This window comes from Aricia agestis, chromosome 4 (genome assembly GCF_905147365.1).
Source record: "Aricia agestis chromosome 4, ilAriAges1.1, whole genome shotgun sequence".
Lineage (NCBI taxonomy): Eukaryota > Metazoa > Arthropoda > Insecta > Lepidoptera > Lycaenidae > Aricia > Aricia agestis.
Window position 1 is genome coordinate 7,668,859 of NC_056409.1, and position 72,089 is coordinate 7,740,947.

The following is a 72,089-nucleotide window of genomic DNA, read 5'->3' on the forward strand; positions in this document are numbered from 1 at the left end:
TACTTTAGGTTGGATACTGGAAATATATTTTAAGTACTTTACAGTATACTTAAATATTCCCCCATTATTCCCCAACAAAACTAGCTTATGACTTGTATGGTTTTCTGTATGTAAAGGGCGGCAAAAATTATCTTTGCCCGGAGCGGATAATAAGCTAGATCAGGCCCTGCCTCCGCTACAAAGGTCGACAGAAGATGCGTCGGTACTCTCACCACAAAGGAACTGAAGTTGACCTTGTGGCGAGACTGCAGACGTTCGACCCCCAAATGGAGGGATGTCTTCTTACTGATGTAGTTCACGACGTCCTCGACCATTATAAGGGCGGATAACGGTTAAAGTTCAACCTTCCCTTTGACAGTCGTTTACCCCTGGGAGCTGTCATAATTGAGCAGATAACAGCACAAGACCTCACTTAGCACCGTAATGTCGTATGCACTTAACGTTCAGCTACGAAATGTGATTTATTTGGCCACCCTGCACATATTATAATATTATATTATTTAAATTGTAATTAGTAAGGTAGTAGCGCTACTATTACAGCGTGTAACAAAAAGTTATAATACTTTAGAATGTGTATATTAAGTGTCCCTTAATATAGAGTTAACTGTAAAAGTAGTAGCGCTAAAATATCACACTCCAGTGCAGCGTCATGAATTGGCCTACATCAGGGGTCACCAATTAGTTTCGCACGGGGTCCATTTTAGGAAATAAAATGACTTTCCGGTCCGCACATAAAAAAATAAACAATGTAATTACGGAAATAACAAAAGTATTTATCACAGTATAGACTAATATTGCTTAGGTACTGTGGTATTTATTTACATACTTATCAATGAGAAAAGTGTCAATTTTTCATTGCTTGTTTGGAGTGAAATTGGTGCAAGCTATTGACATTAAATCCTGGAGATCAGTATGTCGAGACCTAAATTTATTTTTAACAAGTTCATCTTCGAACATGCTTGGTCCGCACAAAATGGGTCGGCGGTCCGGATGCGGACCGCGGTCTGCCATTTGGTGACCCCTGGCTTACATAATAAAGTCACTCTTTGACAGTGAACTCTATAGAGGGGACTCTCAAGTACCTCACTTTGTTTTGTTCATTACATCATCTACAAGAGATGCAATGTGCCTATTTTGGCACAAGTTCGTCGATCGTGTAGTCAAAGTATCGAGTAACAAAAATCCAGGATGTTCCGGCGGCGTTCCCCCGGCTCTCTGAGTTCGCTCCCACGGAACCCATTTCCTGGGTCCGTTCCCCGGGGACAACACGAGTTCTCACACGGACAATGTAGCGTTAATGCTCCCGATACATATTTAATTTTAACACTGAAGTATTATGCGGTTAGTGAGGGGAATATCCCTGCAATAAATAAGGAATGTAAAATTGTGACGAGGATTGAAAAAGAAGATACCAATAAAAATAACTGAAATCTAAAGAATGCCAGTTATGATCTTACAAAAACATTCATTTTCAATATAATAGGGTTCAAAAATATCTTATCAGGTTTTACAAATTTACTTTTGTTTGCACTGTATATAAATATACTAAGTATATATATTTTTATCTGTAACCAGTAAAATTCTTTTAAATTAAGTTATTAAAATCATCAAAATCTAATTATAAGTGACATGCGGCATGCCCAAACAACTGTAAATTACCCGTCAATCGTCATAATACAAAAAAAGGCTTTAAAAATTAGGGTTGCTTATCAATAGCTTAAAAATGTCTTAATTTAATTCCCGTGATCTACATTATTAATCTTTACCATTTACAATTTAAATAATCGTATAATTTCCGTGCTAAGTAGCGGTCCCCTTGACGCGTGCCGTGGCGAGTGGCGACGGATTGGCAACAACGTGTCACGTGTGACCAAACTTGTGTCCCACAGGGGCACAGTACTACATTATAGGGTAAATATTGTAATACTGTGACAGGGGCCACAAGTGACAAAAACTCGTTTAAATTCCATTACTGAATTATTGACCAACTTTTGTGGCCCATGTTTAGGGTTCCGTACCCAAAGGGTAAAAACGGGACCCTATTACTAAGACTTCGATGTATGTCTGTCCGTCTGTCTGTCACCAGGCTGTATCTTAAGAACGGCTATAGCTAGATTTCTGGAATTTTCACAGAATGTGTATATCTGTTTCCGCTATAACAACAAATACTAAAAACAAAATAAAATTAATATTTAAGGTGGGCTTCCCATACAACAAACGTGATTTTCTTGCAATTTTTGCTCGATATCAATAATGGCTGGCACTTGAAATTTTTACTTATATTTGTACTTTAATAATTATAATAAAGTTGAAATAAAATAAATATTTAAGGGACATACAAAAAATCACATTTTTTGGGCTTTTTTGCTCTATAACGGTACGGAACCCTTCGTGCGCGAGTCCGACTTGCACTTGGCCGATTTTTTGAGTAACTATGCTTACTTAATAGTATGAGAATATATAATTATGTGGATGACTGTAGTCTGCATAATATAATTTCCGATAAATTAATACCAAACTATTATATTTTAATGCAATATTAGTGTACCTAATATAATTTGTTAACTTCCTTCCTCGTTCGATCCACTCCGTTTTCTATCAAACGATAAATTGGTATTCTTATGAAATGACAATGAAATTTTACGAGATGGTCCATTGAAATATGAGTCTCGAAGTCACTGAGGTAGTAAGTACTACGTAGTATAACTATGTCAGTGCTCGAAGTACTGTTTTCCGTTTTAGCCCGGCCGCACATTGTCCGAAATTTCTGATCAGAAACAGTTGAACGTCCGCACTGCCTCTTACATTTTGTACTGAGCCGAGTGAGCTCGAACTCGACGGAAGGATATTTCAGATAGTGTGCGGGGTGGCGGTCCGGCGAAATTCAACTGTTTCTGATCAGAATTCGGACAATGTGCGGCCGGGCTTAATGTAGCTAGTTTTGCTGTTATGTGAAGAGATCAGTCAACACTTACGTCATAATTAAAACACGAGTGGAAGAAGCCGGTGACTAACATTTTACAACATAAGAACCACGGACATATAAGAACAATAATATTCCTCATTTTTTCCCTTATAATTTGGAAAAATTTTGTAACTTACCTAGTCTTACTTCATCCTTACTTGCTTTGCTAATTTATTTAGCTATACATGATCCACATTTTTTTATTTCAAATGATTTTTCGGTCCTAAAACCTAAATTTAGGCAAAAGAACGTTAGTTTTAAACTTTTAACCGACTTTAAAAAAACGAGGAGGCTGTAATTTTTCAATGTATGTTCATTGTTCAACGATTACTCCGCCGTTTGTGAACCGATTTTCACAGTTTTTGTTTTGTGGTATAGGGTATTTATTACCCAATTTGGTACCATGTTCACAAAAGTGGTGACCTGATGATGGGATCCATTAGTAATCGAGGAAACTCCTCAAATTTAAATAGAAACATATTATAGTGATTTTGGTTTTATAAATATGGTATATGTTACCAAAAAATAAAATAATGCTTTAAGATATACTTACCATGGTTCGAAGGTGGTGAGCATAACTCCGACCTCCTTGTAGAATATATAATTTTTCGGCGTTGTTTTAAGAACTAAAAGCATAATAATATGCTACTAAGCAAATTAGATAATTCGTCATCATCATTTGATTTCAAAATTTTCAGAAGTCTAGCTATAGCGGTTCTTGAGATACAGCCTGGAGACAGACAGACAGACAACGAAGTCTTATAGTATTGTACTTTTATAGTCTTTTAGATCGAGATAGATATCTTCACGGGCGATTATAATAATATATAGGTATAGGTTAATTATAAAGCTGAATAATAACTCAAATATGGTAAATATCCTCGTATGGGAAATGATCTTGGTACTTATTAGTTATTAACTTATTACGTTTGTTTCAGGATTTCGATGGCACCCGGACTCTTGAGTGTAAATTTTAAATAAAGATTTGGACATAAGCCCAACACATTTTCTGTCAAACTTTTCATTTAATTACAGTAAAATTAATAATATTCATCACTGAGCGCGGCAGTTCTTTCGTTTCGTTATTTCTTGTGATTTCTTAACGGAATTTCATGTTCCCAGACCCCACCCCTGCCGTTCACAGTTCACACGCTTCTAGTCCTACCCGTACCCGTGTGAATAGGGGACAAAAGGCCTCGTGCCTTGGCTCTGATAACGATAAACTTAATTAGCCTTAGCGACAAGGTTATAATCAAAGGGTTTTACATTAAAAAATATAAGAATTAATATCGTTATAAATTAATAAGAATTAAGAACATAAAAAAATATAATATGTAAAACTCGAGGGTCAACTTTTTCTAAAATTATTCCTTATTAAATCACCAAACACAACAGCCATAAGCATAAATTATTATCTAAACAAAAAATATACAGGTGTAACAAAACTAAGTGATAACACTTAAGGGTGTGTATATGTTCCTTGTAAAGAGGTCACTGTGAAAGTAGCAGCGCTGAAAGACTAATTTTTTTTCCGTTTTGTATGGGCAAGCGCCCTGGCGTCACAAGTCATAACTCACGAGATTTCCCATACAAAAATATAAAAAAATTTTGGTCTTTCAGCGCTGCTACTTTCACAGTGAACTCTCTACAAGGAACACGTACACACCCTAAAGTATTATCATTTATCACTATGTTTAGTTACACCTTGAATATCAGTTTTCGTACTCAAAAAAATGGGTAGAGACCACAAAAGGCCATTAACTTATTATCACGATAGTAAACTTTTCCCGCCTTTACAAACATATTAAGGGTAATTTTACATTAATAAGTGGTGGGGTAATCCTCTGGCACGCGCCACGAACCCCCTGGCTCCCACGGTATCTTCGCGATCGGGAACTTTACAAATAGCTAAGCGTGAACGTGCCCTTATTAACGGGTTCCGATTATGAGCTCTACATACTTTAGCTGACATGCTTTGCATCAATTACTAGTTTTCGGACTTTTTTCTTTTTAACCTAACAATGCAATTAATAAATATACGTTATTTTTGTGCAATATAAGGGAGAATATGGGTCAGGTACATAATAATATTATCAGCTTTCGCTACTAAAATATTTCTGCTTAAAATTTTTGCAGAAACTAAAGAAAAATAGTTAACCTATAACTGGTTAAATTGGAAGTAGATAATAATATGATCATAGGAAAATTCGAATGGTTTATAATTTCGTAGGGAACCCAAAAAATCGTTTTGTATTTTTGTAAATTTCACACGGGACGGAAGGTCGAGCCGTGAGCGTGGGAATTAAAATCTGGGAGTTAATACGGAATGTTACATTTTATCTGTATATTTCATTTTATGTACAGCCTTAAATTAAAAGGGGTTAAAATAGGGTTCAAACAAAAAAATATATTTTTGATTTTCTTTTTCAGGCAAAAATAAAACATTTAATAATATTAAATTATTAGGAGTTATAATAAAGGACAGGAGACAAGATACCACCTTGGGGCACGTCCGCAGACATACTGCAGAAAGTAGACATCCGATCAGTGAGCCTTATACATTGAGTCCTACCATAAAGATAGCTACGGAACCATTCAAGAACAGGATCAGAGAAGTGAAGCGCGCCTAGCATTGCTATTAGTATAGGGCTAGTTCTAAGTTTTGGTGGAGTTTCTTTTAGCCATAAGTCCTTTTTATTTTATCAGTGAGCCACGGCGCAGGCAGGTGTTTTAGCCTAACAGGTCGTAAAGGTGCATGTAGATCAAATATCTATAATAAAAGTGTATTGAGAACTCCCATCTTTTCGTCCACAGTAGACGCATTATAAAACGCCTACCAGTTAATTATTGTCAAAAGGTAAACTTTAAGCTTATCCGGGTCAATTGCGTTGTAGAACTATGCTGCATGAAAATGCGAGGTTTGGGCTTAGGGTAACGGATTTTATAGGAGAGAAAGATCAGGTCATGGTAGGCTTCGGCATTAAATTGTCCATGTGTACTAACGTGATTCAAGAAAGAGACTATATTATAATCAGATCAAGCAAAGATGGGGCGCAGTTAGGAAAGAAGTGTGTAGGGAAGAGGAAGGATATTAAGGTTGACGGAATTTAGTTAGGAACGGAGTTTGGTGGCTCGGGTCATGTGAACATTGTCTTGACTAGACAGGTGTTAAATTCACCCATAATTCAAGACGTGAGTAGAAGAATAAGCTAAGTAACATGAAAAAATTTCCCGTTTTTTTGCTTAAATGGAGGCTTTAGGGCCGGAAAAATTATTTGAAATATAAAAAATATGGATTATATGTGTAGCCAGATATATAAGCTAGGTTATGTAGTAGATAACTTACAAGTTTTATTTAAATAATTAGGGAAAAAATGAGTTATTGTCCGTATGTTACGAAATGTTACTTGTTCGATTCTTCACTCACGTTCAATTATAATGGTGTGATCTACATTAGAGACATGTTTTTTCTAACAGGACTTCAAACTAACTTTCAAAGTAATCTTTAACAAAACTTTATATTTTAACAACTCTTCCTAATTTATAGTTCCTATTCGTATCTTTTGTCCCAATTTGGTAAGGTAAGATTTTTTACGTCGGTAAGGCGACAGATATGCTATTTATTGGAGGTGTCTTACACACAATGGAGCCGAGGGTTCACGGAAAGCAAACACAAAATAATGATCGCAACCTTGCAATTGACAGGCAAAAAATACTTATCTCAAATTCGATCCTAGTTTGGGGAAAACCTCCTTTATTCCGTGGGTTTTAAGGTGGGGTTTCGATGACGAAGTTATAATATCAACGGTCAAACAAATTCGGGTCCCACACTGGAATATTTCTTGTGGGAATGAAATTTTAGTGGGAATTCCGAGCGCCGCTCGCTAGGGTGACACGTGCCGCCGCAGATATGTTAATCGTTTTTGAATAACTCGTGAACCCCCATATTTTAACTTGTACAATTATGGATTACAATACTCGTTAACGAAATTGTTGAAGTCAGATTACCTCAATTAGGTGCCTGCACTAAATACATTGCAGATATTATGCAGCTAATATATTGCTCCCTTTATCTTTCTGGCTTAAAATAATGTCATTTTTATTTATTTTTTACATAATCGCATACAATTTTTTATTTTTAGATAATAATTAATAAGTAATATTAATATTACCGGCGTCAAACGCTCTTTTAGCTGCATAATAAATAATAATTATTAGGTTTCGCCGTTTTTTTCCCCAAAAGCGATTAAATTACTATAACAGAAATCAATTAAAACGTAACATGACTTAATGACTTTTCCCATGAACTTGTTCACACCAAATCGAGCATGGGAATATTATGCTACCCTAAAGTTGAGCATAAAAAATGTTTACCTGGCTCGTGGACTATAAAGTAATGGTACGGTAACCACAAGGTCAGGCGAGGAGTTCCCAGGGTTCCCCGGTTCTCACAGGAACTACCGTGAGAAATACCCTCATATACAAATTTTATCTTTCGAATAAAAAAAAGTCTCGATTTTTTTTAAATATTCATCAATGGGCACTTAAGTAGGGCTGACGATCAATTAAGAAATAAACACTTATTAATCGTGGGAAGGATAAGACATAATATTATGTCTGTGCGATCGGAGTTTAATGATACAGGGTCGCCGGTCGTAGAAAATCGATGTAAAATAAAGCACGCATTGCGAAGTGAAAGGGTTATTTGTCACAATTACATGAACGCCTTTAATAGAATAAAAGATAAGTTTAACTAAAAAGCTTGGCTGGAGCACTGCCGTGCTATATATATATTTCAAAATTCAGCTTTTTAATACATAATATAGAAAATGATATTAATCAAAAGAAGATAATAATTTTTCTTTTTACTGAAGAATTTCACACAATTTTTATGCCTGTTTAAAAATTTGAACCACGCAATATAATTTAGATAAGGTCAGCGAGGACGCACGGTTCTCAGGATCATTCATTTCACACGGGAAGGACCATGGGAAGCAAATTAACTGGCGTTTGAGTTTTGACACGGGAAAAATATTTACCTGGCTCTTGGACTAGAGGCACAAACCGGCGACCACTGATACATAATTGTCGCCGTTTCTAGTGCTTATTTTAATCGCCTTGTGACGGTACTCCCTAAAATACAATTGATCAGAATGTATGTCAATATTCATTAATAATGTATGTCAATATTCATTAATAACTAACATTTTGTTACATACGGACAACACAGCGCAAGCGCTGTTTCACGCCGGTTTTCTGTGAGAACGTGGTATTTCTCCAGTCGAGCCGGCCCATTCGTGCCGAAGCATGGCTCTCCCACGATATAATCGCGGCCAGTCGCTTATTTGCATTAAGTATTGACACATAAAAAAATGCATGCACAGGACATTCAAGGACGTTCCCAGGATCCCCCCGTTCACACGGACAGCTCGAAGGACCATGGGAACTGCTTGTTGACACAAACTGTTTATCTTGTACACATAATATATTTTGCAAGCGAATTCTTTATTGTCATACTACTGAAACTTGAATGTTTACGTTCTAATAAAAATATTTACACAACGAATCATTTTATACAAGGTCTGATTGTCTTTGTGGACCTGGAATATACGCTGCCTAGGAATCATGCTTATTATTCGTGTAGGTACGCTGTGTAATTTTTTTTAGTAAGAGGAGTAGACAGTAGTACATCATAAGTATAGACTAAAAATTTTAATCTAAAAAATTAAATTCCTCCAATTTCTTATTGTAAGGAGAACAAACGTTTAAAGTAGCTTTATAACAACCCCACATATCCATGTTAACATTTAGAAAAAATATTAAAACGAAGTCATTATAAATTAATAATGGTAGTCACTAGTGACTATATTTTTAACCTACAACAACGTTCTCACAGATTCATAAATACTCGTATTTAAAAATGTGTTATTTTTCCTAAACGTGACTTCATGTGTTTTCAGTACGGTGTAAAATTGAGTGTAATATTTGTTTTTCTCCCCTGGGAACTGCACTACATCTAGCTACGTCAACGAATCAACGATACGTCTCATGGGCATTCGAAAGAGGAAATTTCGGAAAGTATCTACTGAAAATATTAAAGAATTCGTATTCAAAATTAAAATATCAAAAATCAGGACATTTTTGTTCGATAAGAAGAGTGAGTGGAAGAACCAGATAGCTATCATTTTATAACATGAGGACAATAACTAATTTTTCTTTTATAATTTTAACAAATCTTGTACTTAACTCATTTATCATCCTGGCTAATATATCTAGGGAGACATAAATACACAGTTTTTAGGGTTCCGTACCCAAATTTTGGTTTATTATTGTAAATAAAATATGAAACTACATATTATGCTAGTTACATTAATTTTATTTTAAATATATTTATTTGGATTTAAATACCCAAAATCGATGCAGCTTTTTATTGTATCCACGATACGTTGTTTTATTAGCAATACCGTTTCCACGTGTAAGCCGGACATATTATTAAAACTTTCCGCAAAATGTCCTATATTCTCTGCTTCTGACATAGTTTCCTTTATTTTGGCTATTTCTTCATTATTTCTTATCATGAGACTATTAGAGATTATCGCCGTTCCGAGCATATTTTTTGCGTATCTACAAAGGTCACTTTCGAGTTTATCTTTAGGGTATGTGGTTTTTATCTTTAAACCGTGTACATCTAAATTTATCTCTAATTGTGAATGATAATAATCTATCCACTCGTAGTAATGCTTGGCCCTTGTTTCATAGTCGGTGCAGTTAAAAATTACATAAAATATATCGATGACTGGTGGTGCTTCTTTCACTAGTTGGTAGTCGATCATAATGCACTTCGTTGGCTTGTCGCCCTGAAAAAGGAAATTTTAACTGTGAATAATCTCACTTGTAGTATTTTAATCGCACTACACTTCTAAACGTAAACATTAAAATTGCATAAAAATTAGTGACAACAACGAGCTTAATAGGATATAAATAATCCATACTAATATTATAAACGCTAAAGTGTGTCTGTCTGTGTCTCTGTTACCTCTTGACGCCCAAACCGCTGAACCGATTTTGCAGAAATTTGGCATGGAGATACTTTGAGTCCCGGGAAAGGACATAATATATTTTTGTTCCGAAAAAATGTACGGTCCCCGCGCGATAAACCAGTTTTGCCGCAACGGAGTTACGGGCATCATCTAGTGAATAATAATATCCAATACACCATATTATGGTGTACTACCTGACATTGTTATTAACATGGAAAATAGTATTAAGAAAATCGGCCAAGTGCGAATCAGACTCGCACACGAAGTGTTCCGTACCGTTATAGAGGAAAAAATTGGCCAAAAATTGTGTTTTGTATGGGAGCCCCCCTTAAATTTTTAGTCTGTTTAAATATTATTATTAATTATTAAAGTAGACATAGGTATAACTAAGGATTTTGTAAAAAAATCAAGTACCTAGCAGTTGTCATTATTGATTACAACTGATTGATTACGAGCAAAAAAGTCCAAAAAATAACGTTTGTTGTAGGTATGGGAATTAAATATTAATTTTATTTTGTTTTTAGTGTTTGTAGTTCTAGCGGCAACAGAAACACACAATCTTTGAAAATTTCAACTTTCAGACAGACGGACAGGCATCTAAGTCTCAGTAATAGGGTCCCGTTTTATCTTCTGGATATAAATTAAGAAAAAAAAAAGTGTCACAAACCTCTAACTTGAATAAGAAATTGTTCGTCCAACAATCTCCATGAACAATAATCAAATATTTGGAACCTTTTTCGGATTTCTCCATCCTAAATTTTTTATCTATTTGTTCATTTATTGTCTTTACTATTATATTCGCTGTTAACTTGTCTTCAAACATTTGACTTATCTGCTGTCCGATAGTTTTGAAAGTTTGAGTATATTGCAATAATGTTTCAACTGCGTTCATATTCATAAGCTTATTACAAAATCCAGTATATTCTTCGGGGCATTTTTCTTTTAAAACAAAACACAAGGAATGGTACTGTGCAACGGTTCGCAATATCAATTTAATGGTATCATTCGGCAGGGGCTTAAACTTATCTAACATCACATATTTTTCTTTCCTTAAATCTTCCAATAATATAATTTCGTGTGGTGTTTCGTTGCTTGCACCATAGCAGATAGGAACGGGAAACATATCACTCGGTTCTATTCCAACATTCTTCTGTAATTGAGTCATCATCGGCAGAACTTCCTTATACATCGTGATTTCATTTGTAAACGTTATCACAGCCAATATATTAGTTTCATTTAATAGTCTCGTAACATTTGATGTAACCTTCACTATAATTTTAAAATCTTCTTTTTCGTTCTTAATGGAGATAACTCTCACGGCAGCGCCAAAATTGTCACCGGCTTGCCCAATCACGGATACGGTCGCATCTTTCCCTTTTATGTTATTTTCTTTTATTTTTCTCCTTATGAAATCCAATTGCTGGTCACTGATGCCATCGAGATCTCCTTTGATTTGAATGTCCATATTTCAATAATGTTCAATTCTTATTATAAAACTTTTAGTAGTCACCTCATTATATAGATATTTTCTGTTTCTTATCTGGTTGTTTAAAGCATTTATAATGATTACGATTATTAGATAATGTTTCGTATTATATATTTATAATTTATAGATGTTTACATACAATGTATCCCGACACCGGTGTCCGATCCTTTAATGTGACTATGGCATATTTTATCGACAAATTGGTTCTCAAATTTTTTCTCTCTCTCACGGTTGTATAATGGCAGCTATTTTAGTTTTTCCCAGGCTTTCACACAAATCTGACCAGTACTTCTCATGTAAATATCCTATGAAGATAAAAAAGGTCTCATTTGATAGCTAAACTTGTGGACTACGCTTACACAGGCAAAATCTTATAAATTTCGTGGAATTAAACATAAAAAAAAACCAAAGTTTAAGAAAAAAATTGTGTATTTTTTAATTAATGGCTTTTTGTGAAAAATCTAGCGCATTAAACTGGTTCTTTTATGTTTTAAAAAGATAGGAGAGGTTTTTATCTTACATAAATTCTTTATTTCAGTGCTCTAAGTCAGATAGTTTAGAAGTTATAACGATTTTCCTATGAAGTAGGTATAGGTCAGATTAGTATGAAGTCACAGAATATTTTTTTTCAAAAGTTGGAGAAAAAAAAATTTAACTCATGATTTATGGCATATCTAATTGACAAATTGGCTTTCAAATATTTTTTTTCTCTAACTTTTAAAAAATAATAATTGATGTAATTAATGTTTGATGATCGGTGACTCAGCGACAAAATTGTGGGTTTTTGGACACGTATAAAATCTAAAGTATAATAGATACGATATTCAAACTTCACTCATTTAATTATTATAAATATTCATTTCATTATATCTTAAAAAAATTAAGTATCTGGCATTATCCAAACTAAAGTCACGAGGGTTCAAAAATACGACGAAACGTTTCCAGAAAAAGTAGGTAGTGCCCTTGCGCTTCGCTTGGCTCGTCTTGGCCACCGTGTCCCAGATTAACAGTGTATTTTGGCGTGTGATATTACTCATATGTCATAAGTTATAACTTACAACTTATTGCTTGCGAGTATTATATATTATTATTCACTTATTACTTACTAGCTTTTGCCCGCGGCTTCGCTCGCGTGGAATTCGAAAATCGTGTACAATACGAATATTCTTGCAAATCTCCTTTAGAAACATGATGTTTTTCCAAGACCAAAAGTAGCCTATGTTACTCTCTATCCTTTCAACTAAGTCGATGCCAAAAATCAAGTCAATTGGTTGCTTCGTTAGGCTACGCCCCCCCAAGTACCGGCCGGAGGCAAAGCCCGCATGTTAATCAAACGACACTCAAAATCTGTATGTAAAGTTTTGGTTAGATTAATTTTACTTTTAATAAATAACTTTGTTTGATCCTAATGGAGAATTAAAACTCAACACTAACGACGCAACACGTTTTTGCGGGGGGGAGGGGGGGGGGGCTTATTGGGGCGGCGCAGATGCTTAGTTTGAATAAGGCATATATATCTGCAAAAACCGTATTCAAATCGGATCAGTAGTTTTCGTGTTAAAGAAAAAAGTTTTATACAAAATCTTGCTCCCTCTCTTGTCACAGTACAGTTTATAAACAAATACAGTTTATAATATGATGTAAGTTTATTCAAGAAAAAAGTTTGATACAAAATCTGCCCCCTCTTTGGTCCCCTTTGAGGGTTAGGGGGGAAAAATTTTATACACCAGATATGAAGTTGGAAGAAGACAAATATATCTGCGAAAACCATATTCAAATCGGATCAGTAGTTTTCATGTTTAAAAAAAGTTTAATACAATATCTGACCCCCTCTGGGGGTTAAAGGGGTGGGGAAAAATTTTATACACCAGATGTTAAATTGAAAAATACAGTTAATAAATATGAAGTTAGTCCATTGAAGAAAATAGTTTGATACAAAATTTGACCCCCTCTTTGGTCCCCTTAGAGGGGTGAGGGGGGAAAAATTTATACACCAGATGTTAAGTTGAAAGAAGACAAATATATCTGCGAAAACCGCATTCAAATCGGATCAGTAGTTTTCGTGTGATGCTGGAACAAACATACAGACAGACAGACCGACAGACAGACAGACAGACAAAAAACAAACCACAGTTGTGGCTTCTATAGCGATGTAGTAACAGCCCCCGCTTATTATTTTTTGGATATCTTTAATGTACAGAATTGTCATTTCTACAGTTTTATTATATGTATAGATTTGTTGTTACATAATATTATAATTAAGTACTATTTTTTCTAATAATCATCGTCGTCTGCAATTTTATCTGAAAAAGAAAGAATGAAATTGTTTGCTTGCGTTACATAATAGAATGCTTCCTGCTCTGGTTTCAAAACTCAAGATAAGCTATAACGTGTGTAATTTGATTTAAAAATCTTTAAAAGAGTTTTTTTTATATGTGCGTAAAAATTCAAACTTAATAAGGTTAATTAAGGTACTCATCATATACGATTTTGCTCGATCGAGCAATCACGTAGAGTAAAAACCACGGCTCGGACTTTCGTCCATTCAAAATTGTTCGATAGTTTTACTCATCGATATAATATGTATTTCATTCCATCGAGTCGTCTCGATGCGAGCCTTCGAGCTGTGAGTTTTGCGGTCCAAACAGTAATAATTATTGTTACTCGATTTGGAGTAAAACTATCGAGCAAAACCGTATGTGATTACTTAGCACATCAAAATAGAGTCGAGTCCTTCCTAAACAATTCCACTGTAGGGTTTTTGCGTCAAACCGTTCTCTATTGTGACTTAGTAAAGTAATTCTGGTTTAAATACTCACCCTTGGTGCAGTCCAGCCTAGTACAGGAGGGGGTACGGTCGGCGCCGCAGATACACACGTTACAGTCTCTCACATATTTCTCGAAAGGTTCGCAGTCTCCGGCTAAAATAACAGTGACACTCACAGCTTAATTGGACCTACTTAAACCAGAACCAATCCACACAATGACATTATGAGAATAACAAAAAATTGAAACCGACTTCCCAGGAAAAAGCGATATTCTTAAAATGATCTAAAAAGTCTGAAATAATTCTTATTCTTCATTAGTGCCTTTTTCAAAATTCGGCTAAGCCTCGACTACTTCTGCACCCAATTTTCATATTTTTTGAAGTCGGTACCGGCTAAGGTCTATGTCAAAGGAGCTCAGTTTTGAGGTAGAAAGAATTTTAATTCAGCAGATTTTAAACTTTTTTAAAAAGGATTCTTTTTTAATTATTACCAATTAAATTCGTCGTATCCACAAAAAAAAAATACATTTTAATCTAAAGCCCGTATTAAAATATTTCAGGGTAAAGTTGACTATTCACAAGTATTACAATTTAGAAATTCAAAATATAACCTTAACAATAACCAAATTTTAAAAGATCGACAACCACTGCTTAAATTACGAAACAAACTTACTTTTTATTTTATTTATTTTTGCCATTTTCACAAGCTGAATAGTCCTACAAAAATACCTAACACTTTTTAATTGCGTTAAACACTAACTAATGTGTACTGTTACGGCCACAAAAATAACAAAAAATTGAATTTACCCGTACATAGTGCCAATGAACATGTGTTAATGATGCCGACAAAAGGATACATAATCTTAATATTTTTTTTATTAACATAACAATAATATTATACTATCAACAAAGAACAAATCTGTATGGTTCTAAATGACGTTTTATTTAAAAAAAAAATGCTGGGAGCCATTGCTACATGGATCTTTTAATTAAAAAAGTATAAAATTTATATTTTTAAAACATTGGGTGATCAATGATCATGCAGCTCGGTTCTTGTTTGCATACTTATATACTTAATACACATCTGTTAGAATGTGGTTACTTTGTTGTGAAAATGTTTTGTTCTGTGAAAATTGTCTAATCCAGTGTGATCTTCATCTTCGATTGAAGAGTCAATTTGGAATGCTTCTGCATTATTAACTCGATTTTGGAAAAAGTGTGGGTTGGTCCCATTTTGCATAAATAGGGTCAATTATAACAATATTGAACGGCTACAGTCACTTGGGGCAAACCATAGAGATATCATACAATAATATTAATAAGTGTCCATGCACATTGCACATACTAATATTTGCAGTACAAATTTTTGTTTTGCAATTTGCATCTCCAGCCGTGCTAGCATACGCCAACGAGATATCTCACTCGGCATAGGAACAGCCCAATGATAAAATTTCCGTGCTCCTAAATATCCCTATCCTCAAATGTTTTTTCTTTTAGATATCCCTATATTTAAAATATCTATTCCTAAATAGACTTAATTTCAAATACATCTACTCCTTGATATTTATTGTTATCAAACAATTCCACTCTGGATATTACTATTTTCAAAAGTATTTACTTTGATGTGTATACACTCCAAAACATTTCTACTCCTAAATACTACAACTCCTAAAAATTTGTATTGTAATTATTTGTACTGCGATTAAATCTACTCCGAAATAGATTTATTCTAGAAAAAAACTTTCTTCTAAGAAATTTCTACTCTTGTGTTTGGTGGGTAACATTCTGTAATTGGTAAGATAGGTTTTGGAATCGGAGGCTACAGGTGGTAAAGGAGAATAGATGATTTTTAGGGTTCCGTACCTCAAAAGGAAAAAACGGAACCTTAGGGTTCCGTACCTCAAAAGGAAAAAACGGAACCCTTATAGGATCACTTTGTTGTCCGTCTGTCCGTCCGTCCGTCTGTCAAGACCCTTTTTCTCAGGAACGCGTGGAGGTATGAAGCTGAAATTTATATCAATTACTCAGGTCTACTGTCCCTTGAAGCTGTGAAAAAATCAAACTTCTAAGCCAACGCAATCAAAAGATACAGCCGTTTATGCCGCAAATTTTCGACACTTGCAAGGGAATCAAAACCTACAGGATGCTTCCCGTGAACTCAGAATCTTGAAATTTGGTACGAAGCAACGTCTTATAGCATAGATAAAGGAAAAATTACGAAAACCATAAATTTTTAGTTACATCGCATAATATATATTTTTTTAATAATTTTAAACTTACTACCCATTTCCTCATAAACGCGTAGAGGTATTAAATTGAAATTCATACCAAATACTCAGGTCTATAATACCTTTAAGCTGTAACAAAATCAAACTTCTATGTCAACGCAATCAAAAGAAACAGCAATTTAAGCTGCATATTTTGAAACTCGCAAGTACTCGCAAGGGAATCAAAACCTAAAGGGTACTTCCAGTCGACCTAGAATCTTGAAATTTGGCATGAAGCAACGTTTTATAGCACACATAAAGGAAAAATTCCGAAAACCTTAAATTTTTAGTTACATTACAAAATATATATTTTTTAATAAATATAAACTTATTACTTTTTGTACGGAACCCTCGGTGCGCGAGTCCGACTCGCACTTGGCCGGTTTTTTTAAATTTAGATAATTGTTTACGCGCGTTATTTAAATTTTTTTCGTTGTTTTTTGTTAATTTTGTGCAAATTACATTAAAAACATATAAACTTTATTTATTGATTGTATGTATTTGTATATAATTTTAAAACGTAGCACCAATTACCTTACATTTTACAGACGGTACGGAACTTACACATTTCAATACATTTGCAATATTTAGGTGGCCTTGAGCGGTATAAATGCTGACGTTACATGACAGTTCGAATGGAACCAAATTTAAAATGGTAATAGTATGGGAGTTATGTTTCCTTAGTTTTTATTATTCGTAGCTAATAGTGATATTAATTATTTTTTATGGAGATGGCCGTGATTGAACTAATTTTATACTTAATTGTTATTATTGGTAGTTTAAATGAATCATCGTGATAAGAAACAAATCAGATATGTAGGTACTTCCGTGTGAGTCATAATTCAAAAAAGTTGTACGTCAAGAAATAGTCAAGAAATAGTATCGTCACGAAAAGTCATGAAATGGTAAATGTAAGGCTGCAGCCTGCATGCATAGTGTGCAACCCAGCAGTGAAATCTTAGGGCATTAAAAATTAAATAAATGCTTAGTCATTTATTTTGTAATATAGAATCATATCATATTCTGTACTCACTTAATAATGATAGAGAGAAAACAAAATCTAATGTGCTTCGAATATAATATGAACATATGAACAGATTCTGTTCACTACCTTCGAACCTTGTCTTATTATCTTGATGCGAAATCTGACTTTTTGATAAGATTTACTTGGAATACTTTATTATTTATCCAAAAAAATTTTTATGAACATGGTACCAAATTCGGATTAAACCCGATACAATAGCGAAAAAATCTTGAAAATCGGTCCACAAACGGCGAAGTGATCGTTGAACATACAAAAAAATATATAAGTATAAACAGACGAACATAATATAGCCTCCTCCTTCTTGGAAGTCGGTTAAGAAAGAAACTTTTATTTGTGCAGTTTGACGAGATTACTTTGATATTTTACCAGGTGGTGTTCACTGTGTGCTGACAAAGTTCTGACTTCTGGGGTTAACTTTTAATTTTAAAGGTATACGGCAAAGGCTCGTAATAGGCTTACACTTTAAAAAAACTTATATTACTCACATAACTTCCAAAATATCGCCATATCTTCTGGCAAAACCCTCGATGTAACAAGAGGTAAAACCTGAAATATACTTATATTTTTTATTTTGTATCACTATTATACAGACTGCAACTGTTTTTAGTATTTGTTGGTATAGCGGCAATACACAATCTGTGAAAATTATGTGTGATCGTGAAATTTCAAAAGGCGAGCTATAGCTAGCCTATCACGATCCCACGATCACGATCGATCGATAAAACACGAATAAAATGACAATTTATAAAAATGATTCCTAGCTAGATCGATTTATCGCCCCCGAAACCCCCTGTATACTAAATTTCATGTTTTTTTTTTTTTTGTAAATATTTATACAAAAAACTTGATTTTTTTTGCTATTTTTTGCTCGATATCAATAACGGCCACACAAAGGCGAATTATTCACGAGATACTCACTTGTATTTGTACTTTAATAATTAATAATAAAATATAAATAAATTTAATTTAATAATTCCATACAGAAAACACAATTATCAGCCTATTTTTGCTCTATAAATATTGTGGTACAGAACCCTTCGTGCGCGAGTCTAACTCGCACTTGGCCGGTTTTATTTTACACGAGTACTCGCTATCATGGTAGGCCATCTAAAAATCTTAATTGTTTTCATGATAATTATTATTTTATTTAAATGACAAATAAAATCAAAAATATAATAAATATAATAACTGACTTTTATAATCAAAACTATAAATAAATTAATTATTAAATTACTTAAAAATATGATGTGAATTTCTATTAAAATGTGACAAAAATCGTATTGATGAAATCATAGACTTATTTATATGTTATACCACAGAATATACAGTGTGTAACAAAAATGAGTGATAATACTTTAGGGTGTGTACGTGTTTCTTGTAGAGAGTTCACTGTGAAAGTAGCAGCTCTGAAAGACAAAAAATCTTTTTCACTTTTGTATGGGCAAGGGTCCGAGCGTCACGAGTTTCCCCATACAAAAGTGAAAAAAAAATTTGGTCTTTCAGCGCTGCTACTTTGACAGTGAACTCTCTACAAGGAACATGTGTCACGTACACACCCTAAAGTATTATCACTTATTTTTGTTACACACTGTATATTAGTAGTATGGATGAAATCAAACGTGTGTACCTAATTACCTATTACTTACGTGAAACTAAAATGAGTTACCCTTTTGTTTGTTTTATGTTATTCGAGATTCAATCCTACTTACAGGTCAGAATAAAACCAGAAATGATAAATCTATCACCACTTTCTTGGCGATTAAGAGCTAACATGCAACGTTGACATTGCCCCATTACATACGTCTTATCGGTGGCGCTAATTCGTGTAGGATTCTTTAAAAAATCCTGAATTATAGGCCTCTTGGATATCGTTGCTAAGCTACGGCAACGCCGCGGGTCGGTTGACGGCGGAAACTCGTGACCGCTTTTCTCATACGATTCTCATACAAGTCACTGCACTTTTTTGGTAATTGTTTATATTTTTAGCACAATAAAAAGTAATGAGCCAAATTACAATAAGTTTGGATTTCGGAATATTTCCACAGACTTTTTCCGCGGAAAATCTGTATCGAAAGCTATATTTACTTAAATATACACGATCATGAAAATATATTCTTTCAAATTCATTGAATATGATTTTTTACTGTGTATTTATTTATTTGTAAGTTCATCTTATTAGTTACCTATTACTTATTAGTTATTACTAATAACAGGTCGTTTACCTAATTAAAAATTATAGGGCGCAAACTATTCCAAAGCAATCATGTTCATGAGGTCTTCGAAATCCATGATGATGGAGAACGAATCATCCGTGTAAAAGTAATACCACAGACCAGAGTAGGTAATCGACTGTACGACGTGAAAGTGGAGCTATGTATTAATTGGAAAATTAATTAATAGTTGAATAATGTAAACAAATATATTTTCAGCAACTATTCAACCGTACATGCAAAATGAAAATGGAAAATGAAGATATTGTATTTCATTATCAAAGAAAATATTAATATGTCATAATATATTATACATATTTACTAGATGACGCCCGCAACTCCGTTGTGCCATAACTCTTTAGTCGCGCGGGTTCGGGAACCGTACATTTTCCGGAGACAAAAAGTATCCTATGTCCAGTGGCGTAACTATAGGGCTGGCAAAATGCCACGGGCCTCCAGCCCAAAAGGGCAACATTTTTTAAGTACTGCCCCTGCCTATGTCCTTTTTCGGGACTCTTAAGGATATAATATGGAGTTATCCATGACAAATTTCAGCAAAATCTGTTCAGCAGTTTAGGCGTTAAGAGGTAACAGACAGACACACTTTCGAACCTTTAATATTATTGGTAAACTAGCTGTTGCCCGCAACTTCGTCCGCGTGAATATATGTTATTAAAATCGAGATTTACAAAATTGAACACCCATCTACGACTATTTTATTTGGATCTACATTACACACGAAATTTTTAATGCACCACGAAAATAAACTATAATTATAAAAATTGTAACTGTACTAAGTATAGCTAAATTAATATTGGAATTTGTTGTGTTAGACTGTTGCCAATAATAATTATGACAAAAACGCTTGAAGGCACGGATTAATTTCCTGCTGTCCACGATCACCGTAGTATGCGACATCAGATTTACACTGTAGGTTGTCTAGCATTGTAGTTCTTTCGTCTTGGCAGAAAAAACTCTCCCAGAGAACATGATTCAAACATACTGCCTTCGGTCGTACATATTCTACCACTTTTACATATGTGCTCGACCGATGCTAGTAACTTAGATCCGTAAAGTTTGACTTTAAAATTTCCATGGCTGGTACCGAATTGAGATACGCAGTGGTCAATATCCATCCAGTGTTTGGATAAGCGTTTACGAATATTAGGAAAAGTTTTAAAGATCGACCTTTGCTAAAATTGGTAATCACTTTGGTTGTCGTTGTAAATTCCGAGGAGTTTCTTCAATTCCATTACTTATCAAGTCACCGTTTTTAGGGTTCTGTACCCAAAGGGTAAAAACGGGACCCTATTACTATAAGACTTCGTTGTCTGTCCTTCTGTCTATCTCCAGGCTGTATCTTAAGAACCGTTATAGCTAGAGTTCTGAAATTTTTACAAATTGTGTATATCTGTTGCCGCTATAATAACAAATACTGAAAACAAAATAAAATCAATATTTAATGATTTTTTTGGCCTTTTTTGCTCGATACCAATAATTACAACAGGCAGGCAGTTGAAATTTTCACAGAATCCTTAAATATATGTGTTATTTAATAATTAATAATAAAATTGGAATATAAATAAAATTTAAGGGGGGCTCCCATACAAAACTTTTGGCCTATTTTTTCTCTATAACGGTACGGAACCCTTCGTGCGTGAGTCCGACTCGCACTTGGCCGATTTTATTGTAAACATGGTATCAAATTCGGGCAATCTATACAACAAAAAAAGAATTTTGAAAATCTAACCACAAACAGCAAAGTAAACATTAACTCCTCCTTTTTTTAAAGTCGGTTAAAAAAAAGTATCTAAGATGTTGACCAGGGATGTAAGGTATCATCATGCCAAATTTCATTGAAATCAGTCCAGCGGATTCAGAGATTAGCCTGTACAAACAGACAAACAGACAAACAGACAGAGAAACAAAAAATTCAAAAACAGTTAAAATGTATTCTACTACTCTTCTAATATGTCTCTGACTCGTTTTTTCAAGTTTATTTTCAATGCACAAAAATTTTACCTCTACGATTTTATTATAAGTAGGTATAGATTAAAATTTAGTTTGTAATTAAATTATCATAAATGTACTTATTTTAGTATGAATGCATAAAATATCCAATCATGAACAATAAAAACGTTATAAATCAATAATTAAAAAAACATACATGGTTGAATTTAGTACACCAATACTCGCGCGGACTACAGCTATGATAGTCCAGCGTTTTTGATGCTAAATATCTATAATTTCAATCGACTATCAGGTTACTGGAGGTACTGAGGTTTTGCAAATTTATCAAACGAGGATTACCTGGAATGGCAAGTTTCTAGCAAGCTTTACTGAAAAAATATCGCTGAAAAAGTGACCCTGTCTACCATGTTAGTCCACGCGTGTACTGCAGTTTAAACTACTCAATAACCACAATATATTTACTATTTATAAAGAAGTTATGAAAATTGATTTTCTCCGTATACTCACAGTAAGTAAGAACACGAACAATCTACGAAACATTTTACTACCAAGTACCAATAAAATTCTGATTTCGTTGTAATCAATTTTCATTGTTTTACAACCTACAGCGTAGAAATTTTAATAACGTGGTTCGAGAGCAATTGGTTTTAGAATTACTATTTTTAACAAAAAATGAAAACCGACTTCAAATGTAAAAACAATAATAATATATGAACTAAAAAGTATTAAATAACTCTTACTCTTTAATAGTAGGTAACTAGGTACCTCTTTCAGAATTCGTCTAAATCTTAACTATTTCTGTACATACTACAGTCTTCATTATTTTGAAGTCGGTACCAGCTAATTTAATTGTGAGTTCTTATATATTTTGGCACTTTTGGGACTGGTACCGACTTCAAAGTAATGACTTGCAACTTGCGTCGGTGAATCCTAAGATTTACACTCAAATGTTAAGATTTACCGAAGTTCGAGCTTTTACAGTAACATATAAGTAGGTTATTTAATACTTATTGATTATATAATATTATCACTGAATTATGATGAATAGAATTTGCATAGCAGCATACTTTCAACTATTAAAACAACGATGAAACCCCCAAACTTTCATATGAAAACTTATCATTTGAGTTCACTATCACTTAAGAATTTCTTAAATAACTCCACTGTATATTATATGCTTAGAGTTCATTAAGCAATGCTGTATTAATGTTCAAACGCCTATCTCTAAACGCTCTAGAGTTCTCTTCAGTGACTTTCGTTGTAATAAAACTTCCGCATGGAAACTCCTCAGCTCAACATAATAAAATATGCTTAAACTACAACAATAGAACTAAGTTTATTTGTCCCAATAAATTTCAAGGCGCTTCCTACATACCTCATAGGTCACATGATCAAATTGCCATCTTGGTAACCGCAACACCTTGTTTAACGGCCGTTCCCAATATTTGATCTATCTCTGGTTTTGCCCTACTAGAGATAGGAATAGCTCACAATTGACATAAAATATATGTCTCTAATGTCTAATGTGAGTTATTCCTATCTCTAGTAGGGCAAAACCAGAGATAGATCAAATATTGGGAATGGCCGTAAATCATTAACTTTGTAATGAACATTAATATAATTTTCAAAATCACTCGACAAACTCGAGTCTCGATCGATAACACTATGAAAAGTGCCAATAATAGCTCATAACTCATAACGATGCATCGTGTGATGGAAGTGATGATGATGATGATGATGATTACGATGAATGTAATTTGCATGGTAGCATATGCTTTCAGTTCTTAAAACATCGCCGAAACCCCCAAACTTGTATCTATAAGGAATCCGGAGTTCTCTTAGTATCTTCGGAACCATAGCATACCTTGGTGCTAAATCTTACTTTTTGGTAGCATATGCCTAGGATCCTTCAGATAAAACCAAAATCACTATATGCTTCCATATGCATTTTGAGGAGTTCCCTCGATTACTCATGGATCCCATCATCAGGTCACTTTTGTGAACATGGTACCAAATTGGGGTTGAACCCTATACAACAAACAAAAATTGAAAATCTGTTCACAAGCGGCGGAGTTGAACATACAAAAAGAAATTTAAAAAATCCACAGACGAACGTATTATAAACTCCTTTTTGGAAGTCGGTTAACAACCTCCTCCTTTTTGGAAGTCGGTTAATTACGAGGGCGACTAACCCAAAAAGTCCTACATCGGCCTTCGCTCTTTACACTCACGCCCGTCTTTCATATGCCAGGTGAAAAAGGACGACGTGGAATCATCGCCAGGTTATTTTAAAAATCCGCCAGGTCAGTGTCTCAATAATATAATTTTATACAAAGTCTTAAAATATTAACATAGTTTAATGCACGGTTACGGCCATGTAAGAAAAATTCGTGAAAATTAGATGCATTTCTGTGATTTTTTTCTATCGAGAAAATTTTAAGATATTATCGTGTTTTCACTCAGATCAAATTCTTGGAAATATATAATGTTTAGAAATTGAAACAAAACTGTAGAAATGACAATTCTGTACATTAAAGATATCCAAAAAATAATAAGCGGGGGCTGTTACTACATCGCTATAGAAGCCAAAACTGTGGTTAGTTTTTTGTCTGTCTGTCTGTTTGTCTGTCTGTCTGTCTGTCTGTCTGTCTGTCTGTATGTTTGTTCCAGCATCACACGAAAACTACTGATCCGATTTGAATGCGGTTTTCGCAGATATTATATTTGTCTTCTTCCAACTTAACATCTGGTATATAAATTTTCCCCCCTCTAAGGGGACCAAAGAGGCGGTCAAATTTTGTATCAAACTTTTTTCTAACTGAAAACGTTATTAATTAAAACTGAATTTATTCTAACCTAAACTAAAGATACAGTTTTGAGTGTCATTGGATTAATATGCGGGGATCTTTCCCCCCCTCCTGGTAATGTTGCCAAGCAAAAACATGTTGCGTCGTTAGTGTTGAGTTTTAATTCTATTCCTTAGGAACAAACTAAGTTATTCATCAATATAATTCAAATATATATTATATATTAATAGTGAAACATGTGAAACATACAGATTTCGAGTGTCATTTGATTAATATGGCTTTGCCTGGATATGGACAGACGGACAGGTTGATATTATATCTTTGCAATCGGGTTCCGTTTTTTATCATTTGAGTAAGGGACCATATAAAGGAGAGAATTATCCATTTCCGTTATTATACTATGGTAACGCCTACGAAGTCGCGGGAAACAGCTATCCATACTAATTTTTTGCATCGACTTAGTTGAAAGGATAGAGAGTAACATAGGCTACTTTTGGTCTTGGAAAAACATCATGTTTCTAAAGGAGATTTGCAAGAATATTCGTATTGTACACGATTTTCGAATTCCACGCGAGCGAAGCCGCGGACAAAAGCTAGTGAATTATAAAATCGACAATTTTGGGTTAGTCGCGCCCTTAAGGTGGCTTTCCGATCCTTCCATAAGCGATCGCGGCACACTCGCTCTCATTCAATAGAACCTTTGTAAACAAAAAAAAAACGTTTTTAACGTCAGAAAAGACTTTAAGTGAAACCAAAATCGCAGAAATACTCTTTACTATCGCAATTGAAAAAAAAAATCCATGTTTTAGTATTGTTATACCACTTAATTATCATTGAGTTTTTAAGTGCTAGCCCTCGTGCATAAATTGGACTATAAGAGAGTTATTTATAGCACGCCTTATCGACAATTTTTGGGCCGTATTATCATTATTGATGTTTAATTGACATTGATTTTATCGCTAAATGATTAGCGGGTAGATTTTTATTATCGTCTACTAATCGTGACGATCGTGTGAATCATAAAACATCGTGTGAATCATATACGTTGATAAGTTAAGATTATTCGCCAAAAAACCAATACATTTTATTTTTGTTTGTTTGTTTGAACGCGCTAATGTCACGAACTACTGGACCGATTTTTATGCACATTGGCTATTCTGTGACATTGGCACAGCTGTGGAGTAGAGTAGACCACGAGGTAAGACATAATATAGCATTTGCGCAAAAAATTACCGTTTTCATGGAATTTCCTATAATATAAATATCTATACGCGGAACCAAGCCAGAGTAGACAGAATGATAGAGTATGCCGACTTAGAACTGATGTTGAAATTTTTAAATTTGACGTATTATGACGAAAATCGTCGCTGGGGTTGTTAAATTGTTACCTACGAATTTAAAACTATGACATATTCGATGGACGTGTTCCTCTTTGGTCGTATTGTTGTTTGTGTTTTGGCACATGTGATTAAAATTGTCAGAATCCAATTTGGAAATCTTTGTTTTAAACATTTAAAAATAAATTATATTAGCCAGCGCGAGGCACATTCCGTTCATAATCCTAGTGAAACCCGACGAATTTGACAGATATTGAAACCTGTCCGTCTCTTTGCAGTCGAACTACTGGTCGTTATGTCTATTGTGACCAAGCGGTCTAAAGTCGTCTATTACATAAAATTTTACATCTGTTAATATTAATATCAAAGTCCAATAGGATTAAGGAAAGCCTTTCATAGTATTTGAAATATACATGGACGTGTTCGGGGAATCCCGGATGTAATTCTCGGCCGTCCACTGAACCGGAAACCTTCGATTTGTTCGCTTCCGGAACAAAATGTTATATCGCTTGACAATACGTGTATTTGCATTAGCTTTAGCGGAATAATATTATGCACTTTGCAAGACAAGTTGTTAACGTCAAGTAACGCTTCCTTCCACCTTGTATGACAAAGGTATATAAGTAATGAAAATTCGGGTAATTAATTACATATTATACAGGGTGTAACAAAACAAAGTAATACTTTATGGTGTATAATTTGTAGGTGTTCCAATTACTTATATAGAGTTCGCTGTGTAAGTAGTAGCGCGGGTCCTTCCCGTTTCATACCACTTATTTTTCATACCGCGGTATGAAACAGCGAAGTACTGTTTTTGAATTGCCTGTTTCGTACCGCGGTGCTTGGAGTGGTATGAAACGACGAATTATTTTTTGGTATGGGTGGATTCGTACCATGAATTTTATTAAATATTTTTAGTCTGATCACTTATTTATACTGGCGTATAGAAAAGTGGCAACAAGAAGAAATAAAAAAATATTTGTCAGTGTAATAAATGTCATTTCTTTCAAAATCAAAAATATATATTATATACTATCAGACTTCTGACAATAGAATCACAGCTTGATAGGGTTCCGAGGTACCGCTATTTTTTTTTATTTTTGTATGGTTGTGACGTGGGAGAGCCATGTTCGGCACGAATGGGCGGGCTGGATCGGAGAAATACCACGGGCTCACAGAAAACCGGTGTGAAACAGCGCTTGCGCTGTGTTTCGCCGAGTGAGTGAGTTTACCGGAGGCCCACCGCCCAATCCCCTACCCTTTTCTCTTCCCTACTCTCCTCTGCCCTATCTGCCCTATTACCCTATTCCCTCTTAAAAGGATGGCAACGCAACTGCAGCTCTTCTGATGTTGCTAGTGTCCATGGGCAACGGAAGTTGCTTTCTATCTGGTGACTTGTTTGCTCGTTTCATATTCTTTGATTTATTTCAATTGAATGTGTTGATCTTTTTGATTTTTTTACATCATCAGGTTTTTTTAATAAAGCACAATAATACTTATAGTATATAATAGTCTTTTCGTAATAAATTGTCTAATGTGTATTTGGTTTCTCTGGGATGAATTTATTTAATTAAAATAATGAAATAAAATAATAATATGTACTTAATAAATAATAAAATAAAATTTAAAAATTTATATAATATGTATAGATATTTTGAGCTTGACTGTACTAAAATCTGCGCTGCGGTACGAATCGACTAATTCAAAAAAGGTCTTCGCTGTTTCGGACGCCGGTATGAAACAGGCAATTCAAAAGCAGTACTTCGCTGTTTCATACCGCGGTATGAAAAATTTGTGGTATGAAACGGGAAGGACCCGTAGCGCTGAAAATTTTTGTTTTTGTGATTTGTATTATTGTTTATTGCTTTAATAAGCTAGGAACAATTGAGAAATCATGAGGAATATAGACTATAGACCGTACAAGTTACAACGCTTATTCCACATTGTAAGATAATATTATCATATTAGCTGATAACGTTGTATGCATTTTGTGAAATCTATCACAAAAAATAAGAAAACCGATTAGTAGCTTTATTTAAAAACGTTTAGACGGATACAAAATGCGAGCGAGGTAATTTATAAAATGATTTTCATTAATTTCAGATTTACTGTATACCTACTAAATTATTAATTAAAATATGTATTCGAAAATATTAAACACATTATATGGAAACAAAATAACGAGTTCGCTACGAATAATAAAAACTAAGGAAAAGTAACTCCGTCTAAAAACATGCTCCACAATACTTGTCAAAAAAGTGTACCTTAGGTACACATTTCAATACATTTGTAATATTTAGGTGACCTTGAGCGGTACTAGGCTGACGTTACATGACAGACCAAAAGGAACCAAATTTAAAACGGTCATAGTACGGGAGTTACGATTCCTTAGTTTTTATTATTTGTAGCGAGTTCGTAACGGATTTCCTTCAGGAAGTAGGACGATTACTTCAAGAAGCAGTTCATTCATCTGGACCATTTAAATTGGCTTAGATCAAGGAACAGTGAACGATACACGGGTCTGATTCTTAAGCCTCGAATAACGCTTCGATCCCAGAAAAAGACATAGATCCAGATAGATACCGCATGTCGCTCCATTTGTATGAAAACGAGCGTCCCATAGCTTCTGTGGTCTGTGACGTACCGATGATAAGAAAAGTGCCCATTATCAAGGCCAACATTGCTATTTTAATTTCTACAGCTCAGTACGGCACTTTTAGGCATTAAGGCATTTTTAAAATTCCGATTGACGTACGATTCCGATAGCAGACTAAAGAACAGACTTCCGAAAGACGAACATTGCTCGTCGTTTGGGAGCGCGATATGGCACGCGAAGTACATCCACATACGGTATCTATAATGATCTATGTCTGTGATCCCAGACTATCTCGAATACAAAATTCAAGATATTATATGACATAATTTTATGAAGATCTCTTTTTGAATATTGTTGTTTAAGACGATAAAATAGATGACCGATGTTGCAGACAGAATGGATTTCTTTTTTTGAAGAAGTTGTTGGACTTCCGGCGACTAGTGCGACTTTGCTATAAACGGGGAATGGAGCACCATAGGGTTGTAGTTGATAAAGTAAATATCACTTACACCGGCTGATGTATCATGCTATATACCCAATCCGCCGGGGATGCTTAAAGTATTTTTCCATCTCCAAAAAGGACCACTTACTACACGGTATCTTTTCCCGGTATGCCCCAAGTTGGGGATGTGCCTCACTTTGCTGAGGCACCCTGGGGTTATGTGGGACTGGCCGATGAGAAGCACCGAGCCTATCCCACTAAAACCGCCTGCGATTTGCCATCAGCCGTATACAGAGGGATGTTCTGGATCTGTTAAACACAGAGCTCCCTCCGCCACGGGCGAACTGCCTCAAAAGGGACCGGACTTCCAGCAAAATAAGGAAATGCTTCGGGAAATTGAATATACTATATACACGGTGCCTGCCAGAGGTACCATGTAGAATATACCTAGCTATGTGACCTCATCATGTCTATTGTCTCCCCCGCTATCACCGACGTATTATCGGGGCAGTAAAAATATACTCGTAAACTCAGCCATTTCATCTTGCTTATATTGAGGGTAGATAATATATTTTAAGATATTTCTGCGCTAAAGGAGTTATTACTTATTTTATTACGTATTGACAGTCGTCCTATTTAGTTCGGTTTATTAATAACGGCAACGAAATTAATTTAAATGTCCTTACTTTTAATGAAGTTATCAAAAATAATCAAAGGCATAAAAGGAAGGAAGGTAAAGTCCTTCAGATGTCAAATTTTAGGCACCACAGTAAAGATTACAACGACGGTACAAAACTGCTATTTTCTATAGTTTAACCTTAATATTTTAGGGTGTATAGGTGTACAGTTCTTTCTCGCGCTTTGTTATTTTCGTTCAGATTTGGACGTTACAGATATTATGTCCGTTTATATTGCACTACAAACACTGTAATATAAACACGAATAAACCTAAACAAATACAGATCGCATATATAAATCATTTATGTCGGACGTACTGTTGTCGACGCTTTCAGTTGTTCAAACACTCGATTTTCGAGTGATTTTCGAAAGCATTTGTGCGTTCTACGGCTGACAATACTTTGAAATTCGAATACAACTTCTACTTATCTATTGTTCTTCGAAAAATCATCAGCTCTATATACCGTAAAACCGTAATGTAGATTGTTGCACATTCAAACTAATATTATACACGAAAGGCTGTCTGATTACCTCTTAACCGCTAAACCGAATTTGCTGAATTTTGGTATGGACATAGGATACTGTTTATCCTGAAAAAATGTAAGGTTTTCACGCGATTACCGAATTTTCGGACAACGGAGTTGCTGGCGTCATCTAGTTGAAATAAAACTCTTGAAATAACATAGTGCAAAGTAATTACTAATTAGTATATTGCTCATGGGAAGTTTCTCGTTTATGTTACAATTTAGCAGCATGAAGCTTAAACTATCAATTCATTTATTCTTTCCCAAAGGTGACCTATGCTTCTCAAATCATACTGAAAACATTTCTAAGGCTGTCAGAAGCCTGTATAATGTTGAAATAAGATAGAGGAAATGGTATAAAGATAAGATAAAGACAGTGCCTCGTGGGACTTGTGCACTATATGACAGCCCCGCTCCGAGCGCATACATGAATGTGAAGGTGCCCCCGGGCGGGATGGAAATCTACTGTCAATATCATTTTCATGAGCTCGAGTAAGCTTTGATTTGTAACCGACCTCCAATAAGGAGTACTTTGAATAGACCGAATATATGCCTTAGTATAAACCATATTATACAGGTTGTTCGGATGAACACCGTTATCCTTAAAACCATCAAATGAGCCCATAAAAAAGAACAACTTTTTCTATGAGAACAATGCTAGGAACTCAAAAAAATCCGTCGTCATATCCAAACAAATTGCCGATCTGGGAAATGGGTATGATGACAGAATTATTTTGAGATAAAAAGTGTCGAGGTCAAATATCGTTCTGTCTAGCCTGTCTAGCCTTTACGCCGATCGCGCGATAAGGAACTTCGTTCAAAAACTATAAAAACGCGCTTATTTCTTTTCTTTTTTTATTAAAATTATTCATTTAAGTATTTTAAATATACGTAAAAATCGTGGTCAAAGATACCGTTACATACATACAGCCCAAGCTATAAAAGTACATATTATATGTTAAAAAAGTTAAGGTTTAATTGTGTTGTCTGCCAAACGGCTCCTGATATTCGTCACAAGGTAGCAGCTGAAAAAGTTTGCTAATCTTCCTCGCTGATTGGTACAATTGTCATTTAAACAGTGAATTATAATTATTATCGGTAAATTGAAGGTAAGTAAATTATTTAGCGGGCTGCATGAACGCCAGACGCAATCCCGAGCGCAGAGTTACACGTATATGATATGAATCACGCTTCTTTGTAATCCCGCCAGTCCCGCAGGATCCCGCAAAATTTTCGACCGGGATTAGTCCCGCAAAATGCATGCGGGACCCCGGTATTTCTGGATCCCGGTGTCCCGGTATTGCATTCCCTAATTGCAACCTATCTCGCCCCAAAACGCCCAAACATAACGGAAATAAGTTTTCCCCGGATGAAAGATAATGTTTTTAGTAAGCTGTTAAAAACTGCTAAATTTAGCTGGTGTAAAAGTGATCTATTTCTATTTGAGCCACAGTAAACATATCGGAAATATCTCGTTTTATTTTCAGCCGACCTAGACGGTAATAGACTGCTTTCACTGTCTATTCGCTCACATTGACATTTGTAATTTATTTGTGGACTACCAAGGGTCAAGGGTGAAGGTGAAATTAAGCAAATAAAGCGGAGAGGCTTTACAACTATGTAATGTAGGTAATTTTTGACCGACTTCCAAAAATGAGAAGGTAATACGTTCGGCTGTATGTATTTTTAGGGTTCCGTACCCAAAGGTTAAAAACGGGACCCTATTACTGAGACTTCGTTGTCTGTCCGTCTGTCTGTCTACTTCAAAAAAAAAAGGCCAAAAAAAAACACATTTGTTGTATGGGACCCCTTTAATATTAATTTTATTTTGTGTTTAGTATTTGTTGATATAGCGGCAACAGATATACACAATCTATAAAAAATCAGAAGTCTAGCTATAGCGGTTCTTGAGATACAGCCTGGAGATAGACAGACGGAGGGACGGACGAACGGACGGACAGACATCGAAGTCTCAGTAATGAGGGTCTCAGTAGAAGGACCCGTTTTTACACTTTGGTACGGAACCCTAAAAATGAGAACAACTCGGCATCTGTTTGACTAAGTTTTTAACTTCAAATAAAATAGTTGCAAAAATTCGATAAATCAAGAATAGCATCCGATTATTTTGCACAAATCGTTTTTAGGGTTCCGTAGCCAAATGGCAAAAAACAGAACCCTTATAGATTCGTCATGTCTGTCTGTCTGTCTGTCTGTCTGTCTGTCCGTCCGTATGTCACAGCCACTTTTCTCTGAAACTATAAGAGCTATACTATTGAAATTTGGTAAGTATATGTAGTCTGTGAATCGCTTTAAGATTTTGATACAAAAATGGAAAATTTATTAAACATTTTAGGGGTCCCCATAGATACATCTGAAACAAAAAAAATCATCTAACCTATGCGTGTGGGGTATCTATGGATAGGTCTTCAAAAATCATATTGAGGTTTCTAATATCATTTTTTTCTAACCTGAATAGTTTGCGAGAGATACTCTTCCAAAGTGGTAAAATGTGTGTCCCCCCCGCCTCTAACTTCTAAAGTAGGGGCATGATAAATCTAAAAAAATATATGATGTACATTACTACAAAGACTACCAACGAAAATTAGTTTGAACGAGATCTGGCCTCTTTTTTTTTATACGTCATAAATGGTAAACCTTAATTTAACTTTCATTAAATCAACTGAAATATGAAAATAAATCAAAAACCTCTTAATTTCATAAAAATAAACCTTATTGCTGCTGCGGAACCCTTCATGGGCGAGTCCAACTCGCACTTGGCCGCTTTTTTAAGTTCAACCCAGATACAAGTACCTTAGTATAAACTTAACCTATTACGAAAAATACAATTTATTATTGCACAAACAGTGTTATCTTGATTAGCGCCGCCAAATTTGGAGTCTGGAAGTTGGTAAAGCGATTTCGCGAATAAATTATAACTTTAAAATGGCTGTATCGTCCATTTTACATAACAATGAGTTCAACACTATTATTTTATGTTGAATATCACTTTCCTTTGTTATAACATTTAAAAAAAACTTTGTAATTTTGCCCAAAAAATACAATATAGTATAATCAATAATCATAGAGAAAGTATATTTTCCTTAGTCTATGATAAAATTAAAATATTTAAGATAAGTTTTAAGCAAAGTTGGGACGTACGTTTGATTGGAATATTTAACTCAAACAAGTAGTTGGGGGGGGGGGGGGGGGGGGGATTTCGGGATAAGCTCGAGCGTGTCAGATCAAGCTTGTATAGGCTGCCGACATGTCTAGTTATTATGGTATAGGAATCAGATTTCTCACATGGTGGGTTAAAAAAATATTTTTTTAAATATTGAAATGTCATCGAATCTGTCAGATTAAGATAGGGGATGTTTAGTATACCCCAAAGAAGCTTCCATATAAAGCACGCAGCAAAGGTTAGGTAAGCCTGTAGGGACATTTTAAAATATAAAAAAATAAAGCTAGATAGGTATTTTCCTAACTAAGCTTCGCAGATATTTTATTTTGCACTGTCTGAAATATATTTATAATTAACCTAAATAAGCAATTTTTTGGATATAATTTCTTTTTCAAAACTTTATAATGGCTGCAGTTTCTGAACCCACCGTTAAAATAAAAAAACGCTCTTATTATTTTTTTATCAGTTTTACCTAATGTAAAAAAACCTACTAGGTCTCCATGACGCTCGAGTGACTACACAAATAGCACCTTCCCCTCCCCTACTATAGTGCATGCCTATAATTGCACTTGTAAATGAACACACGCACAGTTTAAATTTGCAAATAAATATAATAAAATAATATAATTTAATATTTATGTACTTATTCATCATTCTCACAATATCGTTACATATTTAAAGTAATGCGAAATTGTGTCTCTCAGTCTGTCTATTAATTACCTGTTTGTTGAGGTAAAATTTGATAGTATGGAGATTAGCGTAGTAGCTTTTGTAGCTTTTATTACAGGATATACTTACGAATTTTTACGCAACAAAATTGCTAGCAACATCTTGTTGAGATACTGCTAATTAGTTTTACTAAAATAATAAACTAGGATTCATAAAATATATATACCAACTTTAATTTTAGTAATAAATACAATAGAGAAATATCGTGTTTTGAAATGAAACTAGCTCAATATAGAGGCAAGTTTCACATGCGTCCCATATTGGTACTGACTACTTCTCGTTATATCAAATCAGTTGTTTAACCATATTACGTTATATATCCTCTTAAATCTCTCATTTGTCCTTTCGAATCACTGCATCTATTATAAATAAGTGCGAGTGTGACTCGCGCATGAAGGGTTCCGTGACCGTTATAGAGCAAAAATAGACCAAAAATTGTGTTTTTTGTATGGGAGCCCCCTTAAATTGTTATTTTATTTTAACATTATTTGTTTTAGTATTTGCTGTTATAGCGGCAACAGATATACATAATCTGTGAAAATTTCAGAAGTCTAGCTTTAGTGGTTCTTGAGATACAGCCTGGAGACACACAGACGGACGGACGGACGGACGGACAGACAGACGGACAGACAACAAAGTCTTAGTAACAGGGTCCCGTATTTATCCTTTGGGTACGGAACCCTAAAAAGCGTCGAAACCCGTTTCGTAGCCCTAAGGAGTGAGCACATTGGCCCGTGCCGGGGCGTGCCGGGGCAGATCAGGGCTCAGCGCAGCGCAAAATGCGCTATAGCACACTGTTGCCGGGGCGCAGCGGGTCTTGTCGGGTCGTGTCGCATTGACGGAAATCCGCCGAGCAAAAATCCGCGCCGATGCGCCCCGGCACAGTGTGCGATACGCGCATCCGCTTCCATACAAATTGTATGGAGGCGGATTTTTGCGATGCGCCCCGGCACGCTGAGCCCCGGCACAGCCAGTCTTAGTGTGCTCACTCCTTAAGGACAAAGCATAAAATAAATGAAGACAGAAAGGGGAAAGATACTTTGTTTTATACTACTGATATCGTGCTACATAATATAAGTTTATGCAAGGTTATGGTTTAATACCAAAGTTATGATGAATGAAAGATTTATCGTCTAGAACATCAGGAAGCTAGAGTTTACAAAGTAGCGGGATCCGCACATCCTGTATACATAATAAACTGCTGCATCCTGTGAATAGTAAAGGAGATAGTACAAGTAAGAAACTTGGAACTTAAGCTGTAAAGGAGATTGGAAGAAATAATAAATATAATAAAAGTTATAACTTATAATCAAATAATTAATATGACGTGCTTTAATTAAACTATGAAAACTAAATTTTAAAAAATTGATGAAAATCGGTTCACTTGTTTGATAGACGGTATATTAATATACAGTGTGTTAGTGTAAACACCGTTATCCTTGAAACCATTAAATGAGCCCGTCAAAATGAACAACTTTTTCTACGAGAACAATGCTGGGAACTCAAAAAAAAAATGCCGTCTACGAGTACATACCCATACGGATGCCTGGATCGGCAATTTGTGTGGGTATGAAGACTATTAGTATTTAGACAATAAGTATTAGTATTTTTTGAGTTCCCAGCATTGTTTTCATAGAAAAAGTTGTTTATTTAGACGGGCTCATTTGATGGTTTCAAGGATAACGATGTTTACACTAACATCTTGTATATTATAGCTAAGACTGTGACGGGCTTTACGATGCAATGAACAAACACAAAGACATAGAATTAGAATAAGAATAAAAATATTTAAATTATTTTGTCACCACACAACACATGTAAAACACAATACCATACAATACTTATGTCATGTCAAAATTGGCCCAAGCTCAGCAAGCTAGCTTGCTGCACTGGTATTCTGCAAGGGCCAATAATACATACATATTATTAGACTTATATAAAACAGAGGGTGTTTTTATTTGTAAATCGAAAAGGAAATTTTAACCATAAATATTATTATATTATGTTAAAAATGTTAAAATATGTATGCAGCATAGTGTAAAGTGTATACTCTACCATCCTTCAAGTCAAACTCGCTCAAACTGATGCAAATAAAGCGCACGTGCCACGGCCCACAGCCTGATACTTGCCTATACAGGGTGCAATTGAACCTTCCTGCCAAATTTGGATATATTGATCCTTGTTAAAAATAAAAATACACGTATTTCTTCTTTTAAAATCACTCAGTACTAAAATTTTGAGAAATTGCCTCCGAAAGTTATCCTACCAAACACCGCAAAATATGGACACATGCGCGGCCCGGCCCCGACCCGGCCTTCCATTGACATTCTTGATTCTTGTTATTATCATAAGTTGCGAATTTTCCCTTCATACTTTGACGAACTTAGGACCGTCAAATGTAAAGGAAGTAGACAGGTATGTTTAGAATAAAATTAATTGATACTTACACATCAAAAGAATCGAAAATTACAACTTTTTAATTACGAAAAATAAGCTCTTTAGAAATTTATAATAAATCTAAACCACATCCTTTGCATTTAGGCGTATTTAAAAAAAATCAATTAACTTATGTACACAGTACAACTAATTAAAAAATTAAAATCAAAACAACCCACCTCTAAATCTTATTTACTTCCATCTTGTCTACACTTAGCATAGTTCAAACGAGTTCAAACTGCAATCCGTTTTGCTCTAAGCAGATTCTAGCGCATTTTGCACATTGTCTTTAAGACTTTAAAAGTTTGTTAAGCACAACTTTGTCACTTTTAACCTCGTCAGAGGCATGTTTTCGAGGCTGGCTAGGCGTGTGCAGGTGTTGCGAAGTGCGAACTGTTCATAATCCGAGCCGACAAACAAAATAATTACGTGTTAACTATACAACTACGCGCGTGGTACTCATATATAATACAGATATATATGGTGGTACTAAACGGTCGCCGGCGATCGGCGCGGCGCGGCGGGCAGCGGGCCTCCCGCCTCCCACCCCGCGCGTCACCCCCGCTTTACCCCTATGCATAACCGGTCTCGTCTGGATATCTGCGCGGCGCGATGTACTAGCTCGGTCGCAATATCGTAATTATTATTAACTTATGAAGTGACCATTGTGCATCGATTTTTTTGGGATAAAATATATTATTGTAAAAAAATTAACACCCTATTTTTTTGGTTTAATGTACTCACCTAATTATACCTAAGCCCCAAAAAAAATTTGGCAGGTAGGTTTAATTGCACCCTGTATACAGAGTGTAACAAAAATAAGTGATAATACTTTAGAGTGTGTACGTGTTCCTTGTAGAGAGTTCACTGTGAAAGTAGCAGCGCTGAAAGACCAAAAAATTTTTTCACTTTTGTATGGGAAAACTCGTGACGTTCGGGCCCTTGCCCTTACAAAAGTGAAAAAAAAATTCGTCTTTCAGAGCTGCTACTTTCACAGTGAACTCTCTACAAGGAACACGTACACACCCTAAAGTATTATCACTTATTTTTGTTGCACACTGTATATTGATATTTCGGATTAAACTTAAAGTTATCTGAAACTATAGATGGCGCCCGCAACACCGTTACGCCAAAATTCGTTTATCGCGCGGGGACCGTAAATTTTTTCGTGATGAAAAGTGTCCTATATTATAACACTTTTTATAGCGGAAAAATGTACCGTCCCCGCGCGATAAACGAAGTTTGGCGTAACGGTGTTGCGGGCGCCATACCAAACAGAAAAATTGCTTAAGTGGTTAGGGCTTGATGATGACAGACAGACAGGCACACTTTCGCATTTATAATATTGGTATGAATAACGCAAATGTGCGTATGTTTGATTCGTATGTATTATGTAATATGGACTTATAGATTCTGTGTAAGTTTGTACTGTGGTAGCCTATAATGGATGCGGGCTTTACGGTCGCCACACACAGCACTCAATATTTCAGTGGCATGACGTGTATCGGTTGTTATTGCTGCTGCATACTTAACACCGCGACGTACGTTATGACCTTAATATTAACAGAATGTATATTGTTAGGTCTTAGGTGTTCGTTGAAGGTTAGTTCTGAAATATTATCCAATATCTCATGACGTCTAGAATCGACACCATTCTGTTGTTGTCCGAAATACTGCATAGTATAATATGTATACTATAATATGTCCTTTGATTTGATGTCATTATATTACGTCGGAGTTTGCCCCACCCTAGTAGACAACATCATCAACTGACTTCTGTGGCGTCGGATTCAAGATGACATGATCACTGTCCAGGCTAAATTTCGGAATGTTAATTTATGTGGTTAAATATTGGAATGTCTCGGTTTCGCTTAATAATTCTATACTTAATGACAAATTAAATTCGGACGATTCGTCTACTTGCAAACAGGCGCGGTCGCAGCCTGAAATTTTTGGGGGGGTCACTCACTAGTCACTACATTTTTTTTTTATTTGCGCCCTCGACCTGTTCTGGGTTGACAGCTGCCTAAGGTCGGACGTAGTGGTGGTTAGGGGATAGCTAGAGATTCCCTTTTATTATTTGGCAAGATTTTGAGATTTTTCAATTTGACCTTAGATTTGGGGGGGGGGGGGGATCATGCATTTTATTTTATTTGCAAGCAGGCGCGGTCCGAAAGGGACTTCGGACCGCGCCTGCTTGCAAATAAAATAAATAAATCGTTTTTGTAATTATTTATATACAGTTTCTAAAAATAAATTACAATTTATTACTGCTAATACAGGCTGGCAACACGAAACAGTATATAAAATTACCAGTATTGACTTCAAATTGAAAACGTAACAAAACATAATCCTATTCTCGAATGTAAGAGATAATGTTTCCGGTTCAAGAAGTCGGTGGGTCCGAACAATATTGACAATTCGCAAAGGAGTATCACGGAGGGGCGAAATTCCGCGGCTTCAGGAAAACCTTCGCACCTTCATCCCTCAAAGATTTGGCCACTCCACTGCACACGCACAAACGTCGCCCCAGGGCCCCGGGCCGAGAGATAGGAAAAATAATAAAATATACTGGGGTTCTACTATTATTCGCTGTAACATTTTAATATCATATCTCACGTCGTCTTATCTGATGAGGTTACTTATTTATATTTCGACTGAAAAAAGAATTTTTTTGATAAATTGCTAAATTTCAAACTTTTAATTACATAAAATGGAGCTAACAAATCACTTATTAATACTTAATCCTACTTCCTACTAATATTATTTAAAGGCGAAAGTTTGTTTGGATGTATGGATGTATGGATGTTTGTTACTCTTTCACGCAAAAACTACTGAACGGATTTTAATGAAACTTTACAATAATATAGCTTATACATCAGAATAACACATAGGCTACAATTTTAACCGACTTTCGAAATGGAGGAGGTGTTATGTTCGTTTTTTATCTTCAACGATTGCTCGCCGTTTGTGAACCGATTTTCAAAATGTTTCTTTTGGTGTATAGGTTATCATTCCAATTTGGTACCATATTCATAAAAAAACGTGACCTGATAAAGAGATCCATAAGTAATCGAGGGAACTCCTCAAAATTTATATGAAAATATGTCGTGACTTCGGTTTCTTGAGCAGTATTCTAAGCATATTATGCTACAACAAGTAACAACCATGGTTCGGAAGGTGCTGAGAGAACTCCTGATTCTTTATAGATACAAGTTTAGGAGTTCCGACGTTGTTTTAAGAGCGGAAAGCATATGCTACTATGCAAATTACCTTCATCTTAATCATCATCACTACCATAAACCCTTATATAACCAAGTGTCGTCCCGTTTTGACCCTTTTATTGGTACTTTTCATAGTCTTTTATGATATATCACTTAAACCGCGGGTGACACAGCGGGGCACAGCTAGTAAGTTAATATTACTAGCTAAAAACCTTCCTGCCAAATTTTTGGCAGGAAGGTTTAATTGCACCCTGTATAAAAAAAACTGCCTTACGATTGCAAAAAACGACGCAAGCCCCCAGAAAGCTCGGTTTTTCCAGGGCTTAGGTATGTCCATGCAACCAAAAGAAAATTGGGAATTATTTTTTTAATAACATATTTTATCCCATTTAAAATTGTTGGAGAACGTTCACTCGCGGTGCGGGGGAATGAGCGGGAGTGATGCGGGGGGCAGCGCGCGCGCGGGGGCATGTCACGCGCGGTCGTGTCCATTAATTCCATTAATTGTAGTGTTTTTTAGGATAACTTTTGGAAGCTATTTCATTCAACATTTTAGTACTGAGTGGTTATAAAATAAAAAATACGTGTATTTTTATTTTTTGCAAGGTTCAAAGGAATTTTTGCCGTGATAGTTTTACTTTTAAATTCAGCATATTTCCTACTCCCGTGATTTATTTCACACTAGCTGTGGCCCGCAACTTCGTCCGCGTGAATGTATGTTATTAAAATCGAGATTTAGAAAATTGAACACCCGTCTACGACTATTTTATTTGGATCTATATTACACACGAATTTTTTTTAATTTACATTAAAGACCCAGGAAACTAGAACTTCAAATACGATACTTATCGTTTTGAAATACCCTTTCTTCGAAGACCGCTTGGAGTGGACAGGGGATGGGGGCCACAGGACAGGAGAAAGGAACATGTGATGGAGATAGAGGATAGACTTCAGAAGACGGGATTTAATGTAGGCATAATATATGGCTCTTTAACCCACCTCTTATTCTCAGATTCATAACCTACAATTAAACCAGAACAAAATGACGCTTGAAGTTGTTTACTTAAAACAAAATAAAATCAATATTTAAGGGGGGCTTCCATACAACAAACATGATTTTTTTAGCCTTTTTTGCTCGATATCAATAATGACAACAGGCAGGCAGTTAAAATTTTCACAGAATTCTTAATTATATGTGTAGGCCAGTCATCAAAGCCAAAACACGAAAGAAATTAGTAACTTGTAAAAATTTTAGGGGGTTGTTAAAGAAGGTAAAATAACTTACCGTGTGATTTTGCAGCGTTCTGGGGTGTACGGAAAAGGTTGAAAAGGGGTGAAAAATTTTTTTTGTTAATAACATTGCGTAAAAATTTGTAACACGCTGCAAATTTGGAATTAGGTTGTTCTTACCGTTTTGTAACGTGTATTTTATATTTGCAGCGTTTTGCAATACACGGAACATTGTTTATTATTAAAAAATCATAAAATAAAATTTGTTAATAACAGGTGTAAAAAAATTAGTAACACGCTGCAAATTTGGAATTAGGTTATTCTTACCGTTTTCTAACGTGTATTAAATTTGCAGCGTTTTGCAACATACGGAACATTGTTTATTATTAAAAAACAATGAAATTTGTTATTAACAAGGGTAAAAAAATTTAGTAGCACGCTGCAAATTTATAATTAAGTTGTTCTTACCGTTTTGTAACGTGTATTAAATTTGCAGCGTTTTGCAACATACGAAACATTGTTTATTATTAAAAAAAAACAATAAAATTTGTTAATAACAGGGCGTAAAAAAATTAGTAACTCAGTGTAAATTTAGAATAAAGTTGTTCTTACCGTTTTGTAAAGTGTATTAATTTTGCAGCATTTTGCGACAAAAAAATTTGTTTATTTTGTAAATAATAAAGCAAATAAAATATATAGAACAATAATTAATGGTATTTGGGTTATATTTAGTTAAAAACTACTTGTGGAGAATGAATATAATCATAAAAAAACTGGTTTTGAGAGTGTAAAACACTCTTTAAGTTCAAGGCCCAATCTATGCTAAAATGAAATAAATTGGTGTTAGCAGGACATGTAAGGGATGTAGAAAGAACTAATGCCTAGTAGAGAAGAACTAATGGCAATGTTTTATTTAATACGAGCCAATATAATTCGCCGAACATCGGTGACTTTAGCAAACTATAAAACAAGTTCAACCGTAAGTACTCAACAAACCAAAAAATGTAACTAAACATTTGCATAAAGCAAGTCTAAACATTTATATTCATTCTTACAGGTAGATAATAATGATCGGCTTGTTGCTGGAGTAAAATGTCGCTGCGTTTATAACCAGAGCGGCAAGTGCAAACATACTGTTTTAATCAGTAACAAAAATACGAGCAATACTTTATACTTGAAAAAATAAATGTAATGTTTTTAAAAATCTTGTTTTATTTATTTTCTTTCAAATTAAATTTTCTTCAAATTCAAGAGTTTGAAGAAAATCGGAGTCTATAAATTTACTAAAACACTGCAAACATTCTTCATGTTTCTGAGTTACACTTTCAATCAATGAGTTTCTAAAATAGTAACATAGAATATCATTGCTTTCAATATGGATTCTTACTCGAACAATATCATAAGTCCTTTCGGTTTCCTCTTGAGAGTAAGTACTCGTTTTATTTTGCTCAAAATAGGGGCATAATGATTTTAACTTTTTACCCCTTTCATCTAAAACTTGCTTACTTGAAAACCTTTTTCATTCAAAACTCTATCTCTAGCTTCTAAAAGATCAATTAAACCAGATGTAGTATCTGGTTTATCGTCATTTGTGAGTCACTGTTTCTTCCACCTGATAGGTACTTTGAATTTAAATGAAATATTCTATGAAACTATCACGGCAAGTTTTGTCCAGAGAGGGAGACCACGGTGATCCATTATTCATTAACACTAAAATAATAGGTAGGTATTAATAGCTTTGTAAAATGCAACTCAAATAAAATTGACTTGATAATGCAATTTTAGGTTATATCGAATTACTTTTTCATTTTTACAGCAGCTATCCATTTATATCTGATCTAATTTCCTAGTGGATTTAGGAAAAACATTAAATTTGTATAATGACTACCTATTTCTGCTGTTATTTTTGCAGTCTACGATACAAAAACAATTAAGACCAATTTCTGAAAATTTCAAAACAAGATTGACTAGTTTGTTTGACTATTAGCTGAGCCTCTTTTTTTGCATATTTTTGCCGCGGCAAGCGCGGCAATCGCTTTCTTTACCCCCTCCACCCACTTCGCACGCTCCGAATAGACTTCCAGAAGCAACTGTTTAGACTTTAGATGGTAGAAAGGGGGGGGGGGGGGGGGGGGGACACTGGACTCGAACGATTTTCTACACTTTAAAACTTAATATTTCACAAACGGATCCGGACCCTAAATCGGAAAATGATCTTTGAATACTCATAATATTTAAAAAAAAACCTATCCAACGACACCCCACGCGATAGGGTGGACGCGAAAAAAACATCCCCGCTTGATGTGTAGGGAAGGTATCATAAAAAAAAAGATTTTTTAAGATATCATATACCATTTTGTCGGCATCATTAATATGTGCATTCATGCCAAATTACAGCTTTGTAGGTCCTATAGTCTCTGAGCAAAACTGCGGACAGACAGACAGACAGACGGACAGACAGACGGACGGACAGATCGAAACTATAAGGGTTCCTTGTTGACTACGGTACCCTAAAAATTAATATGTTAAAACGCGTGCGTGATAGTTTTTCTGTAAAGTGTGCCACAAAAGTGCTCAGATTGTGGGATATACTAGGGCCCGCTTCGCTCGCCCTGATAAATGTGAGTGTGTGTGTCTTTAGCTTGTACTGTTACCTCTTCACGCCTAAACCGCTGAGCCGATTTTGCTGAAATTTGGTATGGAGATACTTTGAGTCCTGGGAAAGGACATAGAATATTGTTTATTCCGGAAAAATGTATGGTTTCCTTGCAATAAAATAATTTTGGCACAACAGAGTTGCGGGCGTCATCTAGTAGTCTAAACTCTACAATATATCGCTTATTAGATCGAACGAATCATTGAAAGATGACAAACGCAAAAGCCGCAGGGAAAATTATTTTCATCGAAAATTCGAACGTTTTTCGCAAAACGCAAGACATGTGTACAAATAAAATGCACTTCAGCAATTTTTACAGTCGGATGGGCGCGCTGTAAAGATCACTGGAGTCGCCGACTCTAATATTTATGCCTCAAAGAGCTGCCTAGTAGGCACAAATCGGAATATCTTTTATAACTTTTTGTGAGATGTGAATTTGCCGGACATTAATTCATATTGGTAGATCAAATTGAATTAAAAAAGATAAGTGAAATAATTTAATTCTGTGCTATAAAAGCAATTTACCTAATATATTATTGCCCCGGTTTCTGAGGGTTTTTGACTGAAGCTTTCATTAATTAGTGCTTTTGATTGGCTAACGTAAATATTAGCCAATTGCCAACGCTGTTAAAAAGATAATCTCCTGTTAAAAAACGTCAAAAATTATGCATGAATCGACCCTATAAGAAACTCTAAAGCAGCCTTGACCTTTCCCACTTTGGTTTGTAATTTCATTTCATGTAGATACATTTTAAATATGTTTTAACGCCCCCCATTGTTTCACAATGGGGGGGCGTTACAACATATTTTTTTCTCAAAGTGGGCAGTAGACAAAATAAGTGAACAGGGGTTCACTTATTTTGTCTCTAAAGGATTCGTCATAATATACCGGCGTAGAGAATATATTACATTTGAAATTACTATATGTACGAATGTTGGTTGATTTCTCTGTGGCCTCTCCCCACATCCCCAGGCGATGCGGCGGGGTCTGATGAAAGAATTTACAATGTTTCCATCGATATCTGTCTATGACCTGGAAAATTCTATGGTACGTGAAAAATACTGTGTGTGCTCTTTTCAGCTCCGAACCCATTGAAATTTCATACTATAGGACTAGGGGAATAACTGAGTCAAAAATTAATGGTTTAACGATTTTAGTTGCACACATCAACGCGTACCTACTTTTAGTCGGTTGATATTATTTGCATGCTTTTTTATTTATATAAAAGTGTTAGACCCAAAAACCTAATTATCACCTACTGTACTTACCACTTTTAGATCAAATAAACAAATTGAAATGAATTGAATTTATCCCCTATGTTACGTGTAGTTACGTGTTTATGACAGTAACTAGAGCCATAAGTGTGTTAGTTATTATTCTATACTGTGTTGTAACTTGTAATTTAATGACCTAACGGCTGACCTAACATGGCCATTAGGCGATCTTTCTCATTTGCCTTTGTTTACAATGATTGTGGGGCATTTAGCGGTTATTTGAAATTAATGAGTAAGGCCGGTAAGCCGATTAACCGGAAATAGTCCGGCACGGAAGTTCCGGTAGGTCGGCGGTCGCTACGATTCAAAACTATTTCCGCCACCTATATCCTTTAAGCCGATCCGTGTGATTGGTTTGTTTGTTCATTCATTCGAATGCCTGTTTCAACTCTGTTTCCTAGTATTGTCTCTATATTTTCATGCAGATCCTCTTACGTTTCACTTAAAAATGAATAATATAAACAGCGGAATTTTAAATAATATATAGTTTTTTTGGTATGTTAAAGTAGCTAGACTTACACGGTATTTTTTCTTAATCTCAATTAGGTAAAGTACCTAAAAAAAACCTTCAGTTTGTGATTAGTTTTATAGGCATTAGGCACTCGCATAATATTATTTATCAAAAGTTTTAAGTAAACTAGACTAATTTAGTTTATTACGAATATGAATAAATGCTTCACATTAATTTGTTTGAGAGAATCACAACAAAATAGTAGGTACGGTCAGCGCTCAGTGCGCCCTCAAAGGATCTACTTTAATATTAACGTCATTTACATTGGAATAGTGCTGTTAATATTATATCAACGGACATTACGCAAATTGCGGCTCTGTTGTGGAAAACTGTTACCAAATAAGCGACGTTTCTTATTAAGGTATAAGAAATTAGGATGAAGATACACAGTCTCGGTATGTTGTTTAGTTACTTCTGTTCTCTAACTTTATGTCTAAAGGTAGAATAAATAGTAGGTATGGCTATGCAAGTTTATTGATCATAGCGACGGCGCGTTCAGGCGGAGGTAACGAGGACGTCGCAGCAGAGTCGTAGCGGACGTGACTCAGACAGAAGAACCTACGCTATCTAATTATTATAAAGGCACCGTCCCAAACAACACGGCAAGCAACCACAGCCGACAAAAATTAAAAAAAATTAATAATATACTTTATGACATAAAATATAGGTTTCACTTCGTTCTACGAGTACGCCACGACAAAATAGCGGCGGCATGGGTGGTAAGTGGTTAGACCGATGTCGGTAGAAAATTAAATATCTTAAAGTGGCATTTTATTTGAATTTTTGTCGGGCGCAGTCGCTTTCGGCAAAGATCGGAAAGTCTCTACCTCTACTCTCTACGTAGGGTCATGATGGATGAGATTGCCACCATGATTGTGAAACTGTATCTACTCTATAGCAATTATCGTGCAAGATTGACGTGGAGCATCATAGTCTGGTCCATGTGATTTTATTCCCGTAAACCCTGTTAAAATACCACCAGTAGTTTTTGACAAAATTACGGTTACATATACAGAGTGTAACAAAAATAAGAGATAATACTTTAGGGTGTGTACGTGTTCCTTGTAGAGAGTTCACTGTGAAAGTAGCAGCGCTGAAAGACCAAAATTTTTTTTCACTTTTGTATGGGGAAACTCGTGAAGCTCGGGCCCTTGCCCATACAAAAGAGAAAAAAAAAATTTCGTCTTTCAGCGCTGCTACTTTCATAGTCAACTCTCTACAAGGAACACGTACACACCCTAAAGTATTATCACTTATTTTTGTTACACACTGTATACAAACATATTAAGGTGAAACTAACGTCCTTTGTTGGTCAACTTACCTTTAAAATTTCAAGCAGCACATTTTGTAGTCTATACACATGAAACGCGGAATTCTCAAATAGTGTTAAATATTCTAGCAGTTTTCCCGTGACGACGCGCATACGAGCCGGACGCCGCGCCGCGCCGCCGGGGGCTCACAGCACTGTTTTATTTGTCCGAAGTTTGCGGCCAACACGCTTCCCCGAACTTTACATGTTACAACACAATACATCCTTCAATATTAACCATACAGCCGAAGTTGTAAAAGGTGATTGTTAGGTTATTAAAGGAAGTAGAGTTTAGCCGGAGTTTAGTACATAGTATGGCACAAATAATGCCTTATTTTGTGCCATACTATGCAGGATTTAATTTCCTGTTTATTTTAAAAATCGGCCGATCGAGTCGGACTCGCGCACGAAGGGTTCCGTACCGTTATAGAGCAGAAATTGGGTGCGAATTGGGATCTTTATAATTTCAATGCAATATGTATTTTCAAATCCCAACAACAACTATTAGATACTCTCAATTTTTATCCCACCCGTTCTGAAGGAGCTGACGATGAAAACTCCTATGTATGGGTGGAATTCTAATTATTGTTACGATTTTCGCTCTGTATGAAATGACTTTTCAAAATGAGCATCGCGCACCTCCTCTACTATTACATTAGTAACATAATATATTATAATATCATTGGTTCTTCTTTACCAAGCGTTCATTTGAAGGATAGTCTTCAATTTTCATAAATTTTAATTTGAAATATTTCCTCAGAATTACCGGTGAACCCACTTTTTTGGGTTTACAAATCGCAAAAAACGATTAAAAACTGTTTATCAATTTCTAAGCAGTTTTTTATCCGTTTATCTTTGATTTACAAAGTACCAAATTCTGACGAATGCTCAAAAATTGTAACACTTCCGGCAAAAATTACGTACGATAAATGGAAATTTTATAAAATGAATTAAGTATTTCACATAACTTTTTTTTTTTATGAAATAAGGGAGCAAACGAGCAAACGGGTCACCTGATGGAAAGCAACTTCTGTCGCCCATGGACACTCGCAGCATCATAAGAGCTGCAGGTGCGTTGCCGGCCTTTTGAGAGGGTATAGGGTAATAGGGGAGGGTAGGGATGGGAAGGGAAGGGAATAATGGAGGGTAGGGAAGGGATTAGAGTAGGGGATTGGGCCTCCGGTAAACTCACTCACTCGGCGAAACACAGCGCAAGCACTGTTTCACGCCGGTTTTCTGTGAGAACGTGGTATTTCTCCGGTCGAGCCGGCCCATTCGTGCCGAAGCATATACTTGTTGGTAAAGTATTGATTATTATTTATTTTATTTATTTATTTTTATAAATGTTATTATATTATACATCCTTAAAACAAAATAAATCTTCGTCAATTTCGCTCGTCTGCGGTCTGCAGTTGAAGCAATAAAGGACGGAGTTGCTTATGAAAATGTATTCAGATAAGTTGTCATGGCTCGAACGTAAATTCTATTATTTTGTTTGTTTATTAATTAAAACAAAAGTTGGGTTTTACTAATTGAGGATGGGCGGTTTGTTTCAAGTAACCGCGTCTTTGAACGGGGTTTGAATCTCATTACGAAATTAAACAAGTATCGTATTTTGTTCCAAGTACTCGTAAATATTGTTATCAATTAATAATTACATTTTATTGAGCATTATGAACAATTTAATTATATTTTGGGGACTTCGAATTCTGATGTATGATTTATATTATAGAATTACTAGCTGTTCCGGCAAACGTTGTTTTGACATATTATTTTATTGAAGTGACTAAATAAGAATGACACCATGGCAACGTCCATCGCTATCCCGTCGCACAAACAATGGTCGCCGTCCGTCTCGAGTTGTAATAATTTACTATTATTTAATCAACAAATGCACTTATTAATATAAAAACCTACTGAACATGCATAATATAAAATTTGGTAAAAATCAGTGAAGCCGTTTCGGAGGAGTACGGTAACTAACATTGTGACACGAGAATCCATACTTCCATACTTCCATACTTAATATTATAAATGCGAAAGTGTGTCTGTCTGTCTGTTACCTCTTCACGCCCAAACTGCTGAACCGATTTTGCTGAAATTTGGCATGGAGATACTTTGAGACCCGGGAAAGGACAAAGGATACTTTTCACCCCGGAAAAATGTACGGTTCCCGCGCGATAAACTAATTTTTTCACAACGGAGTTGCGGGCGTCATCTAGTTTTATATTATATAAGATTAAATATTTTGTGAATATTATCCATTCGTTTTGGTCAATTAAATTAGTTTTTGTTAGACTTAGATCTATAATATAAAAAGAGTCGCTGAATGTGTTGCTAAGCGCAAAACTCGAGAACGGTTGGACCGATTTCGCTAATTCTTTTTTTTTAATATTCCTTGAAGTGCGAGGATGGTTCGAACGGAGAGGAAAATCCTAAAAAAAATTTAATTTCCTAAAAAAGTCTAAAAACAACACTTTTCTATACTCCCATACAAAAGATTTGTGATAATCCGTATTAAAAGTCAAATATATAAAAATGGATTTTCAATTATGTTAGTAACGCTAAAACTCGAAAACGGCTGAACGGGTTGGGCTAATTTTAGTTTTAAAATATTCGTAGAAGTCCAGGGAAGGTTCACCGGGACAGCTAGTAATATTATATTAATAGCTATACTTGTTCTACACTACACGTCATGACAGTCTCATTATCTCATAGGAATTAATGGTATCTGTGATGAGTCAACGGGCTTTCCTTACACGTTTTATGACTCACGCCCTTGAGTTAGAACGTAACGCCTACGTAAAACAAACCACCCCCATGCAAGGGCGTCGCCAAGGGGGGGCAGGGAGGGGCAGCTGCCCCCCCCTGGAGATTCTAAAAAAGTTGCCAAACATAATGCAAACAACGACCACTATAATATTAAAATCTGGTAATAGATGTAAGGTTGGTAGTACAAGTGACTTCATGTGCTGTCGACTTTACCTACAATAATTCATACCTACTTTTCTCATTTATAGAGAATGAGAAAAGTATGAATTGTAGTAGGTAAAGTCAACTTGCCCCCCCCTGCGCCATCGGCTGGCGACGCCCTTGCCCACATGCTAAACCTTAAAGCTAAGTAAACGCTTTAAACGTAATTTTTAAGATGGGACAAATCATGATACTTGTTTAATCACCTACACCGCTGCTACACAAGGCATGGGACAAGGAATGTTTTTGTACCGGAAAAATGTGCGGCTCCCACACAATTCAATCGATTCAATCGATGTACGGGGACAATAATTACTATAAACTAAAGTCCACGCGGACGAAGTCGCGGGCAACAGCTAGTAGATAGTAATAAAAAGTCTTTAAAACCTATTAACACTTAGAAATATTTGTGTTGCTGCATCGTCTGCCCTAGCCCCCGTCCTACCTTGTGTAGCAGCGGTGTAGGTGATTAAACAAGTATCATGATTTGTCCCATCTTAAAAATGCAACAAGCGTTTACTTAGCTTTAAGGTTTAGCATGTGGGTGGTTTGTTTTACGTAGGCGTTACGTTCTAACTCAAGGGCGTGAGTCATAAAACGTGTAAGGAAAGCCCGTTGACTCATCACAGATAACATTAATTCCTATGAGATAATGAGACTGTCATGACGTGTAGTGTAGTACAAGTATAGCTATTAATATAATATTACTAGCTGTCCCGGTGAACCTTCCCTGGACTTCTACGAATATTTTAAGACTAAAATTAGCCCAACCCGTTCAGCCGTTTTCGAGTTTTAGCGTTACTAACATAATTGAAAATCCATTTTTATATATTTGACTTTTAATACGTATTATCACAAATCTTTTGTATGGGAGTATAGAAAAGTGTTGTTTTTAGACTTTTTCAGGAAATTTAATTTTTTTTTAGAATTTTTCTCTCCGTTAGAACCATCCTCGTACTTCAAGGAATATTAAAAAAAAAGAATTAGCGAAATCGGTCCAACCGTTCTCGAGTTTTGCGCTTAGCAACACATTCAGCGACTCATTTTATATTATAGATAAAAGTCTAACAAAAACTAATTTAATTGACCAAAACGAATCGATAATATTCCCAAAATATTTAATCTTATATAATATAAAACTAGATGACGCCCGCAACTCCGTTATGAAAAAATTAGTTTATCGCGCGGGAACCGTACATTTTTCCGGGGTGAAAAGTATCCTATGTCCTTTCCCGGGTATCAAAGTATCTCCATGCCAAATTTCAGCAAAATCGGTTCAGCAGTTTGGGCGTGAAGAGGTAACAGACAGACAGACAGACAGACACACTTTCGCATTTATAATATTAAGTATGGAAGTATGGATTCTCGTGTCACAATGTTAGTTACCGTACTCCTCCGAAACGGCTTTACTGATTTTTACCAAATTTTATATGCATATTCAGTAGGTCTGAGAATCGGCTACTGGCTGCTTTTTAATATGCACTGGCAAATATTCCGAAACGAATCAATGGTAGGGGACCACGGCAATTCCATACAATTTCTATACCTAAGGAACTCTGACCAGTATACCGGGATATATCTGTGAACATACTTCTATAATAGACAATCAGTCACTGATTGACAGATTTGACTGATTGTCATTCAACCATTATCTATCAGAACGCCTGTGGATTTGTTGCGGCAAATATTCAAAGCCTTTCTCAGGCTCTAGAATAACTGTGTACAAAATTTCATTGCAATCGGTTCAGTAATTTTGGCGTGAAATCGAGACAGACTGACAGACAGACAGAGATACTTTCGCACTTATAATATTAGTATGGATTGCTTATTATATTATGAATTACTGGAGCAATTTTGATTCTTATTTGGCGAACATGAAGAATAGACCATGTGAAGGAAATAGGACTATTTTTTGCTGCAAAATAGTACGGTTGCGTGAAAAATCCTTAATTACGCAGGCGAAGCCGCGCGGAACATACAATAAATAATAGTTGGGATGTGAATTGTGATCTACTATGGTAACGCGGACGAAGTCGCGGGCAACAGCTAGTTACATTATAATGTTGAAAAGTTTTGAAAAATTAGGAATTTATTTATTCTCAAATTATCAACTTACTATTCATTAATTTTACAAATGGTATATAATGGTAATAAAATGGTAAATTCGAGAAATAAAATTTCAGGACATAATGTTATTTGCATGCTTAAAATAGGAATCTTTCAACATAAAAAACCGAGGCGCGGTTCGTGTACGTGATAAATCCAGTTTTTGCGAATTAAAAAAAATAGTTCTGTCCGCGAGCGGACGCGGCGCTGTGGTGGCTGACGTCACGCGCCGTGTATCTGGCATGTGGGAAATCTGAAATCCAGATACGAGATAAATTCGTCCTGTATTTACTCGGACCAAACTTTATTTATAATCGAAAATTTGTACTGAGAAATATGAACGAAATTTGCGCCTGATACTAAAATAATGCAACATAACGAAACAAATTAAAATATTCAAGCTATGTTGAAATTAGCAGGCGTCACAATTGATGATCATAAACTTTTAGTCAACGTTTGTATTAACAAATAAATAAATACTAGCTAAAAGCCGAGATTTGTGAGGGCTCGTGTAGTTTTTCTGCGTGGTAAATGATAATATGATAAAATAAAAAAATAAAAATTAAAAAATAAAAAATGTTTTATTTCTGAGTAAATTTGAATCAAATTTTTTCAGAATGTCTACCTGATGCCTACCACCGGTTCGGGAACTACCCCCCGGCGAGAAGAACCGGCGTAAGAAACTCGCATGGGTTCCACTTTTTACCAAAAAAGTGAGAGAAAAATTATTCTTTTAAAATAAAGTTTACAATTTTGTAACTTAATATTATATACGATAATGATAATGATAAATATATTTAAGGCAGTTTTTTTATTAATTTTAAAATTTTATATTTTAATAATAACCAAACCTTGACTGACCGATGATACATCTACATTCTACATATAAATAAAAATTACTATGCTAAAGCACAAACCAATAGCCAATAGACTTGATAGTTTTTCCGTAAAGTGTACCAAAAAAGTGTTCAGGTTATGGGATATAATAGGCATTAGGCAATATAAAAACAGCAGGTTCGAAAATATTTATTTTACCAAACTACAATACCAACAAAACGTCGAGAAAAATTGTAGCCGCAGGGGACACTAATGCTTTTTAAATATTTTTTCGAGCGTTTAGGTTTTGTAAAAAGCCTGTTGTCTGCATGTTTATGGTGGCGGAGGCTGGCAGGGAGCCAGGTTGACGCTGTTGTGGTGTGTATAGACACGTTGTAATACCAGGTTATGTTACTTTAAGAGCTTGGCTATCCCGCATCTTGATAATCTTCAAATACATAAAATTCTCATGTCACAATGTAAGATAGCGTACTCCTCCGAAACGGATTAACTGATTTTAACCAAATTTTATATGTATATTCAGTGGGTCTGAGAATCGGCTACAGGGTACTTTTTATATTGATAAGTGCATTTGTTGAATAAATAATAGTAAATGATTACAACTCGAGACTGACGGCGACCATTGTTTGTGCGACGGGATAGCGATGGACGTTGCCATGGTTACATACTTATTTAGTCACTTCAATAAAATAATACGGGCGAAATACTTTATATGGCAAAGAAACGTTTGCCGGGACAGCTAGTGTTTTAAATCTTAATTTTGATACGGCGACCATTTTTCTAAAGGCTTTCAGATATCCCCGTAAAGTTAATATACCTAGCGGAATAGAGCAACAATCTCGAGCTGTCAAACGTAACCGAAATTGGTTTCATCAGTGTTTAAAAATATGTGTACGTATACACTTGCACAAGCATGATTGAACATGATTTCTATGAGACGAGATTAAATTGTCAACGTGCGGCACGTGCCGACTGGACGTCAAAACAAAGAATGCTGCTGTATCACACGTCTCTTTTTACCACGCAGTGTTACTGATAGTGACATCTCTCTTACTCAGGCCTTTGTTTCTCTATTCCGCTAGGTATATTAACTTTATGGATATCCCCGTTTTTCATGTGTAGAAAATTTTTCTATAAAAAAGTGGAATAAAGTTTAATTTCCTTACCTCTTCGCTTACCTTCTATCGCCTTTTTGATTTTTAAGATATTTATTTAACACATCTGTATACTAATTGTACTGGGATTTGCCATTTTTTGAATAGTTCGACATCATATTTTGGACTTCTTGTAAAATGTTCAATAAAGATTTCTGTGATTGAAATACGGAATATCACATAGAGAAACAAAATTAGGCGATGGAAACAATGATTTTAGAGCTGCGTTCGCAGCATTTTGCTTTAGAGGTGAAATGTAAAACAATTTTGGGAGTACAAAGCGACTGTAGCTGTAATGTTCATGAACGCGTTAGTTGCAGCGTTAATTCCTATTCAATTAGTACCGACCACAGTTTTCGATCTCCCTCCTAATATATTGCTTTGTTGGTCACGAATTAGGTGTGGCCAATATATACTTAGAGGCTTAGGCACTTTCAATTAATACAAGCATTAAGAGCCCATATGACCCTAACTTGACTACATACTTTAACCTAGATCTCAAAATCTGTAAGGTCTAGAAAACTGATTTTTGGCACTTGACACAAGTAACTTCAGTTCATAAAGATTAAATGCTCAAGACGAAAACACGATTACTCAAAAAATGCTCGATAGTTTCTTTTTTACAAAAAACCTTGTTTTAGACACATTTTTGCTTGGATCTTCGAAGTTTGCTGTCTTTTCTTTAATATTTTTTAAAATATAAAAAGGTATTGATAAAACCTAAATTTGCTCAAAACCATTGTTTCATAATCATTATAGTTCGTCTTTTATTCAAGTAAAACTAACTCGGCGATGATTCCGCGCCGTCCTTTTTCACCTGGCATATGAAAGACGGGCGTGAGTGTGAAGAGAGAAGGACGATGTTTGATTTTTAGAGTCAGGTGAGCTCAGCGTATTACATAACATTGTAGTAAGTATTGGCAGCGTCTAAAATATATAGTAGTTGGGTTTCAAAGAAATAGGATATTATGCTCTGTATACGTAATTACTTTAACGTTGTGATCATTATAATTGTAGCATAAAAATATTTGTAACAATAATAAGTTCAGTGTGGATTTTTGTGAAATTAAGTAGGTACATACATACGAGTATTTGAATTGGTGCTGTACCTAATCCTTATGCCTTTGCATCAAAACAACGAAATAATAGTTACCTTAGATATTATAAAACATTATGGTTAGTGGTTTATCCAAAGAGGGATTAAAAGTATACGTACAACGCTAATTCTATATTATTTAATATACCACATTGAATGATTACGATGTTAAATTCCCATCAAAGGATTTTTCAAGACCCTTTTTCGATAAAACCAAAGTTTATTTTAAAAATATCTATAGACGCTTCACGCCACGAAAGTCTGGCCCCGTGCTAAATACCTGTAGGACTTGTGTTACGGGTACCACACACGGAATATATATAACACTAAAGGATTAAGGAAGAGCCATAGCAAGTAAGTTTCATTGAAACTGCTGTCGCCAAACTCACACAGTAACATTTTCGCACAAAAAAGAAATAACCAATCACAAAGAGATTTCTTTTTTAATAACAATGTCGAAAAACAACCCTAACCCTTTTGAAATAAAGAAGAATTTAAATTTAGCAATACCGGCTCTGACTACCGAGTTCAGTTATTCAACGCTAGATGGCGCTTGACAGCTAAATATGATAAGACTTGAAGTTGTACGCAATTTTACACCTTACGTCAACTAACGTAAGGTTTAAATCCGAACTCACGAATTTCCTTTTGCGTGCGAGTTAAGTTATGTCCAGCTGGACATAACTATGGCACGCGGGCCACGCCCATATGCCCTTTCCTGTAGAATATATTCCGTGGTACCAGACAACGGAATTATATTTAATACTTTTATACTATATATATATTTAAGATTTTTATTATATAATACACATATTTAATTCACATCCATGACCCAGGAACTTTGAAAACTATTTGTTCCGTAGGCGGGATTCGAACCCGCGACCCCCCGCTTGAGCTACAAACAGCCCACCAACTGAGCCACAGAGGTCGTCGATTAATTATACGTTAGTCATAGCCTGCCGCAATAAAATAGCAAATTCATGAATTCTAAGAATTGCTCCCAAATTATAGTTATATTCGATATTGCTGTGAATCATACTCACAGAAAATAAATAAATGAGTCACAGGACGAAGCCCTGTCCTGGTGACTCACGAGATCAATTTACACTGAATACCTTGACGCACCCTCGCTTTTGGGGTAAATTTTGGGGTAAAAAACATGATGCTCTCTACCTTTTTGACGTGTCTTCCCTATTGCTTCTCTAGAATAAGAATAAATTATATCTCAGGAAAGAGAGAAGCCTTTAATGTAATATTATTTAGTTGCAGTTAGGTCGGAAAAGTGCTAAAAGATATGCCATCTTCCGCGATAAAAAATAAATGTACCTAATTAAAAGTACCTACCTGGATTACCGAGCTTTGCTCGGTATAGCAAACACTCATTGACTTCGTGTTACTTAATAACGCCATCTGCTGGTCGTTAAAACAATTAGTTGCTCTTAAAATAGTATTATTATTTGCCAATAGATGTCAGGAAGAATCATATTTTTCAGTTTATCGATTATCGATAAAACACGAATAAAAAGACATTTTCTGAAAATGATTCCTAGCTAGATCGATTTATCGCCCCCGAAAGCCCCTATATACTAAATTTCATGAAAATCGTTGGAGCCGATTCCGAGATTCCAAGTATATATATATATACAAGAATTGCTCGTTTAAAGATATAAGATAAGATATCTCATCAACATTAAGCATTATTGCTACTGAAATAACGAATGTTTGTACGTGCTCCTAATCCATCTCGTATGACGTATTCTACTGTGTATTACTTGTGCTGTGGTATAACGTAGTTAAGCCAATCCTACTAATATTATAAAGGCGAAAGTTTGTTTGGATGTATAGATGTATGGATGTGAGGATGTGTGGATGTATGGATGTTTGTTACTCTTTCACGCAAAAACTACTGAACGGATTTTAATGAAACTTTACAATAATATACACACACTGGCAAAATTAGCGGAACATAGGTAAAAAGGGCCAAAACTTGAACTCAAGTGGGTCGGGCTGTCTGAAAGCCTTTTTTATAGCTTCTAAACTCATTCAAAAAATAAAATATTGAACAAAACTGGCAAGTTGACAGGTTTTTATAGCAATTATGCCCTAATAAGTGTTTTTCGATTATTGACGTTGTAAGTGTTCCTGATAAGAATGGCGTTTTAGCGGGGTGCAAGGTGTGCTCAGCTCATTTGATTGTTTGGTTTTTGGAAGAACACATTGCTTAGATACAAAACTAGTGATTTCCCAGCATCTGCGACAACTAGAGTTGTAACCACGATAGAGAAAGGTCACACCTACCGTTCGGTCAGTCAGGCCTTACGTGTGTCGGCTTCCGTGGTTCATCGTAACTTTCAACGCTTCAGAGAGACTGGATCTTACGTTCGGAGACGAGAATAAGGCAGATATCGGGTGACAATGGTTCAGGATGACCATTTTGTAAGGAAACAAAACTTAAGAAATCGACCTCAAACTGCTATGCAGACACGAAACCTGTCGGAACAGGTCCAAGATGAACGTGTAAGTGATTGTACAGTAAGAAGAAGATTCAAAGAAGTTAAATTAAACTCAAAAGTGCCAGCAAGGGCACCAAAACTTGAGACAGGACACCGAAGAGCCAGGCTAAGATTTGCGCGTGAACATCAAAATTAGACAAGCGAGTGAAATCTTGTGCTGTACAGTGATGGGAGCAAATTCTGTGTACATTGTATTGACAGGCGATAAATAATGTGGATAAATCATAAGGAAAGCTACAGGCCATCAAACTTACCGGAAACAGTGGCCTATGATGCAGGCTTCGTAATGGTTTGGAGTTGCATATGATTTGGAGCCCGCATGGAGCTGATGATTATAGATGATGGTACTTTGACAGTACAGGGCTATAGCACCGACATCCTGGAACTGCATGGTGTGCCTTTTACACAGTTTTAGGTAGTAATTTCAATTTTATGTGCGTCCATAGAGTAAGAAAATCGGGCATTATTACCTAAACGATGCTGGCGTAGCCCAGGTGGAGAGGCCAGCGTGGTCTACGGATATGGATCCGATTGAAAACGTGTGGCACATCAATGGGTGAACGGTACGAGTTAAAACTCCAGCTCCAAAATGTGTCCAGGAGCTCGAGTTAACGCTAGTGGAGGAGTAGGAGAATATCCCACAGGAAATGATTGACAATTAAAATGCAAGCATGGAATGGCGTATCCAGGCCCTCTTGAGATCCATAGAAGGCATTACACGCTTTTAACATGGCATTTCTTTAATAAAAATGGAGAATTTATCTTAAAAACTTACTACTGAAATTTCAAAGATTTTCTTAATTTTTTTATTTTTTTCTATTTTTAACGTTTTTATGCCCTAATTTTATATAAAATTTCTTTTTAATAATCAATTAGTAAATAAATAAGTAAATATATAAAAATCAGTGAACAATTTAAAAAAAATTGAAAATTTTGTTATGTTCCTCTAATTTTGCCGGTGTGTTTAGCTTATACATCAGAATAACACATAGGCTACAATTTTAACCGACTTTCAAAATGGGGGAGGTGTTATGTTCGTTTTCTTATGTTCAACGATTACCCCGCCGTTTGTTAACCGATTTTCAAAATTTTTCTTTTGGTATGTAGGGTATCATCCCAATTTGGTATTATATTCACAAAAGTGGTGATCTGATGAAGGATCCATAAGTAATCGAGGGAACTCCTCAAAATTTATGGGGAAACATATTGTGGTGACTTCAGTTTCGTGAGAAATATTTTAAGCATATGCTACAAACAAGTAAGATTTTGCACCGAGGTATACCTGGTATACCGTGGTTCGGAAGGTGCTGAGAGAACTCCTGATTCTTTATAGATACAAGTTTGGGAATTTCGGCGTTATTTTAAGAACGGAAAGCATATGCTACTATGCAAGTTGCATTCATCATCATCACTACCATAATATTATACCATGCATCGTCCCATGATTATGAGCCTTTTCATAGTCTTTTAGATCGAGGCTCGAGTTTGTCAAGCGATAATTTAAAAAAATCTATACCTAATATTATAAACCTGAAGAGTATGTTTGCTTGAATGCACTAATCTCAGGAACTACAGGTCGATTTAAAAACTTATTTCAGTGTTAGATATCTCATTTATCGAGTAAGGCTATAGGCTATATTATATTATCACGCTAAGACTAATACGAACGAAGAAACTCAGGAAAATGTGCTAAAACGGGGAAAATATTAGAAAGGGTTTATCTCACGAACTACTGGAGCAATTTTTATAGCAATATTTGGCACTTATATAGAGTAGACCACGTGAGAGGAGTATTTATAGCTATTTTAATTCGAAAATGTACGGTTTCTGTGAAATTCCTAATTTACGCGAGCGAAGCCGCGCAGGACATCTAGTTCGTATTCATAAAACATTTACTTTACTTTGTTTAAAGTTTGCAATTGCACAAATCCTAAGGTCAGTGAGCGGGAGCTTGGATTACTGTAATCTTTCTGTTAAGGCAATTTTAGACCTTCAAACGAGGCCTTGCAGCTGCACGAATTGCCTTCCCTGTTGTTAATAGTAAAATTGTTAATGCAATAACAAGGTACCTACTCCATAAATAAGATGATTCATATTTCAACAACTAAGAAGCCTCTAGTCACATTAACTTACAACTTGCATTAGATAATAATTCGACAACGAATGTTTGTCTGTCTGCCAGTTTGTCTACCTGACACCTTTTTGATTCGAGTGGGCTTTGGTATCCTGTATTCACTAGGTACTGGATACTCCACAAAACTGTTGATAATGAAAGTATTGAATGTATTCATAATTTACTTAGAAACATAACAAAATGTAAACTTTTATTTTAATAAACAACATTTTCAATGTTACAATAGTTTATTAAAAGTTGAGTTAGCATGCCGCGAGGAAGTTCGCTATCAGAACATGGAAACTATGAAAATAAATCTAAGTTTATTCAACTTTGACCAACAATGAAATACCTAGTTTAAAGAGTACCTTCGTTGCATCCCTAAGCGTTTACCTTCTGCCTCTTAGTAAGAAGGTAAAAGCTTAGGGGGTACTCTGTAAACTAATCTTACTTATAAAAAGATTCACTTGGTACATATTTATATACACATGGGCGACGGAAGTTGCTTTCCATCAGGTGACCCGTTTGCCCCCTTATTTCATAAAAAAAAGTTATGTAACAATTATTTGTACTTGATATATTATTACAGAAAAAAATATAACAGAAAATAAAATATTACAGTCTGATATATTTTGACGGACAAGGCTGAAAATTGTATAACTATATCATAACAAAAATACGGAAAAAAGAAAAATAAGAAGAAAATGAAACTTTAAATAATTACAGCACTCAGTGGTTTCACCCTGCTTGTAAACTGATCCAATTGTATGTACCATCGAGGAAGTTGATTCCTATGCAATTGACAGACCAACGTTATTTGGTCGAATATGTCAATTCAATGTTAAGAGCCCATATGACCCTAACTTGACTACATACATTAACCTAGATCTCAAAATCTGTAAGGTCTAGAAAACTGATTTTTTGACACAAGTAACTTCAGTTCATAAAGATTAAATGCTCAAGACGAAAACACGATTACTCAAAAAATGCTCGATAGTTTCTTTTTTTACAAAAAACCTTGTTTTAGACACATTTTTGCTTCGATCTTCGAAGTTTGCTGTCTTTTCTTTAATATTTTTTAATATCTAAAAAGGTATTGATAAAACCTAAATTTGCTCAAAACACTTTTTTCATAATCATTATAGTTCGTCTTTTATTCAAGTAAAACTATCTCGGCGATAATTCCGCGCCGTCCTTTTTCACCTGGCATATGAAAGACGGGCGTGAGTGTGAAGAGAGAAGGACGATGTTTGATTTTTAGAGTCAGGTGAGCTCTTAATTGTGATCTGTCAGCTGGTTTGACGTATCGCAACCAAACTACTTAGGTCCCCGATTTCCATAGGAATCAAATTCTCTGATAGTACCTATCTGTGTATAGTGTGGATCAGTTTATAGGAAACTCTATAAAACTTACTTATAAACTGCTGAGTACTTTTATAGTGAACGTTATGTACGGGAAAATACACACCGTAAAGTATTTTAGGTAGCTCACGTGGTTTGTTACAACTTACAATCTTATACTACTTGTGCTTTAAGTATAGACTTAAATTAAGCATTAGAGGTTTGTTCATAGGAACAAACCTCTAATGCTTAAACATATTCAGTAATTCACAATATTGTGCCATTTACCATTATATCCAAGTACAGAACAAGCTCCTTACTCCACCGCGGTCCTAAGCCTTCTTATGTGGGCAAACGACACTACTCTTACTGCGAAGTGCCGCTAGATAGTAATCTCTAAAGCCCCACTAAAGGTTAATGATGGTTTCAAACAGCTATAAGATAAACGTTTTTCTTGTATTGATTACTATTCTGTACTCAGCGAAACATGGCGGTAGCGGTCATTGACTCCCTGTCAAAAACTTGTCATTTTCTATATAAACCCATAAAGTTAATATACCTAGCGGAATAGAGAAACAAAGGCCAGAGCAAGAGAGATGTCACTATCAGTAACACTGCGTGGTAAAAAGAGACGTGTGATACATGACTGCAGCACTCTTTTTTTGACGTCCAGTCGGCACGTGCCGCACGTTGACAATTCAATCTCATAGAATTCATATTCAATCATGCTTGTGTAAGTGTATACGTACACATATTTTTCACACAGATGAAAACCAATTTCGGTTTCGTTTGACAGCTCGAGATTGTTACTCTATTCCGCTAGGTATATTAACATTATGATATAAACCACGATTGACAATGAAGTGTCAGATGTTGTCAATCGCGGCTTTGTTAAAGAAGTTCAGTTTAGAAGGTAACGTTAAAAGTTAAGTACTCACATCGTTTTTAAGAGCGTTCAAATTTATATTTACATTTTGATCAAAATATATCGGACAGATCGTCGTTCCTTGCTTCGGTGGTCCACTATAATATTAGATGTCATCCAGTCCCGAGTAAACTAAGTCAGTGCCCCTATTCTGCTATATTAATTCAACATTAATTCTAGTATGAGAGCCCTAGAACATTTTTTTTATCACTATCAAGCTAATTTTTTGTGAGTAGCTTCGTTTTGATAAGACGAACAACATTTTTATTTGCGAAAAATCTTGAAAGTGGTAGCTAACAGAGATAGTAAGGATTTCATACAAACGGAACCCTAACAAGCTGATTTTTAGGGTTCCGTACCTCAAAAGGAAAAAACGGAACCCTTATAGGATCACTTTGTTGTCCGTCTGTCCGTCCGTCCGTCTGTCAAGACCCTTTTTCTCAGGAACGCGTGGAGGTATGAAGCTGAAATTCATATCAATTACTCAGGTCTACTGTCCCTTGAAGCTGTGAAAAAATCAAACTTCTAAGCCAACGCAATCAAAAGATACAGCCGTTTATGCCGCAAATTTTCGACACTTGCAAGGGAATCAAAACCTACAGGGTGCTTCCCGTGAACTCAGAATCTTGAAATTTGGTACGAAGCAACGTCTTATAGCATAGATAAAGGAAAAATTACGAAAACCATAAATTTTTAGTTACATCACATAATATATTTTTTTTTAATAATTTTAAACTTACTACCCATTTCCTCATAAACGCGTAGAGGTATTAAATTGAAATTCATACCAAATACTCAGGTCTATAATACCTTTAAGCTGTCGGAACCCTCGGTGCGCGAGTCCGACTCGCACTTGGCCGGTTTTTTATTTGTATATTGATGGGTTAATAGTTATATAATTTAAGAGTGACATTGTCCTACAAATAGAACAATCCATATTTTAAGACCATCAAGTCATAGTATGAAATCCTTTCTATTCCTGTTAGCTACCACTTTCGAGATTTTTCGCAAATAAAAATGTTGTTCGTCTAATCAAAATGAATAGCTTCATTTTGATAAGACGAAAATTTAGCTTGATAGTAATAAAAAAAATGTTCTAGGGCTCCCGTACTATTCAGCTTCAGATCTTATTCAGATCCTATCAAGCAGCTTTATTGTTTACGTCAAACGACAATTTTTTTTGCAGTTTTTATTAATATAAGTCGATCAACTAAAAGAAGGTGGTTGTGCACACAGCTTTATTATAATATACAATATAACTAGTTATTCGGCGAAGTATAAATTTATTTATTTAGGGGACTTTACGTTTAAATTTCTTTGAACATAACTGAGATGATGTTGTTAGTAGTGTAAAACACGATATAAATGTACCATCGAGGATGGCCAACTTCATCATTCGGTTGGCTAAATGTCAATTCAATGTTAGCTGTGATCGGTCGGCTGGGTTTGACGTAACGCGACCAAATTACATAGGTCCGCCATCTGCCTAGGAATCAACTTTGATAGTACATTCATTGACCATACAAAAAATATCAAAAACTAGCGGTAAGTACTACGGATCCCTTTTTTTATGAAATAAGGGGTCAGACGAGCAAACGGGTCACCTGATGGAAAGCAACTTCCTTCGCCCATGGACACTCGCAACAACAGAAGAGCTGCAGGTGCGTTGTCGGCCTTTTAAGTGGGAATAGGGTAATAGGGTAGGCAAGGGTAAGGAAGGGAATAGGGGAAGGTAGGGAAGGGAATAGGGTAACGGCCAAACACTGCGCAAGCGCTGTTTTCTGTGAGCCCGTGGTATTTCTCCGGTCGAGCTGGCCCATTTATGCCGAAGCATGGCTCTTCCACGTAAACCCTATATTGCGCGTGGCCCGACACCCACTTAGCCGGTTTTTTTTCTTGAGACTGCACTTAAAATATTTATATTTTCATTTCTCGTAAAATGACAAACAAACGGCTTAAAATGGATTGACATGTTATTAGCTTACTATTTTAGCTGAAAACGGCAAGATGTATCGACTTAAAATGACAGAATCTGGGTATTCTCTAACTCGTCTTGTAATTAACTCGGTGCTATATTATTCAGTGACTTTTACCTTTGCTGCAGTCCAGCGAGGCTGCCGGGAATTGCTCGCGAATAATGCATTTTGATGGCAAATGCACTGATACATATTTCAACGATGTAGCTTTAGAGAAACGCTAATTAGGTACGCTCTATGTTAGTGGATCAAGATTTTGAATTTGAAGGTGTAATGGATCTATACTAGATACTCTAATCGGCGAAACATGGCAGTAGTGGTCATTGACTGCCTGTCAAAAACTTGTCATTTTCTAAAACAAGCCGCGATTGACAACATCTGTCACTTGATTGTCAATCGCGGTTTATATAGAAAATGGCAAGTTTTCGACAGGGAGTCAATTGACCGCTACCGCCATGTTTCGCCGGGTACAATATAGAGCTAGTAAGAGTGAGGCCTTTTCTATACTAATATTATAAAGCGGAAGAGTTTGTTACTTTGTTTGTTTGTTTGAACGTGCTAATCTCAGGAACTACTGGTCGAGTCCCGCAGGCGGAACAAAAAGTTTTAAATGTTCCTGGGCTTGGATGTGTATTAAAATAAAATTTCAAAAATCTTAAATATATTTTATGTATAATATTATAAAAAATCCAGGAATATATCGATGCAATGAACATTTTAGTTCTAATGCGATTCAACAGATGGCGTTTTATTTTTTTCTTCATTGTAACATAGAACTAATCATACTTATTAGTTACAGCTGTTGCCCGCGACTTCATCAGCGTGGACTTCAGTTTATAAAGCGCGATGTCAACAAAATTGGTGTCAAAAGCTTTTATATAAAAACCCTGGTACCCCTTAAATCAATACAGCTGTCCAGTGTGCACACAATAAGTATTTCATTTTTTATATTAAACTTTATATTTTATGCCAAATTTTAAAGCTTATTTAGCCCCCAATTACACAACTTTACCCATAAACTATTTATCATTGATAGGTTTAAGGTTACGTCACTGCACAGATAAAGTACTGATTTATTTAATACCGTAGAATAGATATAACAATCGAAAAAAATTAAGAAACTTAAATGTAAGATGATACCACCTGTTATAGAAAGACTTTTGAGCAAGCGTCAGCGCGATGTAGAAGACGCACGGCGCCATCTATTATGAATTTTTGGAACTAACTTAATTTGAACAAATTTACGCATTTTCACCCCCTGACAACCCTTTTTTCCAGTAAAAAAGTAGCCTATGTCCTTTCTCAGGCTTTAGACTATCTGTAAACAAAATTTCATTACAATCGGTTCTGTAGTTTTGGCGTTTGGCGTGAAAGCGAGACTGACAGACAGACAGACAGACAGAGATACTTTCACATTTATAATATTAGTATAGATTATGTGCACACTGCACAGCTGTTTTTAGGTATTTTGATTAATTAAGGGCCGCGCTACACCGGAATGGCAGCGGCGAGGCGAGCACTTTCAGCGCTGCCATTCCGGTGTAGCGCGGCCCTAAGAGGGGTACCACTTACCAGGGTTTTAAAAAGTTTTTAAATTTGACACAAATTTTGTTGACACCTAATAAAAAATAAACTAAAGTCCACGCGGACGAAGTCGCGGGCAACAGCTATTTTGGTATAAAGATACTTTGAGTCCTGGAAAAATGTACGGTTACTGCACAATATACTTTTATGATTTGCGCGTAAACTATTCAATCTATTTTGATGGAATTTGATATGGAGATACTTTGAGTCTCGGGACCTTCCTCGAGACTCAAAGTATAAAGATAAGGAATACTAATTTTGTCCCGGAAAATGTACGGTTCCCGCACAATAAACTTTCATGATTCTCGCCTAAGCTATTTCATCTATTTTGATGAAATTTGCATGGAGATTGGAGATACTAATTTGAATCTGGGACAAGGAATGTTTTTTGTCCCGGAAAAATGTGCGGTTCCCACACAATATACTTTTCTGATTTGCGCGTAAACGACTCAATCGATGTACGGGAACAACCATAAACTAAAGGACGCGGACGAAGTCGCGGGCAACAGCTAGTGTAGTATAAAAGCTCAAAGTTATTCTTGCATAGAAAGAGAATGGCTGCATCTGTAACTCCCAAGTACAGGCAAGTCGTCTAGCAAGTAGCATGTCGTAAAGTTTATTTGGCATCAGTCAATCTAGGTTTGAAGCTTTGTCGATGTACGCTTGCCAGAAAAAGAAAACCGACAGGAATCTATAGAAACAGAGACAAAATTTATTTGGACACATATTAATAACTAGCTGTTACCCGCGACTTCGTCCGCGTCAACAAAATGTAAAATACATAGGTAAAAATAAAAAATAAAAAATATGTCCTCCTTTTTGGAAGTAGGATAAAAAGTAGCCTAAGTTACTCCTTATTACATCAGCTATCTGCCAATAAAAGTCCCGTCAAAATCGGTCCAGCCATTTTGGAGATTAGCCGGAACAAACAGACAGACATACAGACGGACAAAAATTCTAAAAATTGTTATTTTGGTGTAAGTACCGGCTAAATATTCATATGCATGTAGTTAAAAACGGTTATTTTAATATTACAAACAGACACTCCAATTTTATTTATATGTATAGGGGCGATTCCGCTAGAGACGACCCTTGACACGAATTTTTAAATTACAGCATTTGTTACATTTTTTTATTGAATTATAAATAAAAAGATGTATATTTACTAGCAAAAGAACTTTTATCAGTAAAAATTTAAATTTGAATGATTTATAACATTCTGAAGTGATATCATCTAACGGCGCGAGAAAAACTGCTTAAGCCACACATGATTATTTTTTACTACAAATCACTAGCTCGAAGTTGAATTTCACTACATAATATTGACTGTATAACATAAGTTTATATTTCTGAGCAAAAAAAATCAACAATTTTGAATTAGTTTTCAAACATTGCTAAACAAAAGTTGCAATTGTTGCACCCGCGATAAAAAAAGTACAAAAGTTTAGTTTTCTCGCTAAAATAAATTGTAAATAATTTGAAACTTTGTAAAAGTAAGAATAATTGAGAGGGAAATAGGAATTAATCATTGGAATAAACTATTTTATGGGTTTTAATGAAAAAACAGTACTTTAAAAGTGGTTGCACCCGCGATCGAAGCAGTATAATTGCAAAAGCAACAATTTATTTTTTGACTATTATAGTAATTTTCGTCATATTTAATATTATTAAGGTAAACAATAACGTTAAATTATATTTGTTATCAATACTTTTCATGTAATTACAAGATTTATAAAAAATTCAATAGAGTCACATCGTGTTTTATATTTTTAGATATATTTCATGTATTACATAACAGATGTTTCAAATGATGATTAATCTTGTTTTATTTTTAAACATTTTAGAAGACATGCTACAAATGACATAAAAAAATCATATAATTTAATATTTTTCTTTGAAAAAAATATTTTTACTTATCATTTTCCCATATTCTTTTAAATTATAGATATTAATTTTGAATTTAATGTTTGCTGTAGTTCAGTTTTATAGCAATACATCGAAAAACGTTTGCCTAATTTACATTATTAAATTGTTTTAGTGATTTAGACGATTTATTTTCTCAGATCGATAAATGACTGATAATTAAAAAATAAGAAAATTTTAAGTAGTATTTATTACAACTTACTTATTATATTATGTATTGCATATCAAAAATGTAAAAATTAGTCGCAGACTTATGAGTAAATTAAATTTCTTTAGACTTGTTGCACCCGCGATATTCTGATGTTGGACCCGCGATCGTGGAAATTGTTAATAATTCCTAGTATTAATAAATTAAATTAATTGTATCTAGTTAAATCATTTCTTTGTATTATACACTTTTGAAATATGGGTTAATAAATTACTAAAAGTTTCACAATTAACAGTATTCTCAAATGAACTCGTCCGAGTTGTTAATGGAGGGCCGATTTGGTTGCACCCGCGATAGTACTTCAAACATATTTTGTGGCTTTTCTTAGATTTAATTATAGTTTTCATTTACAAATCATGATTAAACTAGTTAAAATGTATCCCTTCAGAAGATAATTTATTAATAAATATGTTTTATTTTGTCAGTAGGACGCTTTAAGTGCGTCAAAATGTTGCACCCGCGATAATGGAATCGCCCATAGATAATAATAATAAAGTTTGTTTGCAACTAAGTACTTACATTCATGATACATATTTACATACTTTGAAACAAGAGAATTCCAAATTGTATTCCGCAAGTGACGACATGTTTTTTTCCGGAGAAGAAAATATTTAAGGATGAGAGTTTAATAATCTATTTAAAATTAAGTGCAAGACTATAATTATCAAACCTTGTCTCGTATAGTTTCGGTTTTTACTGACCCTATCCATCCATATCCATCTCCTAACTATACCTTCACAGATCGATGTAGTGTTTAGGAACACGCTGTATAATCACGTGTCAGGTATTGTGTAGCCCCAGGTACAAATCACAGCAACACTTTATACAAAGCAATGTAAACACAGAGCCGACGGTAAGCGGCTAACTGCACACTCGTAATACCCGTCGACAGATTATGGCTAAATCTAGATCGACGCCATGTTTATTTTTCTACTTAACCCGTACACTTGTATATGAAACCCTAATCCAACTCAGGTCCAAATTTATCAACGACTGTTAAAGTTAATGCTCGAATTCACGTTTCCTCTTTCATGTTTTATATGAATGAAAAGGAAGTCATTACATATTTTTAACAAGCTGGTTCTAACAGACGTGGTTAAATTGGCCCTTAATCTTCTTATCTTTTTGCTAGACAATGTAATATTCAAACGATATAATAATATGTACATAGACCTAGATTATAATAATATGTACAAACATCGAGTATAAACACAAGTACGTATCCCAAAAGCTTTTAGCGTTACAAACGTGCACTTCATTTTTATTTATTTTCACGTCGTCGTACAAAAGATTTCAGTCAAATACTTCGCTCCGAATTATCAAAGGAGAAATAATAAAACAAATTTGTCGACACAACTTTTAAATTGAGCACCCGAAAAGCGAATCAATGTTTACGAAACAACAACAGAAAACGCCAAAGTATATTTGACTCCGTCTTCAGATATCGATTGTTTACGAGGTGATTGTTTTGGTTCATCCGTTTCCGGTAACTTCGAAACCATAATGGGTCAGTCGGACCAAAAGTGTCAAAACCGAACTATTTTGATTTGGACTTATCTAACTGCAGCACTCAGAGACATTAAATGATGCTGAAACTTTAATTTAATGAAGAGCTTCACAGATAATGTGTGGCTTATGTCATAATCTTCAATTAATTATTTAAGTAATTAATAATCGTCTCTGAGTGCGGTAGTTCGGACCCCCTCAACATTGGCCTCGCATTAGCATGACCACAGTAGAAACACTGACAGATGAGAACAAAATGACAGATTTCCTTTGTCATTCTCTTACTTTTTCCGTTCTTCTATAGAATAACTAGCTGTCCCGGTAAACGTTTCTTTGCCATATGAAGTATTTCGCCCGTATTATTTTATTGAAGTGACGTCCATCGCTATCCCGTCGCACAAACAATAGTCGCCGTCAGTCTCGAGTTGTAATAACTTACTATTATTTATTCAACAAATGCACTTATCAAATTGTATATAATATGTAATTGTATAAATGCACTCATAATAAGTACCCAGTAGCCGATTCTCAGACCCACTGAATATGCATGTAAAATTTGGTTAAAATCAATAAGACCGTTTCGGAGGAGTACGCGGCCATACATCGTGACACGAGAATATAATATAATATTATTAATTACCCGTTTTATGTCGACCATATAAGAGCTTTTTTTATATGTATTTCCTAACAGGCATTGATTGATTAAAAAAACATCAATTTATTTTATTACAAGTTTTCATGACATTCTGGATATCTAAGATAAAAGATACTGATGATAAACTCGGATGTCAGTAATTGTGAATACACGCAACAAAATAATTATACGCAGAGTTCTGAGCTCCACTTTCGTTCGCTTAATTATGTAAGTTCAAGTGATTAAAGCCTAATTTGTAATTCCAGTAAATTGTACACAATACCTCACAATATTTCGCCTAAGTTAATAAAATATAATTTATGAACAGTAAAATTTCTAAAAAGATCTTTTATTTTTACCAAAGCAGCAAAATAATTTTGTTTGGTCCCAAATGTTTTAATTGTATAGTATAGTAGTGTATTGACATTAAGCGAATAAGTTTTCCACCTACCTTCACCTTTTCATAGAACACAATTACCACGTAACCCGCGGAGACTCCGCGCGTGTCATTCGTCGCATTCGAATTTGTCAGGCTCAGCCCCCCGCCTAAACAAAAACATACACAATCCAGAAAGTCTAAAAGTAGGTTAGGTTAGGTTGGAACGTAGACCACAACACCCAGAAATAGGAGCCCCGCGTAGCGGGGCTCCGTCGACTTTCTTTTGCCAGAAATAGTCATGCGCCATCATAACAATACTAGTTCTGATGTTTACAGATTATAACGCGACTGTAAAAAAAACGGCCTCAAAATCGCTGGTGGCGCGATACGGAATATTTACCTTATTTTATTTTATACAAATATAATTAAAAATATAGTGAGTATTTGAAGTGCCTACCTGCTACCATTATTAATTACGAGCAATAAAGGCCAAAAAAATCACGTTTCTTATATGGGAGCTCTTAAATATTAATTTTATTTTGTTTTTCGTATTTGTTGTTATAGCGGCAACATAATATATTATACACAATCTGTGAAAATTGCAGAAGTCTAGCTATAGTTCTAGCTTGTGCTAGATGTGTGCTTTTCCCTTGGATACCGTCTCTTGTACAACCGCTCAAACAAAGTAGGTTGACCTTGCTATTATAATCTTAAAAGTAAAAGGCCAATAATAGAATATTCACAAAATTATGTGCATATTTTTTTTGTTATTAAAATCAACTGAAGTAGAAATAACATGATTATGTTATTACGAATATTATTTACAACATTTAAAGAAATACTTCTAAAAGTATTCCCTAAAAAATAACAGACAAAACCACAGTGACAAAGATAATAACAGAGAATATAAGACGTGGGAGAGCCATTCTTCGGCAGGAATGGGCCGGCTCGACCGGAGATAACGTCCGTCCTCACAAAAAACCGGCGTGAAACAGCGCTTGCGCTGTGTTTCGCCGAGTGAGTGAGTTTACCTTATTCCCTTCCCTACCCTCCCTTATTCCGTTCCCTTTTCATCCCTACCTTCCCCTATTACCCTATTCCCTCTTAAAAGGCCGGCAACGCACCTGCAGCTCTTCTGATGCTGCGAGTGTCCATGGGCGACGGAAGTTGCTTTCCATCAGGTGACCCGTTTGCTCGTTTGCCCCCTTATTTCATAAAAAAAATATAAATAATCGGTTAAGTGCGAGTCGGACTCGCGCACGAAGGGTTCCGTACTGACTACCGTAATATAGAGCGCAAATAGGAAAAAAAATGTGTTTTTTGTATAGGGAGCTCTCCTTATATAATTACTTATTTTATTTTAAATTAACTATTGAATATTAAAGTACTTACATATATTATGTGTAAGTACTTTGAGGATTTTGTGAAAATTTCAAGTGCCTACCTGTTGCCACTATGGATTACCAGCCAAAAACCAAAAAAATAACGTTTGTTGTACGGGAGCCCATATTAACTTTTTTTTGTTTTTAGTATTTGTTGTTATAGCGGCACCAGAAATACATAATTAATTTCTGTGAAAATTTCAGAAGTCTAGCTATAGCGGTTCTTGAGTTACAGCCTGGAGACAGACATACAGACGGACAGACATCGAAGTCTCAGTAATAGGGTCCCGTTTTTACCCTTTGGGTACGGAACCCTAAAAAAAAGTATTTAAAACTCTACAGTATGCTTAGAGTTATGTTGCCTCGGAGTTTCTAGGAAAATGATCCTTAATTTAATAGAGAAAAGGTCCAGGCGGATGCAAAAATACGGCGAACGACCACCAATTTTCATAACAAAACATTTTCTTTTGCCGTAATAGATGGCGTTAGCTGTTGCTTGTCTCATTAATGCGATAAACTTTTCACAATGGGGCAAGTTCGAATAGGCTTTCTATCGGGTCTTATCGCGAACATTAATATTCATAGCTGCCCCTCGGCCTGTTAACACGCAGACTTGAGGCCGCAGAAGAAATATTATACTCCTGATTAATTTATAACGTTTAAACGCTGTTTAAATCCAAAACTGTACTTGAAAATATTAATTGTAAGTTAATTGGCGATAATATTACAGTAGGTAGAATTTAAGTACTTTGT

At 35.3% G+C, this 72,089-nt stretch overlaps 1 protein-coding gene across 1 annotated transcript; it reads right to left on the minus strand.

Moving 5' to 3' along the window:
• Positions 1–9,318: 9,318 nt before the first annotated feature.
• LOC121726368 lies at positions 9,319–11,594 on the minus strand. The gene is made up of 2 exons (XM_042113708.1): positions 10,673–11,594; positions 9,319–9,822 (listed from the first exon to the last, which is right to left on the minus strand). Exons 1-2 carry the CDS (start codon positions 11,468–11,470, stop codon positions 9,346–9,348), a joined length of 1,275 nt encoding a protein of 424 aa, XP_041969642.1. The 5' UTR covers positions 11,471–11,594; the 3' UTR covers positions 9,319–9,345.
• Positions 11,595–72,089: the final 60,495 nt, after the last annotated feature.

Coding starts and splice junctions, on each gene's coding strand:
- LOC121726368 (XM_042113708.1), bottom strand. CDS start 11,470: ATGGACATTCAAATCAAAGGAGATCTCGATGGCATCAGTGACCAGCAA. Junction 9,823..10,672: donor ATTTCTTATTCAAGTTAGAG/GTTTGTGACACT, acceptor TTCCTTTTTCAG/GGCGACAAGCCAACGAAGTG.